The sequence below is a fragment of the Trichomycterus rosablanca genome, chromosome 18 (genome assembly GCF_030014385.1).
Source record: "Trichomycterus rosablanca isolate fTriRos1 chromosome 18, fTriRos1.hap1, whole genome shotgun sequence".
Lineage (NCBI taxonomy): Eukaryota > Metazoa > Chordata > Actinopteri > Siluriformes > Trichomycteridae > Trichomycterus > Trichomycterus rosablanca.
This window is the reverse complement of record NC_086005.1, coordinates 18,415,504-18,476,451: the sequence shown is the minus strand read 5'-3', so window position 1 is coordinate 18,476,451 and position 60,948 is coordinate 18,415,504. Positions and strand designations below refer to the sequence as shown.

General features: G+C 39.0%; 2 protein-coding genes across 5 annotated transcripts; both read right to left on the bottom strand.

The window, feature by feature from the left end:
• Nucleotides 1-3,761: 3,761 nt before the first annotated feature.
• scarb1 (scavenger receptor class B, member 1) lies at nt 3,762-36,002 on the bottom strand. Of its 3 annotated transcripts, XM_063013949.1 has the most exons (14): nt 35,766-35,996; nt 35,177-35,337; nt 29,560-29,701; nt 27,357-27,560; nt 27,095-27,190; nt 26,884-26,999; nt 21,340-21,506; nt 19,740-19,858; nt 10,889-10,962; nt 10,413-10,464; nt 8,610-8,756; nt 7,946-7,990; nt 4,959-5,034; nt 4,274-4,367 (listed from the first exon to the last, which is right to left on the bottom strand). In XM_063013949.1, exons 1-14 carry the CDS (start codon nt 35,883-35,885, stop codon nt 4,357-4,359), a joined length of 1,530 nt encoding a protein of 509 aa, XP_062870019.1. In that variant the 5' UTR covers nt 35,886-35,996; the 3' UTR covers nt 4,274-4,356. The 3 variants fall into 3 exon arrangements, with proteins under 3 accessions (XP_062870018.1, XP_062870020.1, XP_062870019.1); XM_063013948.1 differs by lacking the exon at nt 4,959-5,034 and having other exon boundaries at nt 3,762-4,367; nt 35,766-35,999; XM_063013950.1 differs by lacking the exons at nt 4,959-5,034; nt 7,946-7,990 and having other exon boundaries at nt 3,762-4,367; nt 35,766-36,002.
• Nucleotides 36,003-47,637: 11,635 nt separating this feature from the next.
• On the bottom strand, nt 47,638-49,011 carry ubc (ubiquitin C). 2 transcript variants are annotated; one of them, XM_063013727.1, is made up of 2 exons: nt 48,241-49,011; nt 47,638-48,147 (listed from the first exon to the last, which is right to left on the bottom strand). In XM_063013727.1, the coding sequence occupies exons 1-2, from the start codon at nt 49,009-49,011 to the stop codon at nt 47,638-47,640; spliced, it is 1,281 nt and encodes a 426-aa protein (XP_062869797.1). The 2 variants fall into 2 exon arrangements, with proteins under 2 accessions (XP_062869797.1, XP_062869796.1); XM_063013726.1 differs by having other exon boundaries at nt 47,638-49,011.
• Between the last annotated feature and the right edge of the window lie 11,937 nt (nt 49,012-60,948).

The following is a 60,948-nucleotide window of genomic DNA, read 5'->3' as shown; positions in this document are numbered from 1 at the left end:
GCGATGTTTGTGTAGCAAAAGTAGCCAACAACTATGCTAAGGTTAGCTAGCTAATTATTACATGTTTGCATTCTAGGTAAAAAATAAACTAAACAATAATTATTACTCATTTGTTTAATGCATATCATTTTTCAAATACTGATATGTGGAATTTGTTTTTTCATAGTTTTTATTGTTGTCCACTAATGGGATTTGTTAAAAGTAGATGTGTTCTGTAATAAATGATTTTTGGTAATAATTCAGGTTTCCATGTTCTTGTATCATTGTTTAAATTGTTTTACATTCAGCAGATTCAGTGCAATGCTAACAAACATTCAAATTAATGTTTAGAGATATTAGGCTACAGGATGTTGGATCAACTTAATTTTACGAGCAGTTGGCATAACTCAAAAAGACTAATGCAAAATGTTGCCTTAATTTTTTTTGTTGACCCAATGTTTTATTTAATATTAACAACTTTTAAGTTAAATGAATATTAAATAAAACATTGGGTCAACAAAAAAAATCAAGGCAACATTTTGCATTAGTTTTTTTGAGTTATGCCAACTGCTCATAGAATTACGTTAATCCAACACAATATTATAGGTTTGGTGGATTAGCTTTCCATAATTCAGTAAAAAGCATTTTTAAATAACATCAACTTAAAAATATCTGTTCATGTTGACAGTTATTAAGTTTGTGTAATTTAAAATATTGTTGGATCAGCGTAATTCTACGAGCAATTGGCATAACTCAAAAAGACTAATGCAAAACGTTGCCTTAATTTTTTTTGTTGACCCAATGTTTTATTTTTTAGAGTGCATGGTGTTACATCTATTTATCACAAACGAGGGATCATGGATCAGATTAAATATATCAGAATACTTGAGATCATGTTGCCCTATGTCGAAGAAGAAATGTCCTTAAAATGGGTGTTTTAACATGACAATGACCCAAAACATCTTGGTTACAGACAAACAAGATTGAGGTAATAGAGTGGCCAGCACAATCCCCTGACTTCAATCCCATAGAGAACTTGTGGGCTGATATCTGAAACGCGTTTTTTTGAGGCAAAACCCAAAATTGCAGAAGAACTGTGGAATGTAGTGTAATCATCCTGGACTGGAATACCTGTTCAGAGGTGCCAGAAGTTGGTCGACTCCATGCAGATCTCGGAAACAATTGTTATGCCACTAAATATTAGTTCAGTAATTTAAAGGAAAGTAAAACCTCAAACATTTTCAGTTTATAGATACATTTTTTGAGTTTTTAAAGAAAAATGCTGGCACTGCTATTTTTTTGAACAGCCTAATATTCATTTTTCTTAACTTTCTGTAAAGGATGAACACAAACTGGCTAAATGTTGTTAATGTTTTGATTTAGAATTAAAAGTGTAGTATTTTCAGTGCATTGGCATTTATGGAAATAAAAGTTATTATAATGATTTTGTGCTTTATTAACTTTTTTAAAATCACTGCTATTTTTTTGAACACTACTGTACATGGGCAAGAAAAATAAACCTTCTGGAGAAGAATTTAATGGTCAGATTAAAAAAAAGAGCTCTTTAGCCACAGTGACCAAACGTATGTTTGGAAAAAAGATTACTTTAATTGCAGCAACACTCAAAATTGGTGTAATGTTATTAAGTGGGACTGATTTGCTGCCAGAGCATTGCAGAAACAATAGTCTATAACATACACTGATCAGCCATAACATTAAAACCACCTCCTTGTTTCTACACTCACTGTCCATTTTATCAGCTCCAGTTATCATATAGAAGCACTTTGTAGTTCTACAATTACTGACTGTAGTCCATCTGTTTCTCTACATATCTTTTTAACCTGCTTTCACCCTGTTCTTCAATGGTCAGGACCCCCACAGAGCAGGTATTATTTGGGTGGTGGATTATTCTCAGCACTGCAGTGACATTGACATGGTGGTGGTGGTGTGTTAGTGTGTGTTGTGCTGGAATAAGTGGATTAGACACAGCAGCGTTGCTGGAGTTTTTAAATACTGTGTACACTCACTGTCCACTCTATTAGACACTCCTACCTAGTTGGTCCACCTTGTAGATGTAAAGTCAGAGACGATCGCTCAAAAGAAACAAAAGGTGAGAAAAGCTCCTGGGCCAGACGGAATCCCTCCATCCACCCTTAAGCACTGCATCAATCAACTGGCACCCACCTTCACTTACATTTTTAACAGATCATTAGAACTTTGCTCTGTTCCTTCATGCTTCAAAATATCGACCATCATACCAGTCCCCAAAAAAACGAACATTTCTGGACTGAATGATTACAGACCTGTAGCCCTGACATCTGTAGTCATGAAGGTCTTCGAACGCTTGATCCTAGCCTACCTGAAGACCATCACAAATCCTTTACTGGATCCCCTGCAGTTTGCATAGAGCAAATAGATCTGTCGATGATGCAGTCAACGTGGCCCTGCACTTCATGCTACAGCATCTCGACAGTCCTGGAACCTACGTTCGAGTTCTGTTTGTGGACTTCAGCTCGGCTTTTAACACCATAGTGCCAGAGCTGCTGCAGGTCAAACTGTCCCAGCTGTCAGTGCCGGATGCCATCTGCCGGTGGATCATGGACTTTCTGACAAGTAGGACACAGCATGTACGGCTAGGAAAGCACACTTCAGACCAGCGGAACCTAAGTACTGGTGTACCACAAGGTTGTGTGCTTTCACCCCTTCTCTTCAGTCTTTATACCAATGACTGTGTTTCTAAGGAACCAGCTGTAAAGATCCTTAAGTTTGCTGATGACACCACTGTGGTGGGCCTCATAACCGATGGTGACAAGTCTGCCTACAGAAAGGAAGTCGAGCAGTTGGTCTCCTGGTGCAGTGACAACCACCTGCTGATCAACACACAAAAGACTGTAGAGATGGTGGTGGATTTCAGGCGCAACGCTCCCTCCTTAACCCAATAAAAATAAAAATAAAAACAAACACATCCAGACATGCTAACAGCTTTTTCCCCCAGAGCCGTAACACTTTTTAACCAAAGTTGTTCTCTTGGGCAAATGTTGGTAAATACCGGTTAACAGTCCGTGTGCTGTCGGGTCTGTTAAATATGTTCTATGTTACATGTCATACATGTGTAATTGTCTGTACTATTATGTGTATTGTTTGTACTACTATGTGGACTGTTGTGTGTATCATTGAGTGTATCACCAAAGCAAATTCCTCGTATGTGTAACATACCTGGCGAAATAAAGTGATTCTGATTCATCTATTGGGGCTATTTGAGTTGGTCATCTTCTAGACCTTCATCAGTGGTCACAGGACGCTGCCTAATGGGGCGCTGTTGGCTGAATATTTTTGGTTGGTGGACCATTGTCAGTCCAGCAGTGACAGTGAGGTGTTTAAAAACTCCATCAGCGCTGCTGTGTCTTATCCACTCATACCAGCACAACACACTAACACACCACCATCATGTCAGGGTCTGAGAACGACCCACCACCCAAATAATACCTACTCTGTAGTGGTCCTGACCATTGAAGAACAGGGTAAAAGTGGGGCTAACAAAGCATGCAGAGAAACAGATGGACTACAGTCAGTAATTGTTGAACTACAAAGTGCTTCTATATGGTACGTGGAGCTAATAACATGGACAGTGTGTGTAGAAACAAGGAGGTGGTTTTAATGTTATGGCTGATCTGTGTACTTCAAAAGTGTTTTTTAAAAATTAGGTTTGCACTTGGGTTGGCAAGTAACTGGATTTTAGTTTAAACCTCAGGAATAAGTTCAGTCAATGAATAAACACATAATGAACACATACACAATTTAAAACAGTACTGTCACAGCACAAAACGGTTGCAGAAATCATTGGAATTTTAAGACTGGCAACTTACATGTGTGTGGAAATCTTTGATCCCAACTGTACAATCACTTACAGGTATTACAGTTACATGTTTTTTCCAGTATATTTAAATATTTCCCTGAATAACACAAATTCACTCTGTAGTGAATTTAAAATTAAATGTTACATGATGGAAACTAGTAGCAGATCTGTTTTTAGCATGGGTTGGTCTTTAAAAAGTAAAAACACATTAGATATGCACACTGTAATTTATGAAATGGCAATAGTTAATAATCATTAATCTTCAGTTTTCAGGTCCAGTGTATATACATTAAATCAGAAAAGGCAGCTCTTAGGAAAAGTTTCAAAAATACATTTACTATGATTAAGTTAGTGGTTATCTTTAGTTAGTGTTTCAGATGTTAAGGGACTTGAGAAAAAAGCAAAAAGGTCAATGCAGTGCTGTAAGGGCAGAAAAATTCTTCTAGTCCTTGTTTTGTAAAAGTGGGGTTTTTTCACTGTCCACAGTGACTGGGTCCACGTCAGTGCCATCCTTGAAAATACTATTTGTTATCTGTGAATTGGAAAAAGGTTTAAAATATATCATTTAGACACTGCCGAGTGGTTATAATGCAAACTGTAAAATGTGTACAAAATATCTAGTACATAAAAAAACCTTTGAACAACGTACATACACAAAATAATAAGTGTTAATGAATGATAGCAAAAGCAAACGTTGCAGTAGTCTGTTACTTCTAAGCAGAAATGCAAAGCTAAATTAAGTATGTTAAGTAAGTTATGGCACCCTACTGTGCTTCAAGGTAAATGTAATAACGTGATTATTCATTCTCACTGTGCATTCTGATGTGAATTTAACCTTTAACATGTGAAATTATCATGCAAAGAAAATACACTCTTTCAATTGCTAACCATAGCCCTACTAAAAACACTTAACATTATAACCCTACAACTTTGCTTATTGATGCTTATATTGCTTATATATATTGCACTCTTAAGCATGACATTTAACTCCCTCTAAATGCTGCAGAGCATTGTCCTCATTGACTTCTGTAGTATACCAGAGCAGATTATTGCATTAAACTTGTTTGTTCCATTAGCTTTAGAAGAAGTTTGAAGAGGAGGTATACTTGAGCCAAAAACCCACCTGTGTCACACTCGATATATTTTTCGATGGGCCTCTGATTGGAACTTGGGTTGCTTTTTGTGTCTTTTATACTTTCCTAAAAGAATAATCAGACCTTATTTAACATTTTGGTGGGCAGATATTTGACTGTTCCTTTAAACTATTACGAAACCAGAGTTGGAGTCTTGAGATTGAACAAAGATGACCCTGGCTTAGGCCTAAATAAGGTTAGGTCTTGGCTGCATGTTGTTTTATTAAAAAAGTAGATGACAAAAAGTCAGTTCCTGAAGGCACTTTAGTAATGCTTAAACAAAGATTTTTTGACCTGTTAACTAAACAAAAAACTATTTATTTACAAAAGTATTTCTAAGCATGACAGTTCTGCCTGCTATGTCAAGTAAAAAGAACTGGGCAGTGATTGTGCAAAAAAGATACCCATTATGCAGTTTTGTGTGAAATACAGTGCCTATAAAAAAATCATCACACCCTATTAAAATCCATGCCTTTTTAAAGGACTTGTATGGTTCAGACTGGTCGGTCTGTGCACTTGACAAACTGACAAGCTGGGCTGTATGGCAGGGTGGCACAAACAAGTTGCTCATAAAAAAGTGCCAATGCTGAAAAGTTTTTAAACTGAACTCCAAGCCGAATGCCTGGACAAAGCCAAACACAGCACACCACCAAAAATAGATCATACCTACAGTAAAGCATGGTGGTGACAATATTATGTTTTGGAAATGTTTCTTTTCAGTACAAACTGGGCAATTGGTCAGAAATGAAAGGAAAATAGATGCTGCCAAGTACATCCAAATTATTGATGAAAACATGTGACCCTCTGCTAGATGGGCAGGACGATCACCTTCCAACATGACAATGACCCTATACATACTGCAAAAAAGAAATCAGTGCATTGTCAGGCACAATAAAATTTGAAATCTGTGCAAGAAAAATTGGCAAATATTCACCACTGTAGGTATACAAATCTGCTAGGGACATGTCTCAACAGACTTACTCACTCACTCACTCACTCACTGTCTTAACCGCTTATCCAATCAGGGCCCCGGGGGGGGGCCTATCCAAGCTTTTCAATGGGCGCAAGGCACTCGGTAACACCCTGGACCGGGTGCCAGTCCATCGCAGGGCAGACACACATACATACACACACACACACACGCGCACACACCTATTCACCTATAGGGCAGTTCAGTGTCTCCCTTAACCTGGCTGCATGTTTTTTTTGGATTGCGGGAGGAAACCGGAGCTTCCCAACAGACTAAATTAATTAAGTACTAAATCTTGGGCCTGATCTGGTTTCCGACACTTATTCTATTTATTTAAATCCTTTTTTTTTTTTTTTTTTTTTTTTCTCTTGAATGTTGTAAGGCAAAATGAGTAAATGGAGATGCAGAGTTTTTGGTGAGTTTTGATTCAGGCTGTAAGACTATTTCAAAGGTGTATGATGAATTTCTATATGCACTGTATAGATATAGGCAGTTAACAAATTAGCAAGTATCTTGTAAAGATACTTTGTTCCTATAGGTTAGGAACATTAGCAACTTAATGATATTACTTTAACTTGTAAATGGATCATTTTAAATATTATAAAGGATTGTACAACATACAACACTAGCAATATGTGTACAAAAGTGAACAGTTTCACTATATTTTTGGTCTGATGTGTTATCTTAAGGTCTCAAAACATGTGGGAAATTGGACTTGGTCTTCAGGGTTCTGGTCTTGACTCCAACTCTGCTGAAACATAATAATACTATAGAACTGATTAAATTGAAAGACAAATTTATTTTGCTTAGTTGCATGTATGATTAAAGGTCATTTCAGGAGTTGCAAATTTGTTACTGTATGCAGGCATGCCATTAACTTAAGGAGGCAGAAGGGGAGCATGCAGGTCATTAAATTGTGCAAGAGTTTACAGGAGTTCAGTTTATTGTTAGATTAAGCACATTGTTGAATTAGCAGTGCCATAAGCAATTATATTTGTATTTCAAAGGATTCCATTTCAAATCCATTTAGTCAGAAATGCTTCTGTCAAAGGGCTGAAGAACTGTTGCTAGAGGTGCAAAATCAAATGCAAAATACACAGATCAGCCATTAGTAGTCCATCTGTTTCTCTGCATGCTTTGTTAGCCCCATTTCATGCTGTTCTTCAATGGTCAGGACTCTCCCAGGACCACTACATAGTAGGTATTATTTGGGTGGTGGATCATTCTCAGCACTGCAGTGACACTGACATGGTGGTGGTGTGTTAGTGTGTGTTGTGCTGGTATGAGTGGATAAGACACATCACTGTCACTGCTGGACTGAGAATAGTCCACCAACCAAAAATATATCCAGCCAATAGCGCCCCGTTGGCAGCATCCTTTGACCACTGATGGTCTAGAAAATGACCAACTCAAACAGCAGCAATAGATGAGTTATCGTCTCTGACTTTACATCTACAAGGTGAACCAACTAGGTAGGAGTGTCTAATAGAATGGACAGTGAGTGGACACGGTATTTAAAAAATCCAGCAGCACTGCTGTGTCTGATCCACTCATACCAGCACAACACATACTAACACACCACCACCATGTCATTGTCACTGCAGTGCTGAGAATGATCCACCTCCCAAATAATACCTGCTCTGTAGTGGTCCTGTGGGGGTCCTGACCATTGAAGAACAGGGTAAAAGCAGGCTAAAAAGGTATGTAGATAAACAGATGGACTACAGTCAGTAATTGTAGAACTACAAAGTGCTTCTATATGGTAAGTGGAGCTGATAAAATAGACAGCGAGTGTAGAAACAAGGAGGTGGTTTTAATGTTATGGCTGATCAGTGTATATAGTCTTATAATTGGAAAACAATCAAATAAAGCCTTTTATTTTGTGATAATTATTTGCTTATATATTGCATTTAATCATTGAATGAACAGTGAATTTGGTAATAAAAAATTAGATTTAGATTAATTTTAGATTAAATTTAGATTAATTTTATGGACATATAACCTGACCCCTGTGTCTTTAGTGATGACAGCTGTCTCAGTTTTCTTGGCTATCTGTAAAACATATGATGCATCCATTTTCTGGCTTAAATAAAATTAGTAAAATTTTAATAAAATAGTGCAGAAAAAAAAAATCACAAAAAAACATTAGTGAGGTAATGTGGTGAGAAATAAGGCATGACAAGCATACAAGAGACATCTGGAAAGTACACCATGCTAAATAAAAAAACATGTTAGTCATGCATGTTACTCTGTGGAGGGCAGGACCAAAACAGGGCTGTCAACATTTGCTAAACATACCTGAAAAACAGCCATGTTATCTTGACATAACAATCTAGAGCAGATGGAATGCCTTCATTCATCATATATACATACACGTGTACAGTACAATGAAATTTATTTTTGGAATATCTCAGCTTCTGTGGAAGCTATGGTCAGAGTGTCAGAAGCAGCTAGTGTACGGTGCCCCTGGAGCTGAGAGGGTTAATGGTGTTGCTCAAGGACCCGACAGCGGCTGCATGCAAAGCCAGAATTTGAACCCCCAACCTTCTATTTGATAACACACAGCTCCACCCACTAGGCCACCACTGTCCACAATGCAAACATTGACACAATGCACAAATTTGCCCTCCATAAACAAGGTATATGTGTGCACCATGAACCTTAGACATACCTTTTCATGTAGTCTCAGTACCACAGCCCCTATAATACAGCCCAGTCCAAGCACAAGAAAGATGTACTGCATGTACTTCATCATCGTAGGCAATATTACCAGGTTCAGACGGAACATGTTGAGTGCAGGACCATCAATGTAGCCACTCTGGGGAACAAAAAACTGCTTAGGGCAATGTTTTTGAACACTTCTGATTTGGGTTGCATGATTTTAGCTGAGAAAAAGAACATTTAAAGCAGCATAAATACAGTAGTTTTACTATCTTGCCTTATAAGGGGCAAGTTCTTTTTTACTGCACTGTACGAGTAATAATGTCCTTTATAGTGATTTCAATGTAATCTTTTTTTAACTAAACAATAAGTTATTATTAAAATCTTTTTTATTTTCTATTGTTGCAATTTATATGTATTTAACAATATATAAATCATTATACGACCCAAATCAGAAAAAGTTGGGACAGTATGGAAAATGCAAATAATAAAAAAAGTTTCTTACATTTACTTAGACTTTTATTTGATTACAGACAGGATGAACCTAAAATATTTCATGTTTTGTCTGGTCAACTTCATTTCACTAAATAATAATGTGATTTAAAACAGCTGATGTCAACAGGTGATTGTAATCATGGTTTGGTACAAAAGCAGCATCCAGGAGAGTCCAGAAGTTTTTGATGAGCAAAGATGGCCAGAGGATCTCAAGTTTGTCAACAAATTATTACCTCAAAGTAATATTGGAAGGGATTTGCATATTTCTCCCTCAACAGTGCATAATAACAGTGCAACAGTGCATAATATCATTAAACAATTCAAGGAATTGGGAGGAGTTTCAGTACATAAAGGCCAAAGGCGCAAGCTTAAGCTGAACGCCTGTGATCTTCGATCTGCATCAAGAACCGCCACTCAATAGCTGATATAACCACATGGACAAGGGATTAATTTGGCAAACCTTTGTCAAGCACTACAATACAGAGTTACATGCACAAATGCCACTTAAAACTTTACTGTGCAAAAAAAAAAGCCTTAACCATATTAGAAGCTGCGTCAACTTCTCTGGGCTCGGAGGCATCTAGGATGGACCATCACACAATGGAAACGTGTATTGTGGTCAGATGAATCAGCATTTCCAAGTCTATTTTGGAAAAAATAGATGCCGTGTGCTCCGGATCAAAGACGAAAAGGACCATCCAGACCATCTGTTATCAGCAACAAGTCCTAAAGTCAGGGTCTTTCATGGTATGGGACTGTGTCAGTGCAGGACAATGTGTGGAGAATTTTGAGACGAAAAATGCGACAACGACGACCCCGTACTCTTGCACATTTTAAGACGTGTTTGCAGGAAGAATGGGACAAAATAAAAGCTGAAACACTAAATCGCTTGGTATCCTCGGTGCCAAAACATCTTGTAAGTGTGGTGAAAAAGAATAGCAACATTACAAAGTGGTAAATGTTTTACTGTCCCAACTTTTTTCGGAATGTGTTGCAGGCCTGAAATGCAGGAATGGATGGTTATTAATAAATGAAATGAAGTTAAGCAAATAAAACATGAAATATCTCAGGTTCATCCTGTCTGCAATCAAATAAGTCAAAGTAAATGTAAGAAACTCTTACAGAGAAAGTAGGAAAGTTTTTTTTAATTATTATTTGCATTTTCCATACTGTCCCAACTTTTTCTGATTTGGGGTTGTAATTGTTATAATAATTATATTAAATAAATTATAAATTAATAATTAATTAAATGATATTGTAACTGGATGGCAGAACAAAACAACTTAAAATCATGTATTATCAGATGTATTAGACATACCTCACCAAACCAGAGCATTGGCATTACCACTTCAGCTATATTTCCAGTTTCACTAATAAAACAAAGGTTAAACAAAAAAAGTATTTTATTATCATTTAGTACAAAAGTACAACAAGAATGCTCCTCCATATCTACACATCTATATCTATAGACTGTTCATCTTTAGGCAGTTAAAGATCAAACTGATAAGAGGTTATTGTTATAAAAGACTATTAAAGCAGGTATAGAATCAATGATAAGAATCAATCAGTAGAATTACGTTCAAATATAAAAATCATGTGATGGTTACAAAGAGATTAAAATTAATTTTGCATTTGTAAAATATCACATACAAGGGAATATGATGTAAAATTTAAGCATTTAAGTAAAATGTAAATCTTAATTTAAAAAACGTGATTAAAACATATTTGCTTTTCTCTCTACCTCTGTCATACACATACTACCCTTTATTCCATTTAATGTGTTGCTATACTCACCTTATTCCTTCTACCTTCTTTATTAAAAGATTAAGTTGCAGCTTGATGGACACATTTATAGGTATTCCAGTTTCCTGTAATAATGAACATATGAATGTTTCTTGGAAAACAATATGCAGTTTATTGGTCTGATTAATATTAATTCATATTATTAAACTATTAAAGCAATTCAGAGCTGTTAACTGAATTTTATAATACATTTTACAAGCCAGTTGTATAACAATATGTGTACGGTACAAGGAAATTAGTTCTACTGCTTTTGTTGTTTATATTTAAAGTAGGGCTGTCAAACGATTAAAATTTTTCATCGCGATTAATCTCAGAATTTCATATAGTTAATCGCGATTAATGGCCCTTTTCTTTTTTTTTTTAAAAGGAGGTGGTTTTAATGTTATGGCTGATCGGTGTACATACACTAACGCACAAAAACTCATTCACAATCAACACAGTCTTGTTCCCCGGGTTCTGACAACTCATACTAGTGACTATATTACTTGCATCTTTGCACAATATTGCATTGTTTTTGCACCTTATTCTCACCTTATTCTACCTGCTGCTATATAAACCCTACGCTGCTAACTGGATATCAGAATACGTTTTTATTAGGGCTATAATAATAACGCGTTGCAGTGTTGCCAGATTGGGCGGTTATCCGTCAAATTGGGCGGATTTTGTTGGAAAACAATTTAATAGCATTTAAATAACACTTCTGTTTAAAAGAAAATATTCAGTTTTAAGAAGCACCAGCATTGTAGAAGGATATTAAAAGTAAAGTAAATTTTCTATGCTGATTTGGCTTAATAGTGTTGGTCAGTCTGTATTATATTCTTGAAATGATAAAGTATTGCAAAGGAATAGCTTTGAAATTCTTCCTCATAATGTTATGGTTGCTATATTTTGGTTTTTCACTTGTCAGGGGAAATTAAGAGAGAAAAAAGCTTATTATTATCATGCGTGTGATATATATCATTTACGCGATCTGCGTATCACGTTACCACTGTGTTGTACGTCACTGAGCTGATATGTGTATCAGGTGACCAGCGGGTAACGGCATGTTATGTTTAAGTGTGATGCTCCAAGTTGTGGATTAAGCAATAAAGACAACTCGTTCTCCACATAAATAGTGTCATTTGTATTTCGTGGTTAAGTACAAAACATAACAATGCGGGTCTTCGTGATGTAATTCTACATGGCACTCACTGCCTGTATAGGTAAATTTTTCCTGTATAGAATTTGCGTTAACGGCACTATTTTTTTTAATCGCGTTAAATTGAGATTGCGTTAATGCGTTATTATCGCGTTAACTTCGACAGCCCTAATTTAAAGTGGACATATACATTAGAAAAAAAAATCAACATTCCTCTTAGTAATTTACCTTTAATTCCCCAAAATTACTAGGGTGTGTCTGATGAAAATTATCAGATTTTGAGTGGAGCTCAGTGCTTGAGGTACTGAATATGTTTAAGCCTCACCACCGGCAAGTTGTCACTGTTAGGCAAGGTGTTTAACCACTAAATTGCTTGCATTGCATCATCCACAGTTGTAAGTCGTTTTGCTATGTATATATAACTTTTTCCCATTTTATAGAACTTGTTTTAGAACAATTTTCCCTTATTGAATTAACATGTTTGTTTATTCTTAGTAATACACCGATCAACCATAACATTAAAACCACCTCCTTGTTTCTTCACTCACTGTCCATTTTATCGGCTTCACTTACCATATAGAAGCCCTTCAAAAGTTCTACAATTACTTACTGTAGTCCATCTGTTTCTCTGCATGCTTTGTTAGCCCCATTTCATGCTGTTCTTTAATGGTCAGGACCCCTACAGGACCACTACAGAGTAGGTATTATTTGGGTGTTGGATGATTCTCAGCAATGCAGTGACACGGTGACATGTGACATGGTGGTGGTGTGTTAGTGTGTGTTGTGCTTATCACTGCAGTGCTGAGAATGATCCAACACCTAAATTATACCTGCTCTGTGGTAGTCCTGACCATTGAAGAACAGGATGAAAGCAGGCTAAAAGGGTATGTAGAGAAATAGATGGACTACAGTCAGTAAATGTAAAACTACAAAGTGCTTCTATATGGTAAGTGGAGCTGGAATGGACAGTAAGTGTAGAAACAAGGAGGTGGTTTTAATGTTATGGCTGATCAGTGTATATTTGTGTGCTCATTTATTAAAAACTAATGTAAGCTGCTCAGGTGGCACAGCGGTAAAGTACGCTAGCGCACCAGAGTTGGGGTTTCGAATACATCGTATCGAATCTCAGCTCTGCCTTTCCGACTGGGCAGCAGCATGAACAACGATTGGCTGTTGTTCAGGGTTAGAGGGCAAAAAAGTCAGAGCATAGGTCCTCATAGCTGGTGCTACTGCGGCCCCTGCTGGCTGACTGATGGCGCCTGCACAGGGCTGAGAATTAATGGTGATGGGGGTGTAGCCCTCCATACACAGTACCTGTCAGTGTATGAACTTGACTCGTGCAGGTGAAAAATGCAGTCTGTACTGACTGTACATGAGGGGGCGTATGTCAGTTGAGAGGCGTCCTCAGTCAGCGGTGAAGGGTCGAATCAGTATAGAGGACACAATCAGGGTAATTGGACACGACTAGATTAGGGGAAAAAATTAGGGGGAAAAATTGGGGGAAAAAGTGGGGAAAAATAGAAAAACACTGTACCCTTCTGTATCCTTTATGTAAAGTCAGCAAAATCTTTGCTCACAGTTTTTTATTTGTTTCCAAGAAGCAGGCAAAAGATTACATTTATCTCTGTAATGGCCAAGTTCCATGAGATTTGTATAGAATATTTTATACACATCATACAGAGATAAATTATTATTCAGGAAGCAGACTTTGAAACACTGCCACAGCTTACATAAAGGGTAAAGGAAGAGAGAACCCTGATCTAGATACTTTTTCACATGATGCATATGGACAGCGGTTCAATATGCGAGTAATAACGAGGCATACAACAAAGATATAGACTGGCTAAAGGCAGCTGTTATCTCTATCACTGCTAGTTATAACTCATAAACTGGATGCTATCTTATCAATAGCGTTACCTGCATGACATAAGGCTTACAGAGACAAAAAAAAAAATTTGGCATATCACTCAATTTAGAAACAAGCCAACAAATCAAAGTTAGACCAAAATATTTTCATATAATGATATAATGTTTCACAGACATACAGCCCCATTAGTTCTGCACATAATGACAACGTTTGTTCAGTCTTTCACAACAATAAGACCTGAAAGTAAAAGCCAGTTTAAGCCAGGTAGACAGACTGGAATTAGAGGAGCAAAGTTTAAAACATTACACAATAAAACCAAGGTCCTCTTAATTTGTTTATAATAGACCTATTTCTTTTAGAGTGCCAAAAACATGATAAATGTTTGACAACAGCATAATTGTCTTATCAAATTTCCAATTGACTATCAAATGTTTTTATTGTTTCAGAACATTGCAAATAACCTTTAATTACAAAGCCTTTTGACGCAATGAGCCATGCTAGATAGATAACAAGATAACAAATGAAAATAGACTACATACACCGATCAGCCATAACATTATAACCACCTCCTTGTTTCTACACTCACTGTCCATTTTATCAGCTCCACTTACATAGAAGCACTGTAGTTCTACATTTACTGACTGTAGTCCATCTTTTCACCCTGTTCTTCAATGGTCAGGACCCCCACAGAGCAGGTATTATTTAGGTGGTGGATCATTCTTAGCACTGCAGTGGTATGAGTGGATCAGACACAGCATCGCTGCTGGAGTTTTTAAATACCGTGTCCACTGTAGTTGGTCCACCTTGTAGATGTAAAGTCAGAGACGATCACTCATCTATTGCTGCTGTTTGAGTTGGTCATCTTCTAGACCTTCATCAGTGGTCACAGGACACTGCCTACGGGGAGCTGTTGGCTGGATATATTTTTGGTTGGTGGACTATTCTCAGTCCAGCAGGGACAGTGAGGTGTTTAAAACTCCAGCAGCGCTGCTGTGTCTTATCCACTTATACCAGCACAACACACACTAACATACCACCTGACCATTGAAGAACAGCATGAAAGGGGGCTAACAAAGCATGAAGAGAAACAGATGGACTACAGTCAGTAATTGTAGAAGTACAAAGTGCTCCTATTTGGTAAGTGATGCCGATAAAATGGACAATGTGTGTAGAAACAAGGAGGTGGTTTTAATGTTATGGCTGATCGGTGTATGTTCCAGCTATTGTCTGGATATCTTATCTACTTCAACCACCATAAAAATATACACAACACAGCTGTAGATAATTTCAGAAAACAATCAGGTAATTTTCATATGGGCAAAGTTTCAGCATGTTTCCTGTAAACGTAAGGAAAAGAACGGTACAAGCCCCACCTCTTGATTTCTTTGAAACATGCCATCATGAGAGAAGACATGGTGAGGAGAGAGCTAAACTTAATGAGGCCTGTTATTCACTTTCAATTAGATTTTTATACTGTTCAGTAAGTTGAACTTATTTATAACATGATGTATTTATGTATTATATTAGTATGTTAATCTGAATAAGTTGCTCCCATGCCATCATAAAGGGAAACATGGTGGGGAGAGCTACAGTTTACAATTGAACAGAGGTCTAAAAGTTTTATAATAACTAAGTACCACATGTAAGTATACCAGGGCTCTAGTGTGCGACCAATTTGGTCGCACATGCGACCTAATTTCTCAATGGTGCGACTAAAAAAAATCTTAGGTCGCACCGGTGCGACCAGCCGTTCGAGGGGGAAAAAAAGTCTCCGCGACTCTGAAAGTCTTCCCGTGGTTCAACAACAAACACACAATCAGAGATAGTGAAGGGCGGGACAATATTGTAGCGGCGGTATGTGACATTCAGCTCAGCCAATCAGAATGCAGCACCTGGTTATGTGCAGTTTGTTTAGTTTCGTATATGAGACTCGCCGTATAGCCCCAGGATGGAAGTTCGGGTGCTGGAACTAGGCGGTATAAAGTGCTGTAACGCTCTTGGAAGTCCTGACTAAACAGTTAAAGTGACTCTACTATGTCGTGTGCTTTTATTCCCACACCTCCACCACCGCACAGCAAAAGACCTGTAGCATCCCCACCGCACAGCGGCTAAGTGAGCCGACCCTCTACAGTAGCAAGTGGCTAATGCTAGCGGTAAAGTGCGGCGATAATGAAAGTAAAAACACGACAATATTTTCGTTAAGTAAAATATAAAAATAACTAAAAGACAATGAAATATCAGTATACATGTAATCACACAGTGATTGCACCGCAAGCGATTTTGGGACTCTGTGTAAACGATACAGTAAAGCTGATAATATAATGCACTGCATTTAAGATTACACTCTAGAGCCCCATACACACACACAAATATACACACACATACAGTGTATCACAAAAGTGAGTACACCCCTCACATTTCTGCAGATATTTAAGTATATCTTTTCATGGGACAACACTGACAAAATGACACTTTGACACAATGAAAAGTAGTCTGTGTGCAGCTTATATAACAGTGTAAATTTATTCTTCCCTCAAAATAACTCAATATACAGCCATTAATGTCTAAACCACCGGCAACAAAAGTGAGTACACCCCTAAGAGACTACACCCCTAAATGTCCAAATTGAGCACTGCTTGTCATTTTCCCTCCAAAATGTCATGTGATTTGTTAGTGTTACTAGGTCTCAGGTGTGCATAGGGAGCAGGTGTGTTCAATTTAGTAGTACAGCTCTCACACTCTCTCATACTGGTCACTGAAAGTTCCAACATGGCACCTCATGGCAAAGAACTCTCTGAGGATCTTAAAAGACGAAATTGTTGCGCTACATGAAGATGGCCAAGGCTACAAGAAGATTGCCAACACCCTGAAACTGAGCTGCAGCACAGTGGCCAAGATCATCTAGCGTTTTAAAAGAGCAGGGTCCACTCAGAACAGACCTCGCGTTGGTCGTCCAAAGAAGCTGAGTGCACGTGCTCAGCGTCACATCCAACTGCTGTCTTTGAAAGATAGGCGCAGGAGTGCTGTCAGCATTGCTGCAGAGATTGAAAAGGTGGGGGGTCAGCCTGTCAGTGCTCAGACCATACGCCGCACACTACATCAAATTGGTCTGCATGGCTGTCACCCCAGAAGGAAGCCTCTTCTGAAGTCTCTACACAAGAAAGCCCGCAAACAGTTTGCTGAAGACATGTCAACAAAGGACATGGATTACTGGAACCATGTCCTATGGTCTGATGAGACCAAGATTAATTTGTTTGGTTCAGATGGTCTCAAGCATGTGTGGCGGCAATCAGGTGAGGAGTACAAAGATAAGTGTGTCATGCCTACAGTCAAGCATGGTGGTGGGAATGCCATGGTCTGGGGCTGCATGAGTGCAGCAGGTGTTGGGGAGTTACATTTCATTGAGGGACACATGAACTCCAATATGTACTGTGAAATACTGAAGCAGAGCATGATCCCCTCCCTCCGGAAACTGGGTCGCAGGGCAGTGTTCCAGCATGATAATGACCCCAAACACACCTCTAAGACGACCACTGCTTTATTGAAGAGGCTGAGGGTAAAGGTGATGGACTGGCCAAGCATGTCTCCAGACCTAAACCCAATAGAACATCTTTGGGGCATCCTCAAGCGGAAGGTGGAGGAGCGCAAAGTCTCGAATATCCGCCAGCTCTGTGATGTCGTCATGGAGGAGTGGAAAAGCATTCCAGTGGCAACCTGTGAAGCTCTGGTAAACTCCATGCCCAGGAGAGTTAAGGCAGTTCTGGGAAATAATGGTGGCCACACAAAATATTGACACTTCAGGAACTTTCACTAAGGGGTGTACTCACTTTTGTTGCCGGTGGTTTAGACATTAATGGCTGTATATTGAGTTATTTTGAGGGAAGAATAAATTTACACTGTTATATAAGCTGCACACAGACTACTTTTCATTGTGTCAGTGTCATTTTGTCAGTGTTGTCCCATGAAAAGATATACTTAAATATCTGCAGAAATGTGAGGGGTGTACTCACTTTTGTGATACACTGTATATATAAACAGATATACACACACACACACAAATATACACACACATATAAACAGATATACACACATACACACACATATATATATAAACAGATATACACACATACACACACATATAAACAGATATACACACATACATACACACATTTACTCTATTATTATTTTTATAATTTGTATTATAGTCTACTATAATACTTTCATTGACTGTAAAGAGTGTAGGAAGAGCAATAGTATATTTGTGACTGGTTGTAATACATTTCGAATTGAAATGCTGAAAAAGCACAATGCATCTATAAAACCCATTACATGCCGGGATAAATGTACTGCCCAAGTGTCCCCTCTCTCTGCTGCCTTTCAGCGGCAGGCAGCAGCAAACAGATCATCAAATGAGGCCATGTTGACCAAATTGTTAATCATTTACAAGTCAATATTGCCTATATGGACAACGATTAAAAAAAAAAGTGAACCTGTAAAACTGCGGTGTTAAATGCGATGCGGTCGAAAATTTGGGTGCACCTAACTTTTGTGCTGGTGCACCTAAGAAAAAAAGTTAGGCGCACCAGTGCAACCAGTGCAAAAAGTTAGTCTAGAGCCCTGTATACACCGATCAGCCATAACAATTAAAACCACCTCCTTGTTTCTACACACATTGTCTATTTTATCAGCTCCACTTACCATATAGGAGCACTTTGTAATTCTACAATTACTGACTGTAGTCCATCTGTTTCTCTGCATGCTTTGTTAGCCTGCTTTCACCCTGTTCTTCAATGGTCAGGACCTCCACAGGACGACCACAGAGTAGGTATTATTTAGGTGATGGATCATGCTGGTATGAGTGGATCAGACACAGCAGCACTGTTGGAGTTTTTTAAAATACTGTGTCTATTCACTGTCCACTCTATTAGACACTTCTACCTAGTTGGTTCACCTTGTAGACGTAAAGTCAGAGATGATCGCTCATCTATTGCTGCTGTTTGAGATGGTCATCTTCTAGACCTTTATTAGTGGTCACAGGACGCTGCCCACGGGGTGCTGTTGGTTGGATATTTTTGGTTGGTGGACTATTCTCAGTCCAGAAGTGACAGGTCTGCAGTGTCACTGCAGTGCTGAGAACGATCCAACACCCAAATAATACCTACTCTGTGGTGGTCCTGGGAGAGTCCTGACCATTGAAGAACAGCATGAAAGGGGGCTAACAAAGCATGCAGAGAAACAGATGGACTACAGTCAGTAATTGTAGAACTACAAAGTGCTTCTATATGGTAAGTGGAGCTGATAAAATGGACAATGTGTGTAGAAACAAGGAGATGGTTTTAATATTATGGCTGATGAGTGTATAGTGTTCCTTTGGCAACTGTATGCAACCATGCAGAAACCAAAAAGAACCGTATTTGCCTCACTTGCAGTAATGCTGTACAAGAACACAGTATAGACCAAGCATTAAATAAAAAGCTTCTGGGTTTAACTAATAAAAGTTGTTATGCAATATAGATTTTCTAAAAGAAAGTGACTAATTTCCCTGTGCTTTCACTTACCGGGTGCCCTGTCATCTTACAGCAAGAAGGTCCTGAGTTTGCATGTTCTCCCCGTGTCTGCGTGGGTTTCCTCCGGGTCTCCGGTTTCCTCCCACAGTCCAAAGACATGCAAGTGAGGAGAATTGGAGATACAAAATTGGCCAATATGTTTGATATAACTTTTATAATTGTGTACTGAAGAACCTTGTGTAATGAGTAACTACCGTTTCATGTCATGAATGTAACCAAAGTGTAAAACATGACGTTAAAATCCTAATAAACAAACAAACAAACACTTACTGGGTGTATGTCAATAAAGAGTCCATGATCATGCTCAGTGGGGTTAAGCCCATTGACTGTCTGCAACAGGACTGGGTCGGCATTGTAGAAATGTGGGTGGGAGATGAACACAGGGGAATCTGGGAGAAGAAAAACAAATGTATAACATTGGTTATATTATCTGGTTTTGGAGTTACAAACACACCAATATCAACCCAAAATTAAGCACAACTTCTACTGTTTTGCCTATGTTTAAAACCGCACATAACTGCAATAAGAATTATGTCACATTGGGTGTGTCCCAAAAAAAGATTAGGCCTTCTATGTCCTACAGCCGAATAAATCTATTTAAGTCCACCATCTCCAGAAACATAGTTCTCTGCACTGATCAGCCATAACATTAAAACCACCTCCTTGTTTCTACACTCACTGTCCATTTTATCAGCACCACTTACCATATTGTAGCACATTGTAATTCTACAGTTACTAACTGTAGTCCATCTGTTTTTCTGCATGCTTTGTTAGCCCCCTTTCATGCTGTTCTTCAATGGTCAGGATTGTTTCAGGACCACTACAGAGTAGGTATTATTTGGGTGGTGGATCATTCTCAGCACTGCAGTGACACTGACACAGTGGTGGTGTGTTAGTGTGTCTTGTGCTGGTATGAGTAGATAAGACACAGCAATGCTGATGGAGTTTTTAAACACCTCACTGTCACTGCTGGACTGAGAATAGTCCACCAACCAAAATATCCAGCCAACAGCGCCCTGTGGGCAGCGTCCTGTGACCACTAATGAGAGTCTAGAAGATGACCAACTCAAACAGCAGCAATAGATGAGTGATCGTCTCTGACTTTACATCTACAAGGTGGACCAACTAGGTAGGAGTGTCTAATCGAGTGGACACGGTATTTAAAAACTCCAATAGCGCTGATGTGTCTGATCCACTCATACCAGCACAACACACACTAACACACCACCACCATGTCATTGTCACTGCAGTGCTGAGAATGATCCACCACCTAAATAATACCTGCTCTGCGGTGGTCCTGTGGGGGTGAAAGCAGGCTAACAAAGCATGTAGAGAAAGAGATGGACTACAATCAGTAATTGTAGAACTACAAAGTGCTTCTATATGGTCAGTGGAGCTGATAAAATGAACAGTGAGTGTAGAAACAAGGAGGTGGTTTTAATGTTATGGCTGATCGGTGTATATGTGCTTTGAGGAATCCATGAACCAAACCTACGAGCTGTTGTGTTACCTACATAAAGTCTGTTTTAATATGGCAATCAATGTAAGCTTATGATATCCAATAACATCTCTGGAAATTAAAAAAAATATATACAAAAACAAAGATGACGACTAAAAAAAAAAAAGATAAACTAAATGTATTACACGAAAAAAATATACACATTAATTACTTTCCCAGTTCCACAAATGCCAATACCCTAAAGTGACTTTTAAGTCAATAAGGAATCAGGGATGCAACACTTAAAAATGTAATGCTGCTTGAATTGCCAAGTTGTTACCATGTATGCTTCAGAAAATGTGTATACTACAGGAATAGTAGTGCATGTATATGTGCCTATGCTATGTATTGATAGTGTATGAAGACACTCACTGTGCCTGCAGGTCATAACATTAAGTAGACCTGACTCCCTGCATGGGCAGAAGCCTTCATTTGGTGTATAAGTTGAGCCATTGGCAAAAAGAGTTTTAGGGGCCACAAAACGATAGACAGGGATTCCTAGCATTACCTCTGGCCTCTCGTATACTAGATCCATTGACCTACAGAAACATTTGACATTTGTTAAGGAAAACAATACTTCACAATACTTTTGATAACATTGTAATAGATAACAGAGATGATAATACTAAACCCCAGCTGATAACACAAAAAGATTAGGTAGGTTATTTGGATTTATTGCTTTATCAGCTGCTGTCAGCTGCAATTTTTATATCAGTGTTGTGGTAATGGTGTACAAATCACAGTCTGTTAAAAAAAATTATTTAAAGGTTTCTTCTAAGTAATATGTTGAGCTGGAATTTTTCATTCCAATAAGGTGTGTTTTATGTCCAGTTATACATTACATGTTTGGCAAAATAGTGCCTCGTCTCCCCTCAACAGCTACATGCGAGTTGGTCTGGAGTGGTCATAAGGCACCTTGTATAACTATTTGGTCTGATTATAAGAAGACAAACACAGAAACCTAAACCAATCATAGCGATGGCTTTAGTGTAGTTTCTGTGTATTGCATTGTCATTACTATAAGATTTAGGTGTGTTGGGGTTATAAGGTATTTTGTAATTTATTTTCTTCTGGTGGTTTTGGCTATTTTGCCAGCACATTTCTTATGAGACCACAATCCACAATACATAAAGGTAAGCTGGGTTTTTGGATATTTGCTCTTAGTTCAATGATGTACAGTCATGTGAAAAAGTCAGGACACCCAATAAGAACCTTTGTCTTTTTTGCACATATTTAAACATATGGACATTTGAGCTTCATGTCAACAGTACTGAGAGATTATATAACTAAACAAATAGAACTGAAAAATTACTTTTAAACACAAGTTGTAAAATGTAAATGAAAAAAATGGAAATTTATTGTGAGGAAAAAGTTAGGACACCCTATTCCCTAATAGCTGGTATTTACCCCTGAAATAACCTCAATTAGACGTTTTCTATAACATCGACTGGGAGAAAGTTTTTCCTAATCCTTCATGCAGAATTCTTTCAGCTGTGTGAGGTTTGAGGGGTCATCCACAGCATCTCAATAGGATTAAGATTCGGGTCTTCACTTGGCCATTCCAGAACTCTTCATTTCTTCCTTTGAGCCATTCCTTGGTGGATTTACTGGAATTTTTGGGGTCGTTGGCATGTTGCATGGTCCGCTTCAGCTTCAGGTTTTGGACAGATGGCCTGGTGGGGGTGTCCTAACTTTTTCCTCACAATAAGTTTCCATTTTTGTTCATTACATTTTACAACTTGTGTTTAAAAGTAATTTTTAAAATGTGTTTTGTTTAGTTATATAGGCTCCATCTCTCAATACTTTTCAAATGAAGCTCAAATTCATATGTTTAAATATGTTCAAAAAGACAAAGGTTTTCATGGGGTTTTCTAACTTTTTCACATGACTGTATTGCAGGGCTGGGCTTGGGACAGCACCTCAGTCTATTCTAAGTCCTTGGCAATTATTTGATAAATAGTTGTGGGGTTTTTTTTTAAGGTCTTCTATTGTCGGGTTTCGAATAGTGTTTTTGCCTTTTTCTGGTTTTCTTTATAGTTGTCTTGCAATCACTGCTGAACCATAGATTTTGCTTCTTGTTTATTTTGGATGTTTCCAGATTTTTTCTCTGCAATTTACATTGCAGCCTATGTATACCATTTTATTGGATCTTTGTTGTTTTGATTATACATGTTAAACTTTTCCTGGCTTAGGCTTTTAAAAAGGTACCAGTTTGCTTTATTTAAGTTGCCATCTTAGAGTTATTTGTTAGGTCTCTGTTCAATGTAATGTTTTCATCAATGGAAAATGCCACACAGGTCATCCCATACTTTCCATGGATATGAAGTAAAATTTCAGGTTTATATATATTATACAGTGGATACAATGTCTACACACCCCTGCTAAAATGCTAGTTTTTCGTGATGTAAAAAAAAAATCAGACCAAAATAAATCATTTTAAATTTATTTACACCATTTATGTGACCTATAATCTGTCCAAATCAATTGAAAAATGGTGCTGTTGTCAAACTGAAATCTTTAAAGGGGAAATAATGTGGTTGCATAAGCGTGCACATTCAAACTCATGTTAAATATTAGTCAGTGATTATTCTGATTAACCCCATATAAAGTTCAGCTCTTCTGGTATGATTTTCCTGACATTTACTTGTCTACCAAAAGCATGTGGGAAAAAATATGTTATGGTTGACCCAGGTTGGATCTTTTGGGCATAATTCCAAAAGGTATGTTTGGCACAAAAACAACTTTAACTGGGGTTTCAGTTAAGGTGGATGGCACCTTACGAACAGTTCCAAATATCAGTCAATTTTGGCACAAAGCATTCAGGCCTCTGTTTAAAAGCTGAAGATAAAGAGTAATTTCACCTGTCAGCACAACGATGACCCAAAGCATACCTCCACATAAACAAAAGAATGTCTTCCCAGAGGAAGATTAAAGTTTTGAAAAGGCCCAGCCAGAATCCAAACCTAAATCCAACTGAACATCTGTGGGTTGACCTGAAGAGGGCTGTGCACAGAAGATGCCCTCACAGTCTAACAGATTTGGACTGCTTATGCAAGTAAGAGCGGGCAAAAATCGCCAAAACAAGATCTACCATGGTGATAAACTACAGACCAAAAAGACTGAAAGATGTCATAAAATTAAAATGTGCTTCAACAAAGTAATAATAATAATAATAGGATTAGTTTCAGTGTGTGCATATTTATGCCACCACATTATAAAAGGTTTTTTATTTTTTCGATACGTAAGTTGGTAGGTATGTTTTTTATTGTAGTTTTATTTTTTTTTGTATCCCTCACTTTCTGAATCTTTTTTTTTTTTCTCACCTTCAGCACTGTGATTTCTGTGAAGGTTAGATTGTGTTCCAGTTCGGCACAGTTTCAGTAAATAGAATTATTTCTTTAGTTGGTTGATTTATGTCAGCATTTTTACCTGAGTGTGTTTAGTATACATGCATCTACTGGAATTTTTTATATCCAATTTCTTTTTCTGGAAGCTGTGGTCTGTTGAATGTCTATCTGTATGTCTTTGTCTTGAAGATTTGATGATAATGAATCCTCTGATTTTGATGCAATTTACATCTACTACTCTTTGTTGACTTAGCTTGGATGTTATTTCTCCTTCTTCCATGTCTAAGTAATTAGTGCAGATGAGACTTTTTGTTGAGAAAAGTACAGTACAGGCCAAAAGTTTGGACACACCTTCTCATTCAATGCGTTTTCTGTATTTTCATGACTATTTACATTGTAGATTCTCACTGAAGGCATCAAAACTATGAATGAACACATGTGGAGTTATGTACTTAACAAAAAAAGGTGAAATAACTGAAAACATGTTTTATATTCTAGTTTCTTCAAAATAGCCACCCTTTGCTCTGATTACTGCTTTGCACACTCTTGGCATTCTCTCAATGAGCTTCAAGAGGTAGTCACCTGAAATGGTTTTCAGGTGTGCCTTATCAGGGTTAATTAGTGGAATTTCTTGCTTTATCAATGGGGTTAGGACCATCAGTTGTGTTGTGCAGAATACAGGTTACTACACAGCCGACAGCCCTATTGGACAACTGTTAAAATTCATATTATGGCAAGAACCAATCAGCTAACTAAAGAAAAACGAGTGGCCATCATTACTTTAAGAAATGAAGGTCAGTCAGTCCGGAAAATTGCAAAAACTTTAAATGTGTCCCCAAGTGGAGTCACAAAAACCATCAAGCGCTACAGCGAAACTGGCACACACGAGGACCGACCCAGGAAAGGAAGACCAAGAGTCACCTCTGCTTCTCAGGACAAGTTCATCCGAGTCACCAGCCTCAGAAATCGCAAGTTAACAGCAGCTCAGATCACAGACCAGTTGAATGCCACACAGAGTTCTAGCAGCAGACCCATCTCTAGAACAACTGTTAAGAGGAGACTGCGCAAATCAGGCCTTCATGGTCAAATAGCTGCTAGGAAACCACTGCTAAGGAGAGGCAACAAGCAGAAGAGATTTGTTTGGGCCAAAAAACACAAGGAATGGACATTAGACCAGTGGAAATCTGTGCTTTGGTCTGATGAGTCCAAATTTGAGATCTTTGGTTCCAACCGCCGTGTCTTTGTGAGACGCAGAAAAGGTGAACGGATGGATTCCACATGCCTGGTTCCCACTGTGAAGCATGGAGTAGGAGCTGTGAGGGTGTTGGGGTGTTTTGCTGGTGACACTGTTGGGGATTTATTCAAAATTGAAGGCACACTGAACCAGCATGGCTACCACAGCATCCTGCAGCGACATGCCATCCCATCTGGTTTGCGTTTAGTTGGACCATCATTTATTTTTCAACAGGACAATGACCCCAAACACACCTCCAGGCTGTGTAAGGGCTATTTGACCAAGAAGGAGAGTGATGGAGTGCTGCGGCAGATGACTTGGCCTCCACAGTCACCGGACCTGAACCCAATCGAGATGGTTTGGGGTGAGCTGGACCGCAGAGTGAAGGCAAAGGGGCCAACAAGTGCTAAACACCTCTGGGAACTCCTTCAAGACTGTTGGAAAACCATTTCAGGTGACTACCTCTTGAAGCTCATTGAGAGAATGCCAAGAGTGTGCAAAGCAGTAATCAGAGCAAAGGGTGGCTATTTTAAAGAAACTAGAATATAAAACATGTTTTCAGTTATTTCACCTTTTTTTGTTAAGTACATAACTCCACATGTGTTCATTCATAGTTTTGATGCCTTCAGTGAGAATCTACAACGTAAATAGTCATGAAAATACAGAAAACGCATTGAATGAGAAGGTGTGTCCAAACTTTTGGCCTGTACTGTATGTGGTGATAATTTAATTTGAATGCCTGCTTAGGTTTTTTGAACATTCTACTAGTAACTGTGTCTTTAACTCCAGTTATTCCTGTGATGCCTTTATGAATAAAGACAGTTTAGTAAGTGATTTCTATAGTGAGATAATGATTCCAATGTTATAAATATCTACCAGCAGTCAACTAGAAAAGTGCATGGTTTCTTTCTTTGTAGCGTATCTTGGACAGTTATTTCCTCTTGATAGATTGTTTATTCATTTTGAGTTATATTTCCATCATCTTTATTCCCCACCCACCGTGGAGCCCAACAAGGGGAGGCACAGAGCTGCAAAATTTCCTGCAGATATGCACCAGGGCTATAGGATCCTCAAGCATGAGGATCTTTTCTTCCCCCATTACAGGTCACCATTTGTCACCGCTTACAATAAGCAAAGAAGAAAGTGCTGGAAACCTAATCTACACTCGGTCCCCACAGGGATACAAAAAACATACAAATTCGGTTTATCACATTAATTAAATTACATTTTACATTTTCAAATTCAGTCAGATACGGCCAGGATGGATTATTGAAACAGTATTGCCTGCTGGATAAAGTGTTTTTCTCAGCAGTGTTGTAAATATGGACATAATACCTGCAGGCATCTGGACTGTAAAATGTCAAACTTGATTCTGTAGTCAAGAACGGGGGCCACATTTGGCCTGCTGTTCCATTTATCATGTTGCACTGCTCAGATTTCCAGTAGTTTACCTAATCCATTAACAGACATTATGTAAGAATGTGTGCAACATCAGGATAACTGTTAAAACATTTTAACAATAGCGTTTTTAATGTTACAAACTTACTTTCTTTAAGCCATTCCAAGTGTCCACATTGTGAACTTTCCTGATGTCATCTTGACCAGTAAAGAGAGTGAACAACCCAGTGTTTGAGTTGTTAAACTGAAAGTAGGTGATGATAAAATGTAAAAAATCTAAACATCAACATATGAACTACATTTTTGGCAGTAAGAATGTTGTTATTATTGTTAATATATTGCACACACTTAAAATGTATAAAGATGGAGTCAAATTATTCTTTTAAAGAGCTCAGCAAGAGACTACTCACATCAGCAAACAATCCAAACTTTCCTTTGAATGGCAGTGTACCAGGTAGGAAGGTGTTGAGAAAGTCCACCAATTTGCTATCAAATCCCCACATAAGCTCACCTACAGTTTTAGTTAAAAAGGGACCCTCTTTAAAGGTTTTAAAAGTGGAGCTCATCAATACTCGCAATGGATAGGGAGATTTCTCCATCATCACTGATGCTCCCTATTAGAAATAAAATCAAGTAACATGTCTAAAATAATAATAATAATAATAATAATGTAAGGTATATACAATGTGGTAAAAAAAGTCAAGATTTTGACAACCCAAGTAAACAAACAGAAAATGCAAATTTTAAATTATCATTTTGTTTATTAAAAGAAATTTTTTTATCCAACATTAACTTGCACTGTGTGAAAAAAGTTATTTCCCCCGGTTACTTAAACAATTACACAGTAACAGTAACTAGTTCAGTTAAATCTACATTATACCAATCAGCCATAACATTAAACCCCCTTGTTTCTACACTCACGGCTCCACTTACCATATAGGAGCACTTTATAGTTCTACAATTACTGACTGTAGTCCATCTGTTTTTCTGCATGCTTTGTTAGCCCCCTTTCATGCTGTTCTTCAATGGTCAGGACTCTCCCAGGACCACTACAGAGTAGGTATTATTTAGGTGGTGGGTCATTCTGAGCACTGCAGTGACACTGACATGGTGGTGGTGTGTTAGTGTGCGTTGTACTGGTATGAGTGGATGAGACACAGCAGTGCTGATGAAGTTTTTAAACACCTCACTGTCACTGCTGGACTGAGAATAGTCCACCAACCAAAAATATCCAGCCAACAGTACCCCGTGGGCAGCGTTCTGTGACCACTGATAAAGGTCTAGAACAGGGGTGTCAAACTCATTTTCACCGAGGGCCACATCAGCATTATTGTGGCCCTCAAAGGGCCGATTGTAACTGCTGTGATTGCAGTCTGTTTTTCTTGGAGGCTGAATTCTGCATTTATATTGTCCTACTTTACCACAGACACGGCCTCATAACACAAGAGACGCACTGGTTTCTCTTCCTGAAGCACAAACTTGTTTTCACTTTCATTAAATTTCCTCCTTATGCTTAATTTTCTTAATTATCTTCTTGTACATTTTAGGATCATGTGTAAACATGTGTAACATCATCTACTGGCAGGCTGTGTCACTTTGGAGGTCACAAAATCAGCATGCATTTTGAAAGACGCAGTTTGTTTAGGATTTTACAGTGTATTTTTAAGACAATCATTCTGCCCTCACTAATAGTTTATCCCCCTTGCTCAGCTAGACAGACAGACAGACAGACAGACAGACAGACAGCTCTCTTCAGAATACAGTCGGTTTTATTTGCTCGCCAGCTGTGATACACTGTGTGCATCAAAATGAAGTAAAAATACAAACAATAAAAACAATAAAGAACTTAATACAGTACAAGCACACAGCTGTAGTCAAGTGTTACATCTGGTACAATATGAGATTTAACCAAACGTAAAATAGTGCTAACGAGTTAGCATTTTGTGTAAAGATACTAATTGCTATAGTAACAGTAACAATTGTATTTAATTACGGTAAATTTGTAACTAAAGCGCTGTGATTTACTCACTAAACATTTACTAACAACTGAGAATATAAACGCCACTACTTACAGACGATGCTTTGGTATTATATTGCAAGATAAGTATCTGTATTTATTTATTATTGTTTACGTTACTGACTACGCTACTTCGCGTTCTTTTGCAGTAAAAGTCACATGGCTACTCAGCAAGGTTAAAGTTAGTTGCCATGACTACGATGTCGCCAGTTGAATTTAAAGGCGCAGGACTCCCATTAAATTATAAGCGCGTCTCTGTAACGACTCGAACCATCCTCATATGGTAAGTGGAGCTGATAAAATGGACAGTGCGTGTAGAAACAAGGAGGTGGTTTTAATGTTATGGCTGATCAGTGTATATATATATATATATATATATATATATATTTCATTATAATATCATAGGGTTACAATGCATTTCTAAGGCTCTAGGATTCCAAAGGTAAAGTCATTATCAACAAATAGAATGGTGCAGAATGGTCATATTACTACAATGTTAAAATGGTATGAAATTTGTAAAGTTATATTTTAACCACATCAGCATGGCATTGCCTATACAAAAGTGGACATATTCAATCCAATATTAGGCATCTTACCAGAACCAGCATATTTGGTATGGTGATCACATCTGACTCGTTGCTTACAGACATGCTCTCCTCAAAAAAATACTGCCGATATTCACGATATGACACTGTTTTGTTGTCATGGAAAGTGATATTGTCCTTCCAACGGTTCTCCCTAAAAGAAAGTAAATAAGATAAGAAGAATAGGTAAGCTAAAAGAAGCTCTCAAAGTTTAAAGTCTCAAATCTGAGGCCTACCACTTTTAACACACCAGATATAATATCAACAAAAATGTGTTTTCAATAGCATACAAGTATTTTAGTAAGCAATGCTATTTTTATGCAGTAAACAGGTTTATAGCCTCCTGACACTACAAATGTTCCACATGTATTCTATTAGTATCTAATCTAATAGTGTAATTCTATTAGAATTAGTCAATTGTAGTATCCTAAAAATGTGAAGTATTATCTGGGGTAAAGGGGGCTTCCTCAAATGTAAATCACATGGCTGCTTTACAAAAAGGAAATGGTATATCCAGCTTTATGGAGAAGGCGCATGTCCTTAAAAATGTTAAGCTCAGCACATGGCATGACACAGATAAACATCCCGTTGACCACAGACGAACATACGAAAGTAAAAAATACTGAGACTTTTACAAAAACAATTACATGCTCAAAACACGAGCCGGATCTGGCCCGTGGGCCGTGAGTTTGACACCCCTGGTCTAGAAGATGACCAGCTCAAACAGAAGATTAGCGACTGTCTCTGACTTTACATCTACAGGGTGGACCAACTAGGTAGGAGTGTCTAATAGAGTGGACAGTGAGTGGACACGGTATTTAAAAACTCCGGCAGCACTGCTGTGTCTGATCCACTAATACAAGCACAACACACACTAACACACCACCAACATGTCATTTTCACTGTAGCTGAGAATCATGACACAGATAAACATCCCGTTGACCACAGACGAACATACGAAAGTAAAAAATACTGAGACTTTTACAAAAACAATTACATGCTCAAAACACTATAACTACCTTTGACACTTTTCATTTGCACTTTTTTTTCTACATAAGGTAGTTTTTGTACTTATATAACTATCTTGTTTTAAAATACACAGTTAAGAGTCTAAAGAGTACATATATTTAAAAAGGAGAAAATCTAAAAATCACATGATGACGTGGCATTTGAGTAGCACAGCAGTCTATTACTCTAGCCCCATCACCACTGAGATCCAGGTTTGAATGTCAGCGTTACTTTCTGCAGGCCAGGCATTTATACCAACATGGCTTAACACCCCGTCCAGCAAATTCCTGCAAATTGTGCTTAGTGTTTCATGAAAAAGGTCCTACCACGATCCTGTTCGGGATGTGGTTGATGATAATGACATGAAAAACATGGTGACATTTTATATCCCATACCTCATTACGTTTTACTAAAATAATTCACTTTCCCACTAAGTCATATTAGGCTGTGCAGATTTTAATAAAGTTCCTTGGGTAAATTTAAAAAAAATTTGACCTAAAACAGAGGGCAGAAGTGAATGGAACCTTTTCAGTTGCTCTTATGCAAGATCAATTATATATAATATACAACTGTCCTTTCATAATTTTCTTAACATAGCAAATAGTGCATTTCTTTTCAGTGTTTAGCTTCTGCAAAGCAAAACCATTACAAGACAACACTTTATAATTTGATGTATATACACTGATCAGCCATAACATTAAAACCACCTCCTTGTTTCTACACTCACTGTCCATTTCATCAGCTCCACTTACCATATAGAAGCACTTTGCAGTTCTACAATTACTGACTGTAGTCCATCTGTTTCTCTACATACTTTTTTAACTTGCTTTCACCCTGTTCTTCAATGGTTACACCCACAGGACCACCACAGAGCAGGTATTATTTAGGTGGTGGATTATTCTCAGCACTGCAGTAACAATGACATGGTGGTGGTGTGTTAGTGTGTGTTGTGCTGATATGAGTGGATCAGACACAGCAGCGCTGCTGGACAGTGTCCACTCACTGTCCACTCTATTAGACACTCCTACCTAGTTGATCCACCTTGTAGAGGTGATCGCTCATCTATTGCTGCTGTTTGAGTTAGTCATCTTCTAGACCTTCATCAGTGGTCACAGGAAGCTGCCCACTGTTGCCTGGATATATTTTTGGTTGGTGGACTATTCTCAGTCCAGCAGCGACAGTGAGGTGTTTAAAAACTCTATCAGCACTGCTGTGTCTGATCCACTCATACCAGCACAACACACACTAACACACCACCACCATGTCAGTGTCACTGCAGTGCTGAGAATGATCCACCACCCAAATAATACCTACTTTGTAGTGGTCCTGTGGGGGTCCTGACCATTGAAGAACAGCATCAAAGGGGGCTAACAAAGCATGCAGAGAAAAAGATGGACTACAGTCAGTAATTGGAGAACTACAAAGTGCTTCTATATGGTAAGTGGAGCTGATAAAATAGACAGTGAGTGAAGAAACGAGGCGGTAGTTTTAATGTTATGGCTGATCGGTGTATGTTGACACCCGCACCAAGACAAATTCCTTGTACATCTAGTACTTGATGAAAATAAAGATTCTGATGTGTTAAATGTACAAATTATTTGTAGCTTCACAAAAGTAAAAAAAGGCAAAAAACCTTGATTATGAAACAGCATTATGGCCCATTATTGGGTTTTGTAACTACTGCAGTAGACCAAATTCTTAAATAGAAAATGTAAAAAGGTAATCTAATATTCTTCATTAAGTTTATTATACAGTAGTTGTGTTCAGACATGTACAAAATCAAAATGTTCAGTCAAGCTCAGACCAGCAGAGACAAAATCCTTGTTAACCCGTCGGTGTCCTAGTGTTCAATTAAATTAAGTAATCAGCACCACTTATGCCCACAGGTGAAAGTTATATGGTGCAACATTATGAAACAAAACAACAAAGAAATTGACAAATTTCAATGCAACCTAAAATGAATTATGAAAGCTGTGTAATAAATATGTTCAATGTTTTCATTTAGATTAAGGTTTTATAAATTAACCCTTTCATGCATGGTGGTCACTACAGTGGACAGCTATTTAAAAGTTATTATTTTCCATATGTGCATAGGTTTTACTGTTATTGATGCGATAACAGCCTTTTAAAGGGACGCTTTATAGTATTAAATTAATATTTTTAATTTTGTGTCTCTGTGATTATATACAGAAAAGAATCACAAGGTGTTCTTTGTACCATTTGTACCAAGATGAGATCTACTGAGATCAGATTTGGGTCTGAAAACTACTGACCGTAGCTCAAGGAAGCAAAAAAAAAAAAAATGCATACAGATGCCAAGATGCTTTATGCACGCAATAGTAAATTTGATTAGTATTTCTTGTGCCTTTGTGCCCCGGCTGCTTTGCTCATGTATCGTAAATAGATTTTACATACAAACCAATTCATTTTTTTTTTTTTATGTTTTCACAGGACATTGGACTGTTCATGTTTTTTCATAGCTGGTCCAGTACATGTTAAAACATGATAGCATTTGTTGTACATCATTAAAAGTTTGTATTTTACTTATTTATTTCTATAAATTATTGTTCTATTCATTTGAAATCTCACTCTCAGTGAAACTCAAATGCATGCTGTCCACCTGAGTGGACACATAAATAACTCTTAATAAATTACATTTAAAATAAAAAAAAGCAATTCAATAGTTTTATTAGCCGGAAATTAAACCATTTTGGGAAAAAATTCTTGATTCATGTTGTTATAATTCATGCATGAAAGGATCAAGAACTACAACATGCTTTACGAAATAAAATGAAAACTGCAATAGGAAAATATATCGCAGTATATAACACTGAAAATACATGTAATCATATAAGTGTGTTAAATACCAGACCAGCATACATGTATTTTTCGAAAGCCATGCTACATTTATGCAGTAAATGTTTTAAACCCCCTGACATTGCAAATGTTTCACAATGGACAAGTATTATATTAGTATCTAATCTAATAATCTAATTCTATTAGAATTAGTCAATTGTAGTATCCTAAAAATGTCAAGTATTATTTGAGGTAAAGGGGGGTTCCTCAAACATAAGTCACATGGTTGTTATACAAAAGAGGAAATGGCATATCCAGCTTTAGGGAAGAGACGATGGACAATGTCCTTAAAAATGTTAAGCACAAGGCATGACACAGATAAACATCTTTCTGACCACAGACGAACCCACCAAAAGTAAAAAATAAAGAAACTTTTGAGTTTATAAAAACAATTACATACATGCTCAAAACACTATAAATAATATTGATGCTTTTGACACTTTTTTCAGTTTCACTGTCTCTGTACTTGATGTGGCTATTTTGGTTTAAAATACCCAATTAATTAAGAGTTTAAAGAGTCCTTATGTTGAAAATAAGCAATGCGAAAGATTCTAAAAATCACAGGGTGAAATGGTGCTCGGGTGGCACAGCAGTCTATTATAGTAACCCTAGCACCACCGAGATCCAAGATTTGAATGTCAGCAGTGCTATGAGCTGCTAGGCATATACACAGACATGAATAAGTATATCTGAGGGCGACACAGCCCTGTAATGGATTGGCACCCCGTCGAGCAAATTCCAGTCTATTGCATAATGTTTCCCAGAGGAACAGGTGCCACCTTGACCCTGAACAGAATAAAGTGGTTGATGATAATGAAATGAAAAACATGGTGACATTTTTCATCCCATACCTCACTAAATTTAATTGAAATAATTTTTATTCCACTAAGTCATACTAGGCTGTGCAGATTTATACAAGTTCCTTGGGTAGGTTTCAAGATTTTGACCTAAAACAGAGGGCAGCAGTGAATGGAACCTTTTCAGTTGCTCTTATGCAAGGTCAATTATATATAACATACTATCCTTTTATGATTTTCCTAAATCTAGCAAACAGTGCATTTCTTTTCAAATAGTGTATAGCATCTACATGCCAAACCATTACAGGACAACACTGTATGTGTTAATTATTAGCAAATTATTAGCAACTTTAGAAAATAAAATAAAATAAAATAAACTTTCTAAACAGCATTAAACAGTTTGTTGTTGGTTTTCGGAACTACTGCAGTACAACACATTCTTAAACAGAAATTGTGAAAAGGTAATCTAATATCCAATACATTTCTTACAGTTGTGTTCAGACATGTACAAAATCAAAATGTTCAGTCAAGCTCAGACCAGATGAGACAAAATCCTTATTAAGCTGTCAGTGCAACACTTTAGTTAAATTAAGTTGTCAGCACCACTAATGCCCAAAGGTAAAAGCAAGTTCTATGGTGCCACATTATAAATTACTTCATTAGTATAATGCAACCTAAAATTAAAAATAAAAGCTGTGTAATAAATGTGTTCAATGTTTTCATTTAGGTACAGGTCTTATATATTAACAAAGAACACTTAAAAATGTATGTGTTTTGTGAAAGAAAACACTATCAAAAACTATCAAGAACCACAACAAGCTTTGCAAATTAAATGAAAAATTGCTATAAGAATAAATAGCACAGGAAACACTCAAAATACATGTAATTACAAACCAGGACAAGAACAAATTTTGGAGAGGGCAGAAAACTGGGCACGTCATTAAAAATGAAAAAGTAATTCCACTCACCTGTACACATATGGACCTTTTTGCTGAACCATGGGCTTTTCTCCGGCTAGTATCTCTTCAGGATTGAGAATATTGAAGAAATAAACTGACATAAAGAATGGTACTGGAATGTCCTTCCACATGGTGTAGGACAAGTCGTTTTTGGGGTTGATTTCTACATTCTGTAAAACAAAGAGACAGATCCACATTTAGCACAAAAATATGTACAGACAAAACCAGATGTCCCGAATCCTGATGTACCACCCAGTATTGCAGCCGGACAAATCCAAAACACAGTGATTACACTGGAGATGTAATGACCAAAATTAAAACTATCAGGCTTGTATCAGTCGTCATTACTCTGTCCACTAGCATACTGTTCGTAATCATTGCGGTCGTAAATAAAGCTCTTGATTTCACTTTCAGTACGCACATTGAGGAGCACAGAATTAGGACAAAGTTCCACACTTAAAACCGGATATTTTTCTAGATGAAGTTCGTTGCCCAGCGTCTGCGGCGTGTTGTATATTAGCTTTTATTTGCAAAGTTTAAAAAAGTATAAAAATAAGCTTGTCAATTAACCCTTAACTTATACTACAAACCAACTTACCTTTACTATTTGGTCGTTGATAATAACAGGTCCCATAAACATGAGAAAAGTCCCGAATCCAACTAATAAAAGTCCTATCACTGAAAGTCCTATTGTTATTTTAAACTTTGATATTGCCATATTCCACGAACCTACAAACTACTTACAAACTAAAGTAGTACAAACACTGATGCAGGATGCTCTAAATGTTACATGTGGCATCAACATTCCATCTTAGAGTTTTGTAAGCGTTTCTAATTTACCTAATTTACCATGGTAAACTAAAGCACCACTGGGCTGTTCTAGTGTCTGGCGGGGGTGAGCAGATAGGATAACACATAAGCCAAACTTTCACAGCTCTGCTAAGCTGTTGCAGCTTGTATTTAAATAGAGTTTAGCACGTTATCAGTCAGGAGGCAGGTTTATTATGACAGGTCTCAGCCCGCAAAACAGAGGCCCTTGGGAAATGTAGTTAAATAAACACAAACTATGAAGACTAATTACGCGCACATTTCGCCTCGATAACTCTTACAAAACAGGGATAGGCTGGGGTGGAGTAAAATGAACTACATTTTTCTATTCAAGAAAAAAGCTTTAGGACTTTTTAAAGGGGAGAAACAATTGATTTTTTAATCACATGCCTGAAAATGCATTTCATGAATAGTTTATTTAAGGGATACAATACACTGATCAGCCATAACATTAAAACCACCTCCTTGTTTCTACACTCACTGTCCATTTTATCAGCTCCACTTACCATATAGAATAACTTTGTAGTTCTACAATTACTGACTGTAGTCCATCTGTTTCTCTACATACTTTTTAACTTGCTTTCACCCTGTTCTTCAATGAACAGGACCACTACAGAGTAGGTATTATTTAGGTGGTGGATCATTCTCAGCACTGCAGTGACAATGACATGGTGGTGGTGTGTTACCATGTTCACTCTATTAGACACTCCCACCTAGTTGGTCCACCTTGTAGACATAAAGTCAGAGATGATCACTCATCTATTGCTGCTGTTTGAGTTGGTCATCTTCTAGACCTTCATCAGTGGTCACAGGACGCTGCCCATGGGGCGCTGTTGGCTGGATATTTTTGGTTGGTGGACTATTCTCAGTCCAACAGCATTGCTGTGTCTTGTCCACTCATACCAGCACAACACACACTAACACACTACCACCATGTCAGTGTCACTGCCAGGGTCGATTTAATGCACGGGCTTACCTGGGCTTCAGCCCAGGGGCCCCGAATAATTGAGGGCCCCGATTGGCTGTTTTATTTTTTATTTATTTTGTTATTTTGGTTAATAAGAATGGGGAAGCTTGATTGGTGGTTTCAGTTAAGCGACGTGAACGTTAGAGCTAGTATGTGAGTGACATTCCGCTCAGCCAATGAGAATGCAGCACCAGGTTTATATATGTGCGTTCGGACGTCCTGCAGTTAGTTTAGTTAGACTCGCCTTGGTCCCGGCATGAAGTTCGGGTTCTGGAACTAGGCGGTATAAAGTGTTGTAACGCTCATTGAAGTCCTGACTAAACAGTTAAAGTGACTCTACCCTGTCGTGTGCCTTTATTCCCACACCTCCACCACCGCACAGCAAAAGACTCGTAGCATCCCCGCCGGACAGCGGCTAGGTGAGCCGGCCCTCTACAGTAGCATCTGGCTAATGCTAGCGGTAAAGTGCTGTGATAGTGAAAGTAAAAACACGACAATATTTTTGTAAAGTAAAATATAAAAATGAAATATCAATAAAGACAATGAAATATCAAAATACATGTAATCACAATACACAGTGAGTGCACAGCAAGGGATTTTGGGAATCTTTGTAACTTGCTTAACATTACTAGACCTATATACTGTATATATGAGCTCCTAGTTACGCCACTGAACTCTTTTGTCTTGTGTTGTGTACTGATTATGAAAACTATATGTGGGGGCCCACAAGCAGCCGTAGCCCCTGGGCCCACAGGCAGGTTGAATCGCCTCTGGTCACTGCAGTGCTGTGAATGATCCACCACCCAAATAATACATGCTCTGCATTGGTCCTGGGAGAGTCCTTACTATCGAAGAACAGCATGAAAGGGGGCTAACAAAGCATGCAGAGAAACAGATGGACTACAGTCAGTAATTGTAGAACTACAAAGTGCTTCTATATGGTAGGTGGAGCTGATTATTACTTTTTATTATTATTTTATTCATTTATTATTATTTACTTTTATTCTCAGTGATTCACCCACTCCTTTACTCATTCACACAAATGCAACTGAAATACCTGGAGAAGAAGAATGCCTTCATTTGTGATATATACATGTACACGATCAGGCATAACATTATGACCACATTCCTAATACTGTGTTGGTTCCCACTGGCATGGACTACACTAGACCCCTGAATGTGTGCTGTGGTATCTGGCACCAAGATGTTAGCAGCAGATCCTTTAACTCCTGTAAGTTGTAAGGTGTGGCCTCCATGAATCAGACTTGCTTGTCCAGCACATCCCTTAGATGCTCGCTTGGATTGAGATCTGGGGAATTTGGACGCCAAGTCAACACCTCAAACTTGTTGTGCTCCTCAAACCATTCCTGAACCATTTTTGCTTTGTGGCAGTGCGCGTTAACCTGCTGAAAGAGGACACAGCTATCAGGGAATACCGTTTCCATGAAAGGGTGTACATGGTCTGCAACAATGCTTAGGTAGGTGGTACGTGTCAAAGTAACATCCACATGGATGGCAGGACCCAAGGTTTCCCAGCAGAACATTGCCCAAAGCATCACGCTGTCTCAGCCGGCTTGCTGATCCTGGTGCCATATGTTCCCCAGCTAAGCGCACCCGGCCATCCAAGTGATGTACAAGAAAACATGATTCATCAAAACAGGTCACCTTCTTCCATTGCTCCGTGGTCCAGTCCCGATGCTCACGTGCCCATTGTTGGCACTTTCGGCGGTGGACAGGGGTCAGCATGGGCACCCTGACTGGTCTGCAGCTATGCAGCCCCATACGCAACAAACTGAGATGCACTGTGTATTCTGACACCTTTCTATCAGAACCAGCATTAACTTCTTCAGCAAAAAGCTACAGTAGCTTGTCTGCTTGTCTTCACTCCCCACGTGCATCAATGAGCCTTGGCCGCCCATGACCCTGTCAACGGTTTACCACTGTTCCTTCCTTGAACCACTTTTGATAGATACTGACCACTGCAGACCGGGAACACCCCACAAGAGCTGCAGTTTTGGAGATGCTCTGACCCAGTTGTGTAGTTGTCACAATTTGTCCCTTGTCAAACTCGCTCTAATCTTTACGCTTGCCCATTTTTCCTGCTTTTAACACATCAACTTTGAGGATAAAATGTTCACTTGCTGCCTATTATATCCCACCCACTAAAAGGTGCCTAGATGAAGAGATAATCAGTGTTATTCACTTTACCTGTCAGTGGTCATAATGTTATGCCTAGTCGGTGTACAGGTGTACAGTACAACAAAATTCTTTAATTGCATGCAGAGTGCAGGGTCAGCCATCGTACGGCGCCCCTGGAGTTGAGAGGGTTAATGGTCTTGCTTAAGGGCCCAACAGTGTCTGCTTGGCAGAGCTGGGATTCAAGCTCTCGACCCACTAGGCTTAAATGGATGGATGGATGGATGGATGGATGGATGGATGGATGGATGGATGGATGGATGGATGGATGGATGGATGGATAGATAGATAGATAGATAGATAGATAGATAGATAGATAGATAGATAGATAGATAGATAGATAGATAGATAGATAGATAGATAGATAGATAGATAGAGTGGGGCCAAAAAGTATTTAGTCAGCCACTGATTGTGCAGGTTCTCCTACTTAGAAAGATGAGAGAGGTCTGTAATTTTCATCATAGGTACACTTCAACTATGAGAGACAAAATGAGAAAAAGAAATCCAGGAAATCACATTGTAGGATTTTTAAAGAATTTTTTTGTAAATTATGGTGGAAAATAAGTATTTGGTCAATAACAAAAGTTCAACTCAATACTTTGTAACATAACCTTTGTGTGCAATGACAGAGGTCAAACGTTTCCTGTAAGTCTTCACCAGGTTTGCACACACTGTAGCTGGTATTATGGCCCATTCCTCCATACAGATCTCCTCTAGAGCAGTGATGTTTTGGGGCTGTCGCTGGGCAACACGGACTCCACAAATTTTCTATGGGGTTGAGGTCTGAGACTGGCTAGGCCACTCCAGGACCTTGAAATGCTTTTTACGGAGCCACTCCTTCATTGCCCGAGTGGTGTGTTTGGGATCATTGTCATGCTGGAAGACCCAGCCACGTTCCATCTTCAATGCTCTCACTGATGGAAGGAGGTTTTGGCTTAAAATCTCACGATACGTGGCCCCGTTCATTCTCCCCTTAACACGGATCAGTCGTCCTGTCCCCTTTGCAGAAAAACAGCCCCAAAGCATGATGTTTCCACACCCATGCTTCACAGTAGGTATGGTGTTCTTGGGTTCTTCTTCTTCCTCCAAACACGACGAGTTGAGTTTTTACCAAAAAGTTCCATTTTGGTTTCATCTGACCACATGATATTCTCCCAATCCTCTTCTGGATCATCCATATGCTCTCTGGCAAACTTCAGACGGGCCTGGACATGTACTGGCTTAAGCAGGGGGACACGCCTGGCACTGCAGGATTTGAGTCCCTCTCGGCGTAGTGTGTTACTGATGGTAGCCTTTGTTACTTTGGTCCCAGCTCTCTGCAGGTCATTCATCAGGTCCCTCTGTGTAGTTCTGGGATTTTTGCTCACCGTTCTCATGATCATTTTGACCCCACGGGATGAGATCTTGCGTGGGGCCCCAGATCGAGGGAGATTATCAATGGTCTTCTATGTCTTCCATTTTCTTACAATTGCTCCCACAGTTGATTTATTCACAACAACCTGCTTGCCTATTGTAGATTCACCCTTCCCAGCCTGGTGCAGGTCTACAATTTTTCTCATTTTGTCTCTTAGTTGAAGTGTACCTATGATTAAAATTACAGACCTCTCTCATCTTTCTAAGTAGGAGAACCTGCACAATCAGTGGCTGACTAAATACTTTTTGACCCCACTGTAGATAGATACTTTATTGATCCTGAAGGAAATTAACTTACACTGTCTCTATAGCTTCAACAAAGATGAGCATAACATTCAAAATACCACACAGACAGTTTGGCAGAAAACACTTACCACAGTGCCAAGTCATATAATTATTTATTTTATATATAAATATACAAAACATTGATAGGCTAAAGCCAGTTTTACCCTGTTTAATATGTATTGCACTCACTGTACAGCTCACAATGAAACTGCAAGCCAGTAGGTTGTGTTTATGCCGCATAGATTCGGGGAGTTTGATTTTCACCTCTGCTTGCTGTATTGTTGCTGATGTTAGGAATTCACCCAGATGTCCTCCCACCTCAAAAATATATATTACTAGATGGATTAAACTTCAATTGCCTCTGCAATAAACTCACAAAGCCTACAACTAAAATTAGACGTTAAATGTTCCTGAACATTGCTCAGTTGCTACTGCATTCACCACCAGCCAGATGATAAGTCTGGTGTAAAAGTGTAACTGGCCTGTAGGACTCTACCAGAAAAAAAGGTGCTTATGGTTTCCTAACGGGCACGGGCATATTCCGAGGCATATTCCAAGATGACAATGCCAGGATTCATCGGGCTCAAATTGTGAAAGAGTGGTTCAGGGAGCATAAGACATCATTTTCACACATGGATTGGCCACCACAGAGTCTAGACCTGAACCCCATTGAGAATCTTTGGGATGTGCTGGAGAAGACTTTGCGCAGTGGTCCAAATCTCCCATCATCAATACAAGATCTTGGGGAAAAATTAATGCAACTCTGGACAGAAATAAATGTTGTGACATTGCAGAAGCTTGTGGAAACGATGCCACAACGAATGCATGCCGTAATCAAAGCTAAAGGCGGTCCAACAAAATATTAGAGTGTTTTTGGCAAGGCAGGGTGTGTATATATATATATATATATATATATATATACAGTATATATATATATATATATATAAATACAGTGGTGTTCAAAAAAATAGCAGTGATTTAAAAAAAGCAAATAAAGCACAAAATCGTTATAATAACTTTTATTTCCATAAATGCAGATGCACTGAAAATACTACACTTTTAATTCTAAATCAAAACATTAACAAAATGTAGCCAGTTTGTGTCAATCCTTTACAGAAAGTTAAGAAAAATGAATTTTAGGCTGTTTTTAGGCATTTTTCTTTAAAAACTCAAAAAATTTATGTATAAACTGAAAATGTTTGAGGTTTCACTTTACTTTAAATTACTGAACTAATATTTAGTGACATAACAATTGTTTCCGATATCTGTGTTGTATGGCGTCGACCAACTTCTGGCACCTCTGAACAGGTATTCCAGTCCAGGATGATTAGACTACATTCCACAGTTCTTCTGCAATTTTGGGTTTTGCCTCAAAAGAACGCATTTCAGATGTCAGCCCACAAGTTCTCTCTGGGACTGCTGGCCACTCTATTACCTCAATCTTGTTTGTCTGTAACCAAGATGTTTTGGGTCATTGTCATGTTAAAACACCCATTTTAAGGACATTTCTTCTTCCACCATGCTTTACTGTCTTCACAGTGTACTTTGGCTTGAATTTAGTGCTCGAGGGTCGTCTGACATACTGTCTACGGCCACTAGACCCAAAAAGAACAATTTTGCTTTCACCAGTCCACAAAATGTTGAGCCATTTCTCTTTGGAACAGTCAATGTGTTCCTTGGCAAATTTTACCCCATTCAGGACACGTCTTTTTCTTAACAACGGGACTTTGCAAGGAGTTCTTGCTGGTAACTTGGCTTCATTTAATCATCTTCTGTACTCACTGGTAACTTCAGATGTTCCTTGATCTTTCTGGAGGTGATCATTGGCTGAGTATTTGCCATTTTGGCTATTCTTTGATCCTTTCGAACAGCAGTTCCACACTTCCTTCCGCATCTTTCAGGTTTTGGTTGTCACTTCAAGGCATTTAAGATCATTTTTGATGAGCAGCCAATAATTTGCTGCACTTCTCTGTATGTTTTTTCCTTCTACACGCAACTTTTTAATCAAAGTACGCTGTTCATCAGAACAATGTCTGGAACAACCCATTTTACCCAGTACTTCAAAAGGAAATGTGCTATGACCAACCTGTGCAACATTTGCCACCCTCCTACCTTAAATAAGGGCCAAAATTGACACCCATTCTTCTGCAGAATGAATGACTTCACCAACTGAACACCTCACTGCTATTATTTTGAACAACCCCCTTTCAATCAATGCTTCGATTATTCAGAATGAGCGGCATGCATGTCCTAATTGTTGGGTTTGTTTTGTTTTCATTACTCTACTACACTTTCAAGTAAATTTTTTGCAAAAATAGCATTTCTACTAAAAACAGTGATTTATCAGGTTAATGGTGTTGGACTGCTATTTTTTTGAACACCACTGTACAGTATATACAGGGGTTGGACAAAATAACTGAAACACCTGTCATTTTAGTGTGGGAGGTTTCATGGCTAAATTGGACCAGTCTGGTGGCCAATCTTTATTAATTGCACATTGCACCAGTAAGAGCAGAGTGTGAAGGTTCAATTAGCAGGGTAAGAGCACAGTTTTGCTCAAAATATTGCAATGCACACAACATTATGGGTGACATACCAGAGTTCAAAAGAGGACAAATTGTTGGTGCACGTCTTGCTGGCGCATCTGTGACCAAGACAGCAAGTCTTTGTGATGTATCAAGAGCCACGGTATCCAGGGTAATGTCAGCATACCACCAAGAAGGACAAACCACATCCAACAGGATTAACTGTGGACGCAAGAGGAAGCTGTCTGAAAGGGATGTTCGGGTGCTAACCCGGATTGTATCCAAAAAACATAAAACCACGGCTGCCCAAATCACGGCAGAATTAAATGTGCACCTCAACTCTCCTGTTTCCACCAGAACTGTCCGTCGGGAGCTCCACAGGGTCGATATACACGGCCGGGCTGCTATAGCCAAACCTTTGGTCACTCGTGCCAATGCCAAACGTCGGTTTCAATGGTGCAAGGAGCGCAAATCTTGGGCTGTGGACAATGTGAAACATGTATTGTTCTCTGATGAGTCCACCTTTACTGTTTTCCCCACATCCGGGAGAGTTACGGTGTGGAGAAGCCCCAAAGAAGCGTACCACCCAGACTGTTGCATGCCCAGAGTGAAGCATGGGGGTGGATCAGTGATGGTTTGGGCTGCCATATCATTGCATTCCCTTGGCCCAATACTTGTGCTAGATGGGCGCGTCACTGCCAAGGACTACCGAACCATTCTGGAGGACCATGTGCATCCAATGGCGGTGCCGTGTATCAGGATGACAATGCACCAATACACACAGCAAGACTGGTGAAAGATTGGTTTGATGAACATGAAAGTGAAGTTTAACATCTCCCATGGCCTGCACAGTCACCAGATCTAAATATTATTGAGCCACTTTGGGGTGTTTTGGAGAAGCGAGTCAGGAAACGTTTTCCTCCACCAGCATCACGTAGTGACCTGGCCACTATCCTGCAAGAAGAATGGCTTAAAATCCCTCTGACCACTGTGCAGGACTTGTATATGTCATTTCCAAGACGAATTGACGCTGTATTGGCCGCAAAAGGAGGCCCTACACCATACTAATAAATTATTGTGGTCTAAAACCAGGTGTTTCAGTTATTTTGTCCAACCCCTGTATATGACCACCTTGTTTCCACACTCACTGTCCATACAGAAGCACTTTGTAGTTCTACAATTACTGACTGTAGTCCACCTGTTTCTTAACATACATTTTTAGCCTGCTAGAGTAGGTAGTGTTTGGGTGGTGTATCATTCTGAGCACTGCAGTGACACTGACATGGTGGTGGTGTGTTAGTGCGTGTTCTGCTGGCATGAGTGGATAAGTCACAGCAATGCTGATGGAATTTTTAAACACCTCACTGTCACTGCTGGACTGAGAATAGTATATCTATATATCCAAAAATATATCCAGCCAACGGCACCCCATGACCACTGATGAAGGTCTAGAAGATGACCAACTCAAACAGCAGCATAGATGAGTGATCGTCTCTGACTTTACATCTACAATGAGGACCAACAAGGTAGGAGTGTCTAATAGAGTGGACAGTGAGTGGACACGGTATTTAAAAACTCCAGCAGCGCTGCTGTGTCTGATCCACTCATACCAGCACAACACACACTAACACACCACCACCATGTCAGTGTCATTGCAGTGCTGAGATCATCCACCACCTAAATAATACCTGCTTTGTGGTGGTCCTGACCATTACAGAACAGTGTGAAAGCAGGATAAAAAAGTATGCAGAGAAACAGATAGACTACAGTCTGTAACTGTAGAACTACAAAGTGCTCCTATATGGTAAGTGGAGCTGATAAGTTGGACAGTGAGTGTAGAAACAAGGAGGTGGTTTTAATGTTATGGATGATCAGTATATATATACATATATATTAACATTTTTGTAGCATTGTAGTTCAGTTTTCTTACCTTTGCTTTAGTTTCTTCTTATTTGTTATGGCAAATTGCCTTCAAATTCCTCAAGGTTACAATTATTTTTAGCAGACTTGCAATTTTAAAATTGTTCATTAATTTTATAGGACATTGGTCAGATATCCTAAGACATGCAAGCACCTTTACCATGAACTTTTAACCTATTATCGGATATTTCATGCACGAAGTAAGTATAGCACAAACACGAAGTAAGTATATGCCTCGGTTTGAACACCTTTTAATCTGTGAACCTAATTAGCTGATTTTTAGCACAAATTTAGATTTCTGTCATTAAGGAAAGGTAGTAAAAAAGAACTGTGGAGGTCAAGCCACGTCTAGAGGACCAAGAAGTCTCTCAGACAATACTGCTGCCCAGAAAGATAAAGCAGAACTTATATACACTGAATTTAGCAAGTGTTCAGATGCTGTGACTTTTTTTTTTTTTTTTACATTTTATTGTGTTGTGAATTTGTCAAAGGGATATAATTGATATTTTTACCCAATAGTCTGCACTTAATCACCCATATTGTCCAGTTGAAGGCAAACTATTGCCTGTTGAGTTTACATGTTTTCTGGAGGTTTTCTTCATTCATGTTGCTCTCCTCCTGCCAGTCTCCCTGTCCCTGCCAGTAAAAAGCATAGCATAGTTCAATTTTCATCTCATTAGATGAGTGAATCTTTTTTTCTAATATTGCCAGTGTTCTTTACATGTGTATTGAATTTTAATCAACAGTGGCTCCTATTTTGCCACTCTGCCATGAAGACCTGATGTACAGAATACTGCAGAGACGTTTTTTCATCCAGTGGCTTCTTCTATCTTTGCACAGGATTTTTAAAGCTTTATTAGCGTGACAGTCAAATGCATGAGAACATTACTGAAATGTTTAAAAACAATGGTCCTCAAATAAAGATTGAGTGTTGTGTGAAGAATTGTGTGCAGGCCTGAAATGAAGTAATGGATGTATATTAACAAATTAAAGGAAGTTAATCGGACAAAACATAAACTGAGTTCATACTCTGTCATTAAATGAAAGTCAATGTAAGAAACACTGCTTTTTTTTTTTTTTTTTTGCACTTTCCACATTCTGCATGTTACACAACATGACTTTGTAGTAAGAGAGGGCAGGTGCTAGACTAGCCTGCATGCAGTCCAGACCAAACTTCCATTAACAACTTTGCATTTTCTGGTGCAATATACAACAACAAAGACAAAAGTGTTTCCCCTAGCAAACTGAGCAAAATGTTGCCGGAGCTCCCGGAGGAAACCCACACAGAAATGGGGAGAGCATGCAAACTCCACACAAAAAGGACCTGAACCGCTCCACCTGGAAATTGAACCCAGGACCTTCTTGCCGTGAGCCGACAGTGCTACCCACTGAGCCACTCTGCCGCCTGACCAAAGGGGCAGGTGCTTAAACACTTGTGCAATGCACTGAAAGTACACACCGGTTTGACTGCTAAGTTGCATTTTTTTTATTAACAGATACAAGAATTCTATTTTGTTAGTTCTAAATTATAGTCCACTTTATGGGTAATGTGTTTTTAGTGTCTTCCAGTGTTTCCAGTAACACTCCAGAATCTGAAAAGCATGAAAGATAGTTCATACATTTGCTTTCTACACTCAGTCCAGAATATCCATGGGCCAATTGAGGCAAACATGCATGTAAATGGTAAGCATATGTGAAATGATAGTAACACTTACCATGAGCAATCATTCAATTAGGATGATTTACCAGAAAACCAATCAGCAAGTCTTGACAGAGGACTTTCAAGAAACAATATAAAAAAGGAAAACTAAATTTTCAAAATAAAGTCATATTAAAACTTTGGTGTCACCTACTGGTCAGTATTAAAATGGATGTACATAGTAATATTTATTCTAAATGCACCAATCACCTATTATTAGCTTCATTTGTTTAGTCATTAAACATTTACTTAGACATTAAAAGCAACTCTTAAGCTTGGGTAAATGCTACTCAAAAGGCCAGTGAATCAAATCAGTGCCTAACCATGATTGAAAGCTATTTATTTTAAAAGATAAATGTAATTAATCTTAAGATGGTACAAGCCTATACATGTATAGAAATGTGCTTTGCCATGTTAAAGGAAGTAGCAAAAATAGCAATAATCAAATATTTAATTTAAATTCAACAGATTATATAATAATCTGTATAACAGTTACCTTAAAATATTAATTGTATTAATCTAAGAAACAAAGTGAGGTATGTTTCAACTTTTAAGAAGTGTAACTTTTATTGAACTTTAAGAGTAACAGGTACACACAACGGGTTACCGAACCAGGTTAAAGATCTGAATTAACAGCTTAGTTTCCTCCACGAAGACGCAAAACAAGATGCAGGGTGGACTCCTTTTGGATGTTGTAGTCAGACAGGGTGCGTCCATCCTCCAGCTGCTTACCAGCAAAGATCAGACGCTGTTGGTCAGGAGGAATGCCTTCCTTGTCCTGAATCTTGGCCTTGACATTCTCAATGGTATCACTGGGCTCTACCTCTAGAGTGATTGTTTTTCCAGTCAAGGTCTTCACAAAGATCTGCATGCCTCCTCTAAGACGAAGAACAAGATGCAGGGTGGACTCCTTTTGGATGTTATAGTCAGAGAGGGTGCGTCCATCCTCCAGCTGCTTACCAGCAAAGATCAGACGCTGTTGGTCAGGAGGAATGCCTTCCTTATCCTGAATCTTGGCCTTGACATTCTCAATGGTATCACTGGGCTCTACCTCCAGTGTAATGGTCTTGCCAGTCAAGGTCTTCACAAAAATCTGCATGCCTCCTCTAAGACGTAGGACAAGATGAAGGGTGGACTCTTTTTGAATGTTATAGTCAGAGAGGGTGCGTCCATCCTCCAGCTGCTTACCAGCAAAGATCAGACGCTGTTGGTCAGGAGGAATGCCTTCCTTGTCCTGAATCTTGGCCTTGACATTCTCAATGGTATCACTGGGCTCTACCTCTAAAGTGATTGTTTTTCCAGTCAAGGTCTTCACAAAGATCTGCATGCCTCCTCTAAGACGAAGTACAAGATGCAGGGTGGACTCCTTTTGGATGTTATAGTCAGAGAGGGTGCGTCCATCCTCCAGCTGCTTACCAGCAAAGATCAGACGCTGTTGGTCAGGAGGAATGCCTTCCTTGTCCTGAATCTTGGCCTTGACATTCTCAATGGTATCACTGGGCTCTACCTCTAGAGTGATTGTTTTTCCAGTCAAGGTCTTCACAAAGATCTGCATGCCTCCTCTAAGACGAAGAACAAGATGCAGGGTGGACTCCTTTTGGATGTTATAGTCAGAGAGGGTGCGTCCATCCTCCAGCTGCTTACCAGCAAAGATCAGACGCTGTTGGTCAGGAGGAATGCCTTCCTTGTCCTGAATCTTGGCCTTGACATTCTCAATGGTATCACTGGGCTCTACCTCCAGTGTAATGGTCTTGCCAGTCAAGGTCTTCACAAAAATCTGCATGCCTCCTCTAAGACGTAGGACAAGATGAAGGGTGGACTCTTTTTGAATGTTATAGTCAGAGAGGGTGCGGCCATCTTCCAACTGTTTACCAGCAAAGATCAGACGCTGTTGGTCAGGAGGAATGCCTTCCTTGTCCTGAATTTTAGCCTTCACATTTTCAATGGTGTCACTGGGCTCCACCTCAAGGGTGATGGTCTTGCCAGTCAAGGTCTTCACAAAGATCTGCATCTTTATGCTGGGAAAGTCAGAATTACATTAGAACGTTATTACAGTAAATCATTAACACTCGGGGTTTAAGTCACACTAAATACTCAATGCAACACAAAAAAAAAAAATGTTATGTTATAAAAAAAAATAAACAGCTCGAATAAAAATTTATTAGGTCGTTCAACACATCCTCGTTTACTAAAAAACAATAGCAAATACAATTAATCAGGATAAAATACAGTAAGGTATGTCATACCTTAGGTATCACGGTCGAGGCGTTTTACAGTTAAATACATAATCGAAGTTTGTACTAAGGTAAAATGTGTCTCCACTTTTTTGGGGAACTGTAAACAGACAGTTTGGTATGGCATTGTTTAGTTTTTTTTTTGGGGGGGGGGATAGAATTAATAATTTGAACAAATAAAACAGTCAATTATATGCATGAAATGTAGCTAGATAGCCAGAGATAAGCTGCGTCACATTAAAGTAACTAGTCAGGTCTTAGCAGCTAGCGAGCTTAACTTTATACAACGCATTAACCGAAGTCTCAAAATATTTATGCAGTTTAGACAGAATGCCATACTATTAACCTGTACATTAGTGGGTAATTTTTAGAAAACCAAATTAAAATTATAGCTACATTTGTTGATAAAGCATCAAATACAATTATATCTTAAAACAGGACGCGCGATTATACGCCTTCAAAGCAAAATGAAATGTAGCCAAATTCCTATAAATATAAAACTAATACAATAAGTATAATTATATTAAAAACAATGAACTACGCAGTGGCATTAAATAATATAATTTGTACTCACAAACAAATGTTCTTTTCTGGAGAACTTGTACGTATGCGGAGAAACAAAGGGCCGAACTAATAATTCAACTACACCGCTGTATCCCTGCACTGTTACGCCCAAGGAACTATACAATGCGCCTATCGACAGTATAGTACAGTTTAACTATTTATAAATGAACATAATGTTGTTATTATGCCCCATACAATTACATGGTTGTTTGGATAATATTAAATGTTTATTTAATTGGCAACTACACAAATATATATACACAAATAAACGCGGAGGGATTTACCAGTGTGCCGCCAACGGGATGACAACACGGTCAATGTCAAGTGAAGAGAATGTATTTGAGCAACATAAAACTGTGTAGTGCTGTTTTGTTATTTGTTTATCCTCCCAGGGGGAAAAAAGCTTTTTAATTTTTATTTTTACATAAATTAAGTGTTGCAAAGAAAAAAAATGTTAATTTTTTTTTTGTTAAAACATATTTTACAATACGTCCACTGTAATGGACAACAGAATTTCATTGTTCTTAAATATAAAACATTTAAAAGCTGAGTTTATTCAAGGAAATATCCACCATAATCATCCAGTAAAAAACAATACTTCGAACAAACCAAATAACAAATTAAATACAGAACCTGAACCATTTGTATTGACTCTAGATGGTATTTCATAAAACAGCAAGCTGGAAAGACAAGCAATTTATATGCTTTAAACTAATTGTCACATGAACATATTTTATTTTAATTATATTTTTATTGTTTGATTGTTTTATTTGCCATCATCATTCTTTATTAGGATTAAATGTACCAATCTGGAATAATTAAAATATAGTGTTTTTTTAAATGTGTCTCACAAATTACTTTGAACACTAAGACCATTGAGGTTTGCAAGAAAAAAATGACTGGGTATGTTGTGGTTAGCCAAATTAGCTAACCCGACACAAGGTTTAAATTAGGATAAGCGTGAGGTTTAAATTAGGACAGCGTTTTCTATAACAAGCTTAGCATATTTAAAGATGAGTGCAAAACTCAAATTATTCAGCTTCAGATAAAACTTCATCCACTAACCATCTGTATGTTTAGAAGTGTTTTAACTTTTCTCTGGGTTAAACACTGGGTTAAAGTTGCCTCCTCAATGCATTTAAATTATAAGTTTTTATTAGCTAGCCAACTTACCTCAGCCTTCAGAGAAGTTACAAAAAGGGCCAACAAATGAGGTTTAGGCCACCACCTAACTAGCTCTGTTAACAAAATGGCAAGCCCAAAGTACACTGTTAACAAGCTAAGTTTACCCTTTTTTAAAATGAGAAAAGTGCGACGTTGCAACAAATAACACTTATCACAGTATCTTCCATAAATAATGTACGTGCATTCCAACACATCAGTGGAAAAAACATGTGCAAACACCGAAGTTGCTTGTAAATTAAAAGCAACTTATTTATATAATTTATTATTTTCATATCTACAGTACATCAATCAGATGTAGATTTCCTCTTTAATTTCCTTCGGGATCAATAAAGTATCTATCTATCTATCTATCTATCTATCTATCTATCTATCTATCTATCTATCTATCTATCTATCTATCTATCTATCTATCTATCTATCAAATAGGTAGATTTTATAGCATTATTTAACACAAATAATAGGCATAAATTTAAGAACTCAATTCTGTTAAATAAATTTAACAATACATTTGTATAAAATCTACTGGAAGACAGATTTACAAAATACAAGGCTGAAGGGACAAGAATGTCTGTTTTTTGCTCTGTGAATATACCCAAACTAACATTTAAATGGCGACATTCCAGTAAACGAATGCCAGGGGTAGTGTATGCGTATTCTGCCCAGAGTAGGTGATCGGCCCAAGCTGTAGTGTTGGCTGATGTAAGACATTGGAGGGTCTTTTCTAGGTCTTGGTTGACTTTTTTAGTCTGCTCAAATAGATTGTGCCCCACCATGCTTACTGTGCCAGAGACCCATTCATTGTCGAGGTAGACACCTCTGATATATGGGGTTGGAACAGTTCTCTCACAGCATCCAGGCCCCAACAAAATACATCATCTCTGCGCCATTTTTCTCAACACTGCGTGAGAGAAATTATGATGTTGGAGATAAAGAGCTGCTGGCAGTCAAACCTGCATTAAAGAAATAGAGGCACTGGCCCAAAGGAATTAAACACCTGTTTCTGATTTATTTGGACCATAAAAAACTTGAAGTACATTCGGAATGTCAAGGTATTAAATCCATGCCAGGCCAGAAGGGCCCTATTCTTAATATTGTGTCAGATCGGGGCCCACAATTCACTAGTAGACTCTGAAAAGCCTTCTGTCAGCTGCTTGGGACCTTACCTCAGCTTCTCTTCTGCTCTCAGCATGGGGCCAACACCAGTGAGCCCCACAACTAAATTTTAAAAGTGCGTTGAATATATGCTCAAGTGTTTTAAATTGCTCACTTGGTTAAACAAAGGCAGTGGGGCCAGTTCCATGCTCTCATGCTAATTATTTTAGGAGAGGTACCGTCTTTACATAACAGGTACAGGAAGATTTTCAGAATGTATCTGACAGCAATAGCATTGGTATATGTAATAAATGTGCTATATATATATATATATACAGTGTATCACAAAAGTGAGTACACCCCTCACATTTCTGCAGATATTTAAGTATATCTTTTCATGGGACAACACTGACAAAATGACACTTTGACACAATGAAAAGTAGTCTGTGTGCAGCTTATATAACAGTGTAAATTTATTCTTCCCTCAAAATAACTCAATATACAGCCATTAATGTCTAAACCACCGGCAACAAAAGTGAGTACACCCCTTAGTGAAAGTTCCTGAAGTGTCAATATTTTGTGTGGCCACCATTATTTCCCAGAACTGCCTTAACTCTCCTGGGCATGGAGTTTACCAGAGCTTCACAGGTTGCCACTGGAATGCTTTTCCACTCCTCCATGACGACATCACGGAGCTGGCGGATATTCGAGACTTTGCGCTCCTCCACCTTCCGCTTGAGGATGCCCCAAAGATGTTCTATTGGGTTTAGTCTGGAGACATGCTTGGCCAGTCCATCACCTTTACCCTCAGCCTCTTCCATAAAGCAGTGGTCGTCTTAGAGGTGTGTTTGGGGTCATTATCATGCTGGAACACTGCCCTGCGACCCAGTTTCCGGAGGGAGGGGATCATGCTCTGCTTCAGTATTTCACAGTACATATTGGAGTTCATGTGTCCCTCAATGAAATGTAACTCCCCAACACCTGCTGCACTCGTGCAGCCCCAGACCATGGCATTCCCACCACCATGCTTGACTGTAGGCATGACACACTTATCTTTGTACTCCTCACCTGATTGCCGCCACACATGCTTAAGACCATCTGAACCAAACAAATTAATCTTGGTCTCATCAGACCATAGGACATGGTTCCAGTAATCCATGTCCTTTGTTGACATGTCTTCAGCAAACTGTTTGCAGGCTTTCTTGTGTAGAGACTTCAGAAGAGGCTTCCTTCTGGGGTGACAGCCATGCAGACCAATTTGATGTAGTGTGCGGCGTATGGTCTGAGCACTGACAGGCTGACCCCCCACCTTTTCAATCTCTGCAGCAATGCTGACAGCACTCCTGCGCCTATCTTTCAAAGACAGCAGTTGGATGTGACGCTGAGCATGTGCACTCAGCTTCTTTGGACGACCAACGCGAGGTCTGTTCTGAGTGGACCCTGCTCTTTTAAAACGCTGGATGATCTTGGCCACTGTGCTGCAGCTCAGTTTCAGGGTGTTGGCAATCTTCTTGTAGCCTTGGCCATCTTCATGTAGCGCAACAATTCGTCTTTTAAGATCCTCAGAGAGTTCTTTGCCATGAGGTGCCATATTGGAACTTTCAGTGACCAGTATGAGAGAGTGTGAGAGCTGAACTACTAAATTGAACACACCTGCTCCCTATGCACACCTGAGACCTAGTAACACTAACAAATCACATGACATTTATATATACAGTGTATCACAAAAGTGAGTACACCACTCACATTTCTGCAGATATTTAAGTATATCTTTTCATGGGACAACACTGACAAAATGACACTTTGACACAATGAAAAGTAGTCTGTGTGCAGCTTATATAACAGTGTAAATTTATTCTTCCCTCAAAATAACTCAATATACAGCCATTAATGTCTAAACCACCGGCAACAAAAGTGAGTACACCCCTAAGAGACTACACCCCTAAATGTCCAAATTGAGCACTGCTTGTCATTTTCCCTCCAAAATGTCATGTGATTTGTTAGTGTTACTAGGTCTCAGGTGTGCATAGGGAGCAGGTGTGTTCAATTTAGTAGTACAGCTCTCACACTCTCTCATACTGGTCACTGAAAGTTCCAACATGGCACCTCATGGCAAAGAACTCTCTGAGGATCTTAAAAGACGAATTGTTGCGCTACATGAAGATGGCCAAGGCTACAAGAAGATTGCCAACACCCTGAAACTGAGCTGCAGCACAGTGGCCAAGATCATCCAGCGTTTTAAAAGAGCAGGGTCCACTCAGAACAGACCTCGCGTTGGTCGTCCAAAGAAGCTGAGTGCACGTGCTCAGCGTCACATCCAACTGCTGTCTTTGAAAGATAGGCGCAGGAGTGCTGTCAGCATTGCTGCAGAGATTGAAAAGGTGGGGGGTCAGCCTGTCAGTGCTCAGACCATACGCCGCACACTACATCAAATTGGTCTGCATGGCTGTCACCCCATAAGGAAGCCTCTTCTGAAGTCTCTACACAAGAAAGCCCGCAAACAGTTTGCTGAAGACATGTCAACAAAGGACATGGATTACTGGAACCATGTCCTATGGTCTGATGAGACCAAGATTAATTTGTTTGGTTCAGATGGTCTCAAGCATGTGTGGCAGCAATCAGGTGAGGAGTACAAAGATAAGTGTGTCATGCCTACAGTCAAGCATGGTGGTGGGAATGCCATGGTCTGGGGCTGCATGAGTGCAGCAGGTGTTGGGGAGTTACATTTCATTGAGGGACACATGAACTCCAATATGTACTGTGAAATACTGAAGCAGAGCATGATCCCCTCCCTCCGGAAACTGGGTCGCAGGGCAGTGTTCCAGCATGATAATGACCCCAAACACACCTCTAAGACGACCACTGCTTTATTGAAGAGGCTGAGGGTAAAGGTGATGGACTGGCCAAGCATGTCTCCAGACCTAAACCCAATAGAACATCTTTGGGGCATCCTCAAGCGGAAGGTGGAGGAGCGCAAAGTCTCGAATATCCGCCAGCTCCGTGATGTCGTCATGGAGGAGTGGAAAAGCATTCCAGTGGCAACCTGTGAAGCTCTGGTAAACTCCATGCCCAGGAGAGTTAAGGCAGTTCTGGGAAATAATGGTGGCCACACAAAATATTGACACTTCAGGAACTTTCACTAAGGGGTGTACTCACTTTTGTTGCCGGTGGTTTAGACATTAATGGCTGTATATTGAGTTATTTTGAGGGAAGAATAAATTTACACTGTTATATAAGCTGCACACAGACTACTTTTCATTGTGTCAAAGTGTCATTTTGTCAATGTTGTCCCATGAAAAGATATACTTAAATATCTGCAGAAATGTGAGGGGTGTACTCACTTTTGTGATACACTGTATATATATATATATATATACTATAAATATTAAAATAAACATGATACATATGGTGGAAACAGACCCCTCTGCCCCACATGTAGAGACACATCTGGTTCTCAGTAGGTCAACTAATTCCTGGGCTTTGGGATTCCATTTCAATCAGCCTATTTATTTTTTTTCGACGAGGTCAGTAAGGGGGATGGTGATAGTGCTAAATTTGGTGATTCCGTGATGGCCTGGGTCCTGGCCGGGTCTATCTGCAGACTACCCTAAGAAACAACAAATCCCAGAAAATGTATGGAGTGGGTGTAAAATTAGGATTTCTCCAATTTCTCATATAATTTGTTTTCCATGAGAAGCTGCAGGATCTGTCTCATGTGTGCTATGTGTTTTTTATCCTGATTTTTGCTATAGATATTGATATTTGCTATAGATTACAAAAAAAACTACAAAAACGAAGTGCCCCAGCTTCCGGGTTGAAATGCTCCTTGTGTCAGCACTGCTTCCCTGGCTACATATATTTTAGGTGACTGCAGAGTTAGTAACTTGTGAAGAACTCTCTGACAGTTTAAATGTGATCCAGACAAATGTCATGCAACCTGATAGAGATGTCTTTTGAAAGCTGCACCTATTACTGTTCACTTACAATCAGAGATGTTCACAAATCACAAAATACGAGTCTGAGTCAAGTCACGAGTCTTTAGGCTAGGGTCCGAGTCAAGTCACGAGTCAATATAATGAACACAAAACATATATTGGAAATGTAGCATAGAAATAAACAAATAATATGTAAGTTCATATAAAAAACAACAACAGATTAGCAACTGTATTTACTTTATTTACTTTACTTTCCTAGTCATTGTGCAAATGAATGTAAGTTCCGTAACAAGAAGGCACCAGTTAAAAGCTTAAACTGATGCGTTTTGTTTTCATTGCAAAACAAAAGCATGCGATAAATCACGACACAGCGGTCACAATCCAAAACACAGCAAAAAAATGATAACCACTGCTTACCTTAGCTTATGTTCTTCCAGATGCTATTAAATTTATAACCGTGTGTTGTCCCATTAGGAATATAATCCGTTATTTTGTAAATGTGTGCTTATAATTAAAAACCTCTAAACTTTTCCTGGTTGTGAATTAAAACAACAGGGGTTGGACAATATATACAGTATATATATATGAACCTAGACCGGACCAACTGCAGCAACCCCAGTTCATAGCACTGCCCCCACAGGCTTGTACGGTAGGCACTAGGCATGATGGGTGCATCACTTCAGCCGCCTCTCTTCTTACCCTGATGCGCCCATCACTCTGGAACATGGGTAAATTCAAGGTTAAGGATTGAAGTCGAGACTGCCGTGACAACGGTGCTGCTCCTGCCGGATCTGCCGGTCACGGGTCTGGCGTAATTGCACCAAGAATGACAAGAACTTACTACAGACTTTATTGGAGACTAGACCGAATAATAACTCTATTATTATTATTTATTTATTTATTTATTGCCAGTTATAACTTTTAGTTCATTTAATTCTGTGTTTGTATGATTTGTTTAAATCCTACTTATTTAAAGTATCCTCCAGGCCACCCAAGAAGGATGGGCCCTGCTGAGTCTGGTTCCTCTCAAGGTTTCTTCCTGTAATTTTCAGGGAGTTTTTCCTTGCCACAGTCGCCCTCGGCTTGCTCAACAGCGGTTGTTGGTCCTGGATTTTGTAAAGTTGCTTTGAGACAATGTCTATTGTAAAAAGCGCTATATAAATAAAGTTGACTTGACTTGACTTAAATTTGGACTCATCAGACCACATGACCTTCTTCCATTGCTCCAGAGTCCAATCTTTATGCTTCCTAGCAAATTAAAGCTGTTTTTGTCGGTTAGCCTCACTGACAAGTGGTTTTCTTAAGGCTACACAGCTGTTTAGTCCCAATCCCTTGAGTTCCCTTCGCATTGTGTGAGTGGAAATGCTCTTACTTTCACTATTAAGCATATTCCTAAATTCTACTGTAGTTTTTCTACGATTTGATTTCACCAAAGCATTTAAGTGATTGCCGATCACGATCATTCAAGATTTTTTTCCGGCTTCATTCCTTCCTCAAAGATGATGTTTTCCCACTGTCCTTCCACTTTTTAATAATGCGTTGGACAGTTCTTAACCCGATTTTAGTAGTTTCAGCAATCTCCTTAGATGTTTTCTCTGCTTGATGCATGCCAATAATTTGACCCTTCTGAAACAGATTAACACCTTTTCCATGACCACAGGATGTGTCTTTCGACATGGTTGTTTAACAAATGAGAAGCTACTCATTGCATCAGTTAGGGTTAAATAACTTGTTGCCAGCTGAAACATAATCACCCATGCAGTAATTATCCAATGGGAGGCTCTTTCCTATTTGCTTAGTTAAATCCAGGTGGTGACCTTTTTTTTGGCCAGGCAGTATGTGTATATATACGTATATATATATATATATACAGTGTATCACAAAAGTGAGTACACCCCTCACATTTCTGCAGATATTTAAGTATATCTTTTCATGGGACAACACTGACAAAATGACACTTTGACACAATGAAAAGTAGTCTGTGTGCAGCTTATATAACAGTGTAAATTTATTCTTCCCTCAAAATAACTCAATATACAGCCATTAATGTCTAAACCACCGGCAACAAAAGTGAGTACACCCCTTAGTGAAAGTTCCTGAAGTGTCAATATTTTGTGTGGCCACCATTATTTCCCAGAACTGCCTTAACTCTCCTGGGCATGGAGTTTACCAGAGCTTCACAGGTTGCCACTGGAATGCTTTTCCACTCCTCCATGACGACATCACGGAGCTGGCGGATATTCGAGACTTTGCGCTCCTCCACCTTCCGCTTGAGGATGCCCCAAAGATGTTCTATTGGGTTTAGGTCTGGAGACATGCTTGGCCAGTCCATCACCTTTACCCTCAGCCTCTTCAATAAAGCAGTGGTCGTCTTAGAGGTGTGTTTGGGGTCATTATCATGCTGGAACACTGCCCTGCGACCCAGTTTCCGGAGGGAGGGGATCATGCTCTGCTTCAGTATTTCACAGTACATATTGGAGTTCATGTGTCCCTCAATGAAATGTAACTCCCCAACACCTGCTGCACTCATGCAGCCCCAGACCATGGCATTCCCACCACCATGCTTGACTGTAGGCATGACACACTTATCTTTGTACTCCTCACCTGATTGCCGCCACACATGCTTGAGACCATCTGAACCAAACAAATGAATCTTGGTCTCATCAGACCATAGGACATGGTTCCAGTAATCCATGTCCTTTGTTGACATGTCTTCAGCAAACTGTTTGCGGGCTTTCTTGTGTAGAGACTTCAGAAGAGGCTTCCTTCTGGGGTGACAGCCATGCAGACCAATTTGATGTAGTGTGCGGCGTATGGTCTGAGCACTGACAGGCTGACCCCCCACCTTTTCAATCTCTGCAGCAATGCTGACAGCACTCCTGCGCCTATCTTTCAAAGACAGCAGTTGGATGTGACGCTGAGCACGTGCACTCAGCTTCTTTGGACGACCAACGCGAGGTCTGTTCTGAGTGGACTATGCTCTTTTAAAACGCTGGATGATCTTGGCCACTGTGCTGCAGCTCAGTTTCAGGGTGTTGGCAATCTTCTTGTAGCCTTGGCCATCTTCATGTAGCGCAACAATTCGTCTTTTAAGATCCTCAGAGAGTTCTTTGCCATGAGGTGCCATGTTGGAACTTTCAGTGACCAGTATGAGAGAGTGTGAGAGCTGTACTACTAAATTGAACACACCTGCTCCCTATGCACACCTGAGACCTAGTAACACTAACAAATCACATGACATTTTGGAGGGAAAATGACAAGCAGTGCTCAATTTGGACATTTAGGGGTGTAGTCTCTTAGGGGTGTACTCACTTTTGTTGCCGGTGGTTTAGACATTAATGGCTGTATATTGAGTTTTTTTGAGGGAAGAATAAATTTACACTGTTATATAAGCTGCACACAGACTACTTTTCATTGTGTCAAAGTGTCATTTTGTCAGTGTTGTCCCATGAAAAGATATACTTAAATATCTGCAGAAATGTGAGGGGTGTACTCACTTTTGTGATACACTGTATATATATATATATATATATATATATATATATATATATATATATATATATATAACTAATGTTAATACATGCTGAAGCTAGGGACACTTGTTGTTTATGAGTAATTTTTTTCATGAGTCATGAGTCGAGTCCGAGGCATTTGAAACAAGTCCGAGTCGAGTCTGAAGTCATTGTGTGTGCGACTTACGTGAGACTTACATGAGACCCATCTCTGCTTACAACCAACACCGGATCAGTCATTAGCAGCCAGAGCTATTTCAGGGTGACAAGCTAATGCTACATCCAACTCCCACGCCCGTTACAGACAACCCCACCTCCGAATTAGTTGGGCCTTCAGAGGGGCCAAGTTCACCAGCAGCTAGCATCATGGCTAAATAGACTGATGCTCTGTTCTGGTTCTAATCAGCGCTGGAAAATTTGAAAAGCTCCATTTTTTTAGAACTTGGTGTGGCTCTTTCTGTTGCTCTTCAGCCCATTGTTGACACTTGATTAAACAAATGCTTGACTTACATTTGGGGAGTACTAAGACCTTGTAGGCTTCTACTTCAGGTCACAGCAATGGGATTGTCCAACGGGAAAAACAATGCAAATCTTCCACTGCAAAAACCACCTCATTGCCTAACAAAATAAATGTCCATGAAAACCACTCTCATAGCTCAAGTTTGAGAGTGCCCGTGTTCCAGAGAACATGGAGGCCGCGGAACTGACAAGCTTCATGATGGAGCAGTCACTTGAGGTATTCAGCTTGAACCATTTCTAGCACTGACCTAATTTGGAAATGGTTTATCGGCCTGGTTGCTCAGTAGTGGCAGGTGGTGTGGTCTCTAATAAGCCGAACCTTTCATCATGTTTTTTCACATGTTTTAGGATAAAGAATTTTTCCTTGGGAAGAGTAGGGACAGTGTGAGTTTTCATGGACACAATATCAGGTTTTTCCAGGATAACATTGTAGACCTTTTTCTGATCATGTGTCATTTTCGTACAGTGAAGGCTACTCTAAACAAAAAAGGGGTTCAATTCAGCTTAAACTTTTCTGCCCAACTACGGGAGGATTTAAAGAACAGCTACAAATTATTTGATACCTCAGAAGCAGTCCAAGTCTTTCTGAAGGAGCACTATATCCACTGACCATGAATTAGTTATATGAGTAAAACTTGTGTCTTTTCATAAATTGTGGCTACCCTCCTACACGACCATTAAGACGTGGCTTATATACTGTATATGGCTTATATACTTATAAGTGTATCCAGGAGGAGCTGCTTCATTTAAACCTAAATACTTATTAGGACTAGCCCATGTTTCAGTTAGACATGGTACACTAATTTACAATTATGGTTTTAGATGCAAGCGATCTAATTTTTAGTAGTCCTAACTTTAATCTGGCTTTAGTATTGTTTTAGCGGGATCCTTTAGATTTAACAAATTA

What these genes read in the sequence shown, in the direction of transcription:
- scarb1 (XM_063013948.1), bottom strand. Translation starts at nt 35,885, where the DNA reads ATGGCAATATCAAAGTTTAAAATAACAATAGGACTTTCAGTGATAGGA. An exon ending in TACAGTCCAGATGCCTGCAG is followed by an intron (nt 21,507 to 26,883) that starts GTATTATGTCCA and finishes ATGTTTCTGTAG; the next exon opens with GTCAATGGATCTAGTATACG. An exon ending in CAATGCTCTGGTTTGGTGAG is followed by an intron (nt 8,757 to 10,412) that starts GTATGTCTAATA and finishes TTTGTTCCCCAG; the next exon opens with AGTGGCTACATTGATGGTCC.
- ubc (XM_063013726.1), bottom strand. Translation starts at nt 49,011, where the DNA reads ATGCAGATCTTTGTGAAGACCTTGACTGGCAAGACCATCACCCTTGAG.